We start from the raw sequence: 72,089 nt of genomic DNA, 5'->3' as shown, positions 1-72,089 counted from the left end.
CATAACCATGTACGATTTCCTTAGATTTTCATGTATGATATTAGTTTCCCCTAATATTTCCTCTTTCCCTTACTTTTGTCCTCTTTTCCAATACCCCATATGCCATTGGCCAAAACACTCTTTTCACTTTTACTGCATCTCTGTATTTATCAGGCACATAGTGCTTACAGAAAAGATCTTTGCAAGTCTGTTTGTAAGGTAAAAGTTATAAAGATTGGTAATTCATCAGGGGCCTTGAATACTGCATATTAAAGTTTCTCAACTGTACTTCATAGTCACATTAAATCTGTAGTGTCCTAATTTCTTTGTTTATCTGGAACATTCAAAGTATAAATTAGACTTATATAATATTATTTTCTTTACTGCTGAGCAATCATGAAGGATTTCCAAATTTAGGAAAGAAAACAACTTCTATATTGTAAACATGAATTACTGCAAATTAATTGTACTAAATTATTTACTGTCATTTTGTTTGTAATTTCAGGACAATTATACATTTGTTTAATAAAGACTTTGCATGGATTATATTTAAAAATTGTAGTTGGTACTTCCAGCCTAATAGTTCAATTACAGTAAGTCTCTAATGTCCTTTGCTATCACTATGAGGAATTAAATAATTACTTAACCAGGTATGCTACAATCTGTGCGGTACAGTTCAGAAAAGATAAAAGTTATTTTCAAAAATGTTGGGGCTAAGGTTACTTACTTTTTAATATATTCGATGAAAACTCCAGTCTGTTGGAAAACACCTAAAATATCCTCCTGCTTTTAACAGGGATGAGCTTAGTGCTATTTATAAGATTCTAAATTTGATCGTTGAACAGATGCATGCGAAGGAAAAAAAAACACACAACCTGTCAATATCATGGACAGCATTTAACAACACATGCAAAGGAGCTAACAACAATAAGCACAAAGGATATAAATCTTCAAGGAAAGCAGAACAAAATGAGCAAACTGTGTTATATATATTTCGGCCCAATAATTTATTTTAGAGCTTCTTCATTAAGTAGGTATTTATAAAGATCCTGCTGGAGCCCTCATGAGCTGAGCTTTTAGACATTAAACAATTAAAACAATACATAATAATACCCATTAAGGTAGTAGGGTAAATGTATTTTGGGGGGTAGGGGTTCTTCTAGCATCTATTCCTGCAGGGTGCATTTTGGGCCGTGCATATGTAGCCTTAAAGCTGTTCCTTGGGGTTGGTGAAAGGACCTTTTGGTTGTTGCATGCATCTTGGAGGGAACATGATGCTTGCTGGGACCATAACAGCAGACAGAGGAAGAACAGACATGTTTAAGAGACAGGTCCATCCCACAGTCAAAGGCACATCAAGGTACATCCCCCTGCCCCACTGCTTCAGCCTCAGCCTGCCAGAAAGTCTATGACAGTGCAGCACCCACCACACCACAGTTATGGCAAGTCTCAACTTAATAGATGATGAACGCTTCTCATCACTATTTCAGGGCCTTTATTGATTGTGCAGACATGAGAGCCTGGTTAATTTTATTTTTTCACCACACAGCACAATATCCCCTTTGCTCTTCTGCCCCATTACACAAAGCCTTAGGAACTTCTCTTCTACAGTCCTGACTGCTAGAAAACTTGCAGCACAGCACAGATTTTGAAATAGTACTTGAATTTCAAATAAAGTTTTCTATTTCCACATACTTTAATACCAGGCACTCAACTAGTCATAACAGGTGCTGCCTTTTTCACTTATTTATTGGACAGTTTCCCCATGAGCTCTCGGACTCGTTAATTTAAGGGATGGGGCATTAAACAGGATGCATTATCAGACCATTAATCTGTGCCTCAGGTGCATACTAAATTCTGTGAGGTTGAAGGCCAAATGACTTCCATTTCATTAGGAGAATAATCATGCCCTGTTGGTACATGACCTACAGACAATTATAATATAGGTGCCTTTTCAAAGAAGAAAAAATGAAGTATACTAAGTTTTAACTTGGTACGTGTCCCCAGAAGAAACCAGAACCAAGGGGTGGTGGGAAGTAGAAAAATAAAGCATCTATTTCTGCTAATTTGGGTAAGTTAACTATGGTATTTGTTATAGCTGTTGTTAAGAGTTCCTCATGCTGTTAATTTTTTTGTCACGTAATTTCCATGTTGCTATAAGGTGAATTTTCAGTTTCAGTTCTTAGCAAATTATTGATGTTGATAATGGTTAATCATCTGTATTTAGACAGTAGTGTTTAATCTTATTTATAACAAATGGGGGGGGGGAGGGGAATGATAAAGGATTAGCTTCTATCCTTGGGGAAGGTAATTCAATTTTTTTATTATTATTTTTTAAAGGGATAGAAGAATAAAGAATACTTGCTTGTTAGGGTTATGCCTGTTTAATTACAAATAATAATATGGCTACTTTTACTACTTTCAATTAGAAACTGCCACACAAATAAATATGCACATACATATATGTATACATGCATACAAATATGCATATACATATATGCATACTGGTTGCTAGATAAAGACTCAGAATAATTATCACACATTGAAGAAGGAATTTAAAGAAAAAAATACAGTCATTGAGAGTGGGGACTTATTGAACAATATTTTAATAGCTGTTTAACACAGCAGAGTTAGAAAAGAAAGTCACAGGTAGATTAAAATATATATATATTGAGAAATTAAAATAAAATTAAAATATGTATATATTTATATCTGTATATAAAACTGAAATACAATATGCCTTATATATATTATACTTTAACTTATATTACATGAATATCCCTATGTATATAAGCATATAAATGTGCATCTAGCATAAAAACACGGAAAGTGATACTAGTTAGAAATGATGATGCAGAAAATGTATTAAAAAATAAAAAGAAGATTAAGTATTTGATAGAAAAGTGATCAATGGAAACAAAGAATTTCCAAGTTTATTAGAATCAGAGAGAATCGTACCAATACTGTCACTCTTCTACCAGAAGAAAGACTGATCAATAAAACAAAAAGACAGAAGTGATCAATTAAAAATTACAAATGATGATTAAATATATTCAATGTAAATAGAATATAAAACATCTAAGAGTTTTGGAAAAACTAATTAAGAGCTTTCTACACTGAGATGTTACAAAACAATAGGAAAGTTTGAAAAGACCAAAAGTAAGTAAAAATGCCATTTTGTAAAAGGCTAATGAAATGCCATGAGTAATTATTGGCCCTTCAACATGAGATTAATCCCAGCAAATTATGGGCTCAAATAATAAATAACTGAATCAATGAATCCAATCAACGTGGGCTTTTGGAAACTAGGTAATTTCAAACTAATTTATTTTTTAAATGAGATTTGTATTTGGGAAAGGCAACCACAGATGACCTATATGTATACAAGACTTTTTACTTGATTTTGCTTCAATAAATATAGAACCATCACTGCTTAATGGGAGAGCCATTATACTGATTAAATAATTGCTATCTGATGCCTCTCAAATGCAATTGTAAGAGGGGGAGGTGACTTTCTAATGGTGTTTTTCAGGACAGAAATTTTGTAAAACTAATCTAGCAGACACCTTGACGCAAAGTCTTGAAGCAATCAGAGACAGTTACAGGGTGATTTGACCAGAATCTCTTAGCATAAAATAGACAGCAATAATTAAGAGATTCTTGAAGTTATTATCTAAAAGTAAAATGAAACTCAAAGTAAATGAGCTTGGAAACTTTCACAGTGACACCTGCAGTTGACCACAGAGAAGTTTAACAGCACTACCAGTGATCATGCTCACAACAGATGGCTATCACAAACACTAAATACTGAGATTTGGTCTGAAAAGAGCACATACTCAATGTTTATTGGCACATGGCAGTAGACAGAGCAAAGGGACAACTGATCTGAGCATTCCTTCAGGTGCCAGATGTCATTGACCCACCGCAATGGGGATGGCTAGCACATGTCAATATAGGAAAAAATAAAGTGCTGTACCTCAAGGTTTTAGAATACAATGTGAATTTTCTTTGAATACAATGTGAATTTTCTACACTTTCTTTGACTGTCAGGTAGACAGGATGTTAATAATTCAGTGGAAAAAAAAAATGGATGAAGTCTAACCATGAAAAATGAAAATGAGGATTGAAGATGGTATTATAAAGATGATGAAATATGAAATATTGTGAAAAAAAATGAAATATGTGAAAAAAAATCTACAAGAAAGGGAACTTTTTCTCTAGCTTTTTTGTTAACTACTTTTCCTATGTATTCCTGATTTTCTATCACACACACATAAAAAAGAATGAAAAGGAAAGAAAAGCAGGAAAAATGAAATAACACCAGTTTTCAAAGAAGACAATTTCATTTTCTTTTTTTTTTTTTTTGACAAAATATCGTAATTAAAGTATTTTAAAAATTTTAATGAAATTTTCTTTTATTTTTTAAAATTTAGATTACACAAGATTAAATGGAATAACATAGCAAAGGCCATAGAACTCTGGCTATAGAATGAATCAGCTACTTAACCCTATATTTATTACTCAATTTTAACTGATGACCATGGCAAATCCATTATAATAATTAGTCAATTATTCCGTAGGGTTTTTTTTAAATGTAAAAATTAATCATGTTAAGGATTAATTCAGTAAGCTTTAAACTGAATTACTTACAGTAACAGGGCCTATTAATAATTTTATAAGTGGGACATTATTAAAATATGTTATTAAAGAAAAGAGGAAAATTTAATTGCTAAGAAATATACCGTTTAATACTTCTACAAAATATTTTTTTACCAAATTAATTATTTAAAATGTCTACTCAATTTTATGCATACAGGGCTCACACAGCCATTTTAACACCCTCATTCTTTCTTATGATAGGTCTTCAGAGACTGGGTAAGTGGAAGAAAAAAAAAAAAAAGGAAGTAAAATCCAAAGAAAGTAGCATTTACATTCTCCATGCTGAACAATTTGTTAGATTTGAACAAACAAGTGAGAAGTTATGTGTTCCTGCATGACTGGTTTTATGTATCACAACTCACTAGCAGTCAAAAACAACAGAATGGTGTTAGAAATTATTAGGAAAGGAGAAGACAATAAATCAGACAACATCATTGCACCACTGTATAAATCTGTGGTTCACTGACAGCTTGAATAGCATGTAAGTCTCATTCTGCTATCTTATGTCCTGAGAGAAGGGCATGAGAGGAGGGTATGGAATGGGTTCCACATGAGGAACAGCCAGGTCAGCAAGGAGTTCTTGGCCTGGTAAAGGGGGTTGGTTCTTGGCCTGGTGGAGGGGGTTATACGACACAGAAGTTTACAAAATTATGAGTGGCATGGTGGGTAGGGATAGACTGACTCTATCTTTTGGAAGAATCAGACCCACAAAGTGATAGTATTAGGTTTAAATATATGCATATATATAAAAAGAAGGTAATGGTGCATGGGTTCCACAGGAAGTTATGCATGTAGAATATTTGTATGAATCAGAACAAGTCCATGAAAGATAAATCCACGGAGATTTACTAAATACAGACAAACAGTATGCCATTCAAGAAGTCCATAAGCTGCTAAGCGTAGAAGACTAAGCAAGTATTAAGAGGAAACACTCATATTCTTCACCTTATATCCAGTCATTGTCCTTAATGAAGATAGAAATTTAGCCTAAACAGACTTTCTTTTTTTACTCATATGGTCAGTCTTACTGTTGATAAGCAGCATGGTGCAGCAATCCTTTATCTATAGAAAACAAGATGCTCATATTAAAGAAAAGCCAATAATATATATATATATATTTGGTGTGTGTGTGATTTTTATTTTTTTCTACATACTTTCTGTTGTGTCACAGTCTAGTGCAGTTTCTTTCAAATCTTCTTGTGGAGACATTAAAGTAGAAAGGCATGAAAAGGATATGTATTTACACTCCAGGAGAGCTCAAATTTGAAATCAATATAAATCACAATTAAGGAGGAAGAAAAGAAAACTCATTTCCTGAGGTATACATTTTGAAGTGAAGGTATCTAGTGTTATACTAACAGAATTTATATTTCTAGTAGTTAACACGTAAATATACATTAATCTTTTACTTTTTTTTTGTAGTAATTTCTGCACAATAGATCATGAAGTGTTTTACTCAGGACGTTGGTATTGTTTAATAATTGAAAAGAGAGTTTAGGCAACCTATTAAAATGTACTCAGTCAACAATGTATCTGGGAACAGAATTTTAAGCTACTGAGACAGACCTAGGACAGAGTTTTACTACTATTCATAGAAATGTTGGTTCTGTGACAAGTTTTCTATAAGACCGCAAGCTTTAAAATAAAATGTGATGCTTTTTAACAAGCACAAGCTATTCAACATTTGAGAAGTATTGTTCCTTACTTCTCATAGGGCTCTTAGTGGGGTAGCTAAACTGCAACCATGCATCCTACATAATCAACATGAATCTTCTAAAACTGTACTGAGAAGACGAGAGATTATAACATTTCAGCAAAAAAAGTTTCTTCTACGTGGAGGTCATAAAGCTCCTAAGGACAAACTGTAATTATTTCTTTAGAATAAGCACACATAGGCTCATAAGCTCTAAACATTTCACAAGAGCAGCTGCAGCATTTTGTGTCCATAATCTATGGATCACAAGTTGCCTAAAGGGAATGGTATCTCCAGAAAGTGAGTTTGATTTTTGGAAAATATGTAGATGCATTCAGTATCCTTACAGGGCTTCTCAGGCAAAATTTCAGTTTCCTTCCTGTGCCTAAAGTAATTATGCACAGAGCAGTGTAGCCAGGCTTGGAGCCATATAAGAAGCAGAAAAAAAAAGTTGATGATGATTTGTAAAACAGACAATCGACCTCTGGAGATATATGGTGCTTTGTTGCTCTTATTTTATGGATATAGTGGTTGTACAGGACAGAAATGTTAAAAGAGAAAAGCATGTGACAAAAGACTGTTATTTTGCTCCCACAGGAGGGGAGGAAAGGGAAGAGGAAATAAATCCAAATCTTGGAAATAAACCTAAATCACGGGGAGAAAGCCTTTACAAATAATTAATCTGGGCCTCCTAATGAATTTCTCTTTAGCTGACCTTGCCAAAAGTCTGAGAGGTGTAACAGATCCTGCAAGCTCCTAACAGAGAAATGGGATAGTGACACAGAGCATGTTCCCTTGTGCAGCAAAATCTGCCATCACACATGAGGATGGCCTTCTTGGACCTCGTACAATTTGAATAGGAAAAATATATACAAGCCATGTTTGTCCAGAAGTAAATTCCATCCAGTGACACTATGCTGGATGCCAAATTGGAGCAAAAGAGATCTGTGAGTTCAGCATTCATCTCAGCTAAGGTCATCCAGGGTACAGGCTTGTCGTGACACTGTGTGTGCTCAGTCATAATCCAAGCAACAGATTAGTGCTGTAACCCGTGCTGTAATTGAAGACCTTATATAAAGACCTTGTTGCTTATAAATTTGTAAAATCTTAAGTATTTGGGCTTAGATGCCCCACGCATCTAATTTTCAAAGCAAAGAAAAATTCAGTGCAAAAAATCTTACTATTTTCTGATAATTATGTTAGGAAAATTAAGATATGGTTTATGAAGGAAAAAGTATTTAATCAAATTAATGCTAATAGATGAGGAAAAAAAAACTAATTAAAATAATGTTTGTAAAGAGAAATTCACGCCCAAAGATTTCAAACTTTTCGGCACCTGAATAACATTTAATATTTGTTTAGCCCAGTTCTTATGTGTTGTTACTCTTCACATCACTATAAGAGATGGATATAGAAAGAATATAAAAACTTAATGGCTAAGAACCAACAGCATAAGTTCAAGAAACGTGGGACTAAGGATTTTTTTCCTATAACACAGAGAAAATCCACAACAAAATAAAAATACAGCTATAGGTGTACAGATATGAGATACAAAAGTCTAATGGGAGAAGTGTTTTTGGAAATGCGTATTAAAATTGTCACTATTCACTATTAACTGCATTTAGCATTAAGCTGAGTAAGGAGAGAAGGATAACTAGGAAGGGAAAAATGTAAAAGTTTTATGGAAAGGTTTACTAGAATTCTTGTTGCATATCAATTTATTCTTTTTGAATCCAATTTTTGAAATATAAAAAAGAAAAGCCTGTCATGAATTACATGATTAAACAATTCTTATTTATTTTTACTGATTGAAGAAGTACCCAGAAATATACAGTGTAATTTTCAAACAAAGACATTCATTTATCTGGCTGGGCAAGTCATGCAGCTTAGATATAGCTAGCTCAAGGGAAATCTACATGGACAATAATAATAATAATAATAATAAACACAATGGTACAGAAGACATGTATACTTCTATTATTGTTGAAAATATAAAGTAGAGTTACAACTCTCATTCACAAGATATCAAGTTTTAAAAATCAAATCCTCAAAGCTGTCCTTTTCAAATATCTTTAAGTCTAATAGGAACAATCCTTTCTCTTCTGCTCAGAAACTTTTTTTTTAACTTGTAACTGTTTTTTAGGCAATAACCATCAAAAAGATTTTAATTGTCCCTTCTCCACAGCTGGATGAATCAAGCTTTCTAACACAGACAAGTTAATGGGAAAGAAAAGCAATTAAAATAGGGATTAATGACCTCAGCCTGATCTATGTCTGGATGAAATTGAATAGAAATAGCAAGGAACATGGATTTTCTTCCTCCAGATACGCTTCATATGCCCTGCTGAATTACTGTTGTCATCCTCAGGACTGTCCCATATAAAGGGCCCTCATTTTTAAACGTGCTAAATTTTATTTTCTGCTTCATGAAAATAGGGCCTTAAGAAGAAATGGTGATCCGCTAGAATTAAAGAGGGCTGGCAACAATAATGACTAAAGGGATGCAGTTATCTTGTGTGTCTAAAAATGCTGGGATTCTGCATGCTGGAGGGAAGGCAAAGAGGAGCATGACTGAAGGCAAGGGGATTGATTGTACCGGCCAAGCTTGCATGCTCCTGGTAAGTAGTATGTCCTGCTACTGCCACTGGGCAGCACACTGGGCAGGGCAAACCATTCATGTCTCTCCGTGTGGGTTATCTTATGCTCTTACTCTGTTGAACTGCTGGGATAAATTACCTTAAATAATATAATTAATTAAGAGATAGGGGTGAGTTAGGTCTATCAAGTTTTGTAAAGTCTTGTTCTATTAGACAAATGAGGAAATTAAAGTGAGGCCATTTTTTTGTGGGTAATGAAATACGCTATATTCACCCATATATACTCTCTTTGATTTTCTTGACTTTAAGAAATGCCAGAATTGGTATCCTGCTTCCTGCTGCAAAATATGCATTAGACTTAAGAATTGACCGTTTTTTTAATTATTATTTTATTTATTTTTCTGAGAAACCTAGTTGCTGTTGTTTCAGTACAGTTTTGAGAAGTTATGTAACTGTGATGGTGGCTGAGATGGCAGGAATGTAGTGATGAAATTACACACTACACAAACCCATCAGGTATGTTCTCCATGGGCAACTGTTAAGTTGCATAGGTTAAGTTAAAGCACGGGCTGGCCAGCTTTCCCTTTTCTAGGAGAATCTAAACTCATTCTTCTAACACTTTGGCAAAGTAACTTTCTTTTGTTCCTACCCTTTGGAAGCTGAACTGCTCCAAACTGAACACCAGTTGTGAGAAAACATTATTTGGTAGGTCTGTCATGGGGAAGTACTGAGTCTTTGAGGGAAGCAGAATGACTGCAGTACCACATTTCTACAATATTCTCAGTTAATGTAATTGTGACTCTGACTATTTTTTGCTAGTAAATTCCAAGGAAGGGTAAAACTCAGGTAGCAGTTGGGCAGCAGGTGAAATGGATCCAACTAGAAAACAGAAGACCTTGGGGTGGGAAGAAATGGGGATGTGACAGTATGTTACCGTGTGACACACTTCATGTGGCACGCAGAACACTTTTTCCCAAGGCAAAGAGTCAAGCCATCCCTGAAATGAGGACAGGGAGCAGACGTGTCTTGGAAGGAAGCCTAATGAATGAGCAGCTGCAGCAGACAGCAACCGGCATAATCACAGAGACACCGAAAGAAATACCTGTTCCCCAGGGAGCTTAGTAACAGAGGAGTTGCTCAGACTTCAAATGCAAATGGGGCTGAAAGGCCAATGCCTGAGAGAAAGTGAAAAGTTTCTCAATAGGCTGTAGTAGCTCAGAACTTGTTTTTTTAAGATGGATATGGACCAGGAGCACATGATAGGATAGCTGTCATATTAACCATAAGTGTGCTTGAATTGCTTATGGAGACTCAGGAAGAAAGTTCCCCACCTGTCTTGAAACCTGAGCTTGGGATTTTGACAATGTGCCTGTAGCTGCTTGACATATTTTTCTTTGTCAATCTATTCCATATTTTTTTTTTGTTTGGTTGGTTGGTTGTTTTTTTAGACATTTTAAGTTAAATAGTTAAAATTGATATATTTCTGGGTATCATAGTGAGTGGTTAGCGAGTCTTCTTCTTCTCTTTTTTAGGTGTGTCCTTCTCTAACGAGACCTGGCTTTCTTCCATGCCATCTCAAAGACAAACACTACTGCAATAAAATGAACTATCTCCTTTGCAGACTCTCACACTTCACAATCTTACTCTTTTAGTGCCATGGAAAAGATGCTTCAGGAATATGTAAAATCAACACATCACTGAGTAGACCTCTGGTATTCTGAAAATACATCTCCAGGCCTCACATATTACAGACATGACAGAGTAATACAGGTTAGCAGCAATGTATATTCTCACTAAAGCAGTGGTAATTAAAATCACCGTGTGTATAGAGATATTTATGGTTTTGTATCAAAAGAAAACTTGAAAAAAAAAAAAAACACTTTAATATGAAAGTTGGAATCTAATCAGTCTGATGTAGTTTCTGTACTATTCAAAATATCAGTAACTAGTATGTACTCATTCTCATGGATGGCTGGAGCTGAAAGGTGTTCCTGCTTCAGTGACTTATTCATTCTTTGCCTGACTGAAGTAATTTTAAATAAAACTATTTATTTCTCTTTTTACACAGGTAATATTGATTAAAAATATTTTATGTAAATATATAATAAACTTATAAATATATAAATATAATATATATAATACATTTTGTGCTGCCTTCTGTTAACCATTGAAACGCCTGTTTTCCAGGCAACTATTGTGAAGATATACATGTAAAATAACATTATACTTGCTTGTTTCATACAAACAACAAAGAACTGAATTCTGTCCTGAAAGACAGCTCACACTGACTTATGTTGGCTGAAAGCCTCTGCAAAAAGGCAGGATCAGAGCCACTACTTTGGAAATAAATAAATAAATAAGGTCAGACTGGAAGCAGTATTAACAAGCCTAAAAAAGTTGTATACAGGACTGAGACATCTTGGTGTCTTGGTGGAAGATATGGGAAATGTGTGGTATGAAAGCCTTTTTTTTTTTTTTTTTTTTTTTGTAGTGTTCATGAGGCCCCAAATCATTAAGATGAGGGCTCGCTTTTATGTTGTACAAGCTAGGAATACAAGCACAGAAAATTGATCTTCTATAGTAACAAGCAAATCTGTTGCCTCTCCTAGCTCTGTTTGCACTCATACCTAATTGCAGAATGCCTCTTGCAGTATTGCTATTAAATTTTAACTCAGAAAAATAATCACTGAATTACATTAACAAAGGGAAAGACAGCAAAAATGGTTTCTGAACTAAACAAGCTAAAATATTCTGCTCTGTAGTATACAAACTGAGAAAAAAAATAGTAAAAATATTCAATTTCTTTATTTGTTATTTATCTAGCTAGCATAATCTGATTACTAGACACTGGCATGGTGAATCTTGGCTCTTGAATTCTGTCAGTGCCACTTTTCCCTGGATAATAAAGAAAATTTATTTTTGAAAAATGAATAACCATTATAAACCCTTTTAGAAAGGATGGGGAAGGGAATAAACACAGCATGGCATCCTAAAGCTGGGTTTCCTTAGAACACTAAGGTTCAAAGTCAGGCTAGTTTGACACGGCAATCTCACAGACTTGATTTGTTTTTGAGAAAGTCGACCCTAAATATTTTAAAACATAACGTAACCTGTGGGGAACTCTGCTTCTAATACCCATTAGCTATAATTGAACATAAATGTGGGCCTAAGATACAAGGCTCTGTCTGAAATCCAGAACCAACAAGCATTTTGGTAGCTGCTTAAAGGACCACAGTGTAGTCAGTGAAGACAGAGGCTAGTTAAAGCTAAAGATTAGTCTTAGAAGGGAAGTGAAGGTATGTATTGGGTTTACATGGCAAGGTTTTGGTAGCACGTGAGGCACCGCAGTGGTGGCCTCTGAGAAGAGGCCAGAAGCTGCCCCATGTCAGAAAAAGGGACCTGCTGCTGGCCAGACCTGAGTCAGTAAGCAGTACTGGTTAGCACTCTGGGAGAGCAGATTTAAGAAAGGGGAAAAAATAAAACTGCTGTACAACAGCAGCTGGGAGAGCAACGAGTGAGAACCAGCCCCGCAGACCCCAAGCTCAATGTAGCAGGAGGGCAGGGAGCAGCAGTTCCCCTGCAGCCTGTGGAGAGGCCCCTGGTGGAGCAGGCTGTCCCCCTGCAGCCCATGGGCCCCACATGGAGCAGATCTCCACGCTGCAGCCCGTGGAGGAGCCCCCGGTGGAGCAGGTGGATGTGGCCTGGAGGAGGCTGCGGCCCATGGAGAGCCCCTGCAGGAGCAGGCCCCGGGCCAGAGCTGCAGCCCGTGGAGAGGAGCCCAGGCAGGAGCAGGGGGGCTGGGGGGAGCTGCCGCCCGTGAGGGACCTGTGCTGGAGCAGTTTGCTCCTGGGGGATGGACTCCATGGTACAGATGGAGTAGTTCTTGAAGAGCTGCTGCCTGTGGGCAGCCCCGCAGGAGAATGGCATCCTGTGGGAGGGACCCCATGTGGAGTAGGGACAGAGAGTGACCGTGAAGGAGTGGTGGAGACGAAGTGTTAGGGACTGACCGCAGCCCCCATTTCCTGTTACCCTGCCCTGCCTGGGAGGAGGATGTAGAAGATGGTGGATGGGGGGAAGATGCTTTTAATTTCTCACCGATCTATTCTATTAGTAATCAGCAATAAATTATTTCAATATCCCTATGCTGAGCCTGTTTTGCCCGTGACAGTAATTGCAGAGTGATTTCCCCATCCTTATCTCAACCCTTCAGCCCTTTTCATTGTATTATCTCCTCTTTTTCCTTTGAAGAGAGGGAACGAGAGAGCAGCTGTGGTTCAACTACCCAGCTGGATAAATCCATCACAAAGTAAAAGAAAAACGTAATCCAGAAATGAAAGAGAGTTGATAATAATTACTGTAAATAAGGAGATAAGAACTATAGACACATAAGAGAGTTGTTTAGCAGAATTAAAGATGGTAAGTGCTGACTTTTTAAAGTTTTCAAGGAATGAAATCTATTCCTCAGGAGAAAAAGACTTACAATCATATTGACCCATTAGGTGATTGACTTTTTGGATGAAACGTAATTATTTATTATACAGAACAGTTAATTTCTGTCCAAATACAAACCAGGAATATACACATACATACATACATACACATGTACATCTATCTATATATGCAAAAGATAATGAGAGTTGAATTCTTTCCATTCTAATAGCAAACCAGAAAATGCTTTAAAGTTAAATTTCAAAAATCATTGTATCTAGATAATTTGCATACAGAACTTTTTAAAGTGCTGCCTGATAAGACTCTGTGCATTGCTTTTCAGTAACTCTTGAAATTCTGTGTCAGTTCCAGAATGCTGGTAGAGTAGACAGCAAATGTGTTTCAGCTTTAAAGAGAACAATTATATGCCTGTCAGCTTAATGTCAATCATATGCAGAATAATGGAATGGATGTAACAGGACTATAATTAAAAATTAAAAAATGATAACATAATTAATGCCAATCAAGCTGGATTTGTGAAAAATATATCCCATCAGAGTAACTTATTTTTTACTTAAAGTGAGGTTACAAGTTGGGTTGACAGAGGTGGTAGACAATACTCTCAACAGAAAAAGTGTAGATCTCAATAAGGGGGAGGAAATGATCATTAAGTACTTGTGCTTCTAGTGGAAGTCTAGCAGAGTTTTTCCTTAGTCGTATACATTTGAACAATTCTGTCTATTGTCTCTAGAATGCATTTCTAATAGACTTGAAGGTAACAATGATAAATAACTCAAAGGTCTTCTAATAATAAATGACTTGAAGGTCACTCCAATAGACTTGAAGATACCACAAAGAGGATTATTTAGATAACGAGAAGGACAAGTGTTATGGATGCAAAGCACACTGAATTGTACTGTTAGGCAAGCATAACCAACCTGTGTGTTTATGAGGTGGTCAAACAAAAAGTTACTCATCCAGGAACAAAGAAAGCAGGCTTTGCTTTCATAGTGGCAGCATTAACTTAAGAAACTTTATGGCAAAAATTTATCCTTGATACATAAACAGGTTCATAATGAAGGGAAGGTTATGCTACCAGCCTTTTCTTGTTGAACAAACAAAATAATTAGGGGAAAACTATCCAAATATGATAGGAAAAATAACTAATTAGAAAATAGAGAAAGTAAAACAGTAAGAGAAATGTAACTCCATGGATTAAAAACTCAAGGAACTTAGTCTGGTTTACAAAGTGGAGATTAAAGGAAGACTTCTAATCATGTAAGAACTTATATGGGAGAGAAACTTTTATGATGGTCTTGACAACAGGCAGCTGAAAATACAGTCAGAACAGAAATGAATCCCTTTATAAAAAGATTTAAAACTAGCTAGTTATTAGAGTAATTCCCCCATGTGGAAAAAGATTCTGTGTCACTGACAGCCTTCTAAATCAAGACGTCATCCTTTTATCAATAAACATGTTTGAGGGAAAAGAACTAAATCCAGAAAGTCTTAGAGACTTTTTTATGTTTCATTAGAAATAAAACTTCTCTCATCAGTAATCTTTACTGTTCATGTATTTTTTCTCAATATGCAGTTTGTTAAAATGATGCTACCTATAAAACATTATTTTGTAGACACAAATCAAGTGGATAGAATCACAGAATCATAGAATGGCTTGGGTTGGAAGGAATCTCAATGATGATCTAACTCCAGCCCCCTGCCGTAGGCAGGGAGGCCACCCAGTCAATCAGGTTGGCCAAGGCCCAATCCAGCCTGGCCTTGAACACCTCCAGAGATGAGGCATCCACATCTTCGCTTGGCAACCTGTTCCAGTGCCTCACTACCCTTACAGTGAAGTGTTTCCTCCTAATGGATGCGAGTCGATCTAACATTCATTGAGCCTCCTCAAAAAACCTTAAAGCAGGCAATTTTCCACTAGACTAGTAAACTCATGCAAAGCTTCTGTTCATAGTGTATATATAATAACTTAATCTGGGGGAAAGGTAGGAGAAGAAATATTCATCATTACTGCTTAGTAAAATGCATTGGAATTATAAACCCAGGGAAGTATACAGAACGTAATTCTAAAGCATTGTCTTTCTAGTAAGTAGAGCATAGAAGATGAATGTCTTAAATGACAAAGATATCCGGTATGAAGAAAACTAACAAATATTCTGTTAAATTATGTATTTCACTATACTTTTTTTCCTCCGTAGGCTACGGCCTAGAAGCATGTAATTTGGCATGACTTATGGGGAAAAAAATGAAGCTTTCAGTTTTTGTCTTTTTTTTTTTTTTTTTTTTTTTCATTAGATTAGACAGACTATAATAATCTCAGGTGTTTACTTTCAGAGACTAAATCACTGTTATTTCACTCAGAGTCTGCTATGGCTTTTGAAGATTAGACAGGAAGATTCCAACTGCCTTTTCTATTTTATTTTTAAGGCAAGAAAATTTGTTTTCTACTTCTGTCAGCTTGGCTACAACAGAAATATTTGGCAATTGTCACCACAAAGTGCTGTGAAATAGAAGTTTAAGCTGCATTTTCAAGAACAACCTGAGAATAACTTGACATACTGCGATAATGTGACAAGTTAATGTCAAGGAAAGGCTCCAAAACAGAAATTCACTGTCAACTTGAAGAGACAGAATAGTTACTCCAGCCACTGCCATCACTTTGCACCATTTTCCCTTTACCTTAACTTTGGCTGAGAAAGGCAGATACAATGGCAAGTATAGTTTGGACATTGCACTTGACATTTCTGCTTGCAAGAGGAAAAAAAAAGGAAATATATATATATATATATATAGGTCCTTTTTGTCCTCACAAGAACAATAAGGACTTGTCAAACTCAAACAAATAACCTGAGGCAAATGGGGTGACTCTCCTTTTGGTTAAGAAACTCACTGTCTGACCAGATTACTTAATTCAGCTGTCTCTTAAGGCACCTCAGTATGCTGTGTAGACGTGCACTGAGAAGTTGAGTATTAGTGACCTGTCATATGAAGTGTTTAGAAGTTCCAAGGCTGAAATTTATTAACCCTTTTTTTTTTTTTTTTTTTTTTTTTTTTTTTTTTCCCAGGGTAAATTTTATCCTTTTAATTCAGTTCATTACTATGCAATTGCAAGCCTGTGAATTTGGCTTAGGAGAACACATTCTAGAGAAAGGGGAAATTTCTGCCAATGTTATCAGTAAGGAAATCACCGCTGCTCACAGCTGTGCCTCCCAGTGACAGAAAAGGTTTTTGGCATGGCAATTTAATGTGCAGCTAACTACATGTGGAGAATAGAAATCTTTGATTTGCTTTACCCACCTTCTGTCACAGAAGTCCTTACAAAGGACATACAGAACTCCTTCCCCTCCCCCCCCCCCTTTTTTTTAACAACCACCATGAAGTCTTACTCTGTTTTCATTTCTACATTTCCACAGTCCCATAGTGTTATCAAAGATTGCTTCCAAATTAGATATGTTCCCAACTGAATAGGAAGTGTTATACTTTCTGCTGTGCTTCATAGATACCATTCATTATCAATCGTGTGCATGTATATATATATATCTTATGCTAAGAAACCTAGGCTGCATTTTATCAGCTCATTTTCCCTGTCGAGGGAATGCTTGTTTACCTTTCCTATTGTCCACTTCATTGCGATATGCTATTCCATTCTGTGTAACCGTCACACTTAAGAAAGTTTAGCAGATGACTAAAATCACTGAATGTGTAAATGCTTACTTTTGCAATTTTGTCAGTGTATAGGAAAACATACAGCCCATATTAAAACTCAGGCTGACACCACATCAATTAGGGAACATATTTGCTTCTATTGAACACAATTGCCAGGAAATAACACAGAATACTGACTGATCTGAAACTATGTCAGAATTATATTAACTCTTTAACTTGAATAATCATTGATAAGACATGCAATGCTGCATCCATGCGTAGCTATAATAAAATTATTGCCTTGGGAATTAGACAATAAATTTATGTTTCTTTCTCTCTCTCTCTCTCTTTTTTTTTTTTCTTTTCCATATTTTCAGTCATGAATTGGTAAATATTTGAATTCATCATTCTATGTAGTTGGTCTCAATGTTAGTCAATACAGCTAATGATAACTACATTTAATTTATCCTCATTATAACTAATGTCTTGTGGAGTACAGGAAATGTTAATTGTATACATCCATCTATCACATTTTGACACATAAAAGGATCACTTGAAAATTCATGTTTATGCCACTAATATGCTGTCCTGTAAATACTTTAACATTTATTATTTTGCTGAACTGTACGTCTTTCCGTAAGTGTTCTAGTGAAAATACTTCATTGTATATGGAGCTCAAAGCAAATAGCTGAAAAATCTTTACATTTGCTTCACGTATTTGTGCAAGCTGAAAAATGAATGTAAAGACAGATGACTTTCTCTGTCATTTTTACTGTGCTCTATTGTGGCTTAATGAAAGATCAGTGATCTGAACTTGTTTAATATAATGTTGTGGCATGACTAGGAGTCACTCGTGAAAAGCAGGTCCATTCCTTGTTTTCATCTTTTATTTCAGAATGCTAAAATAGGTGAAGTTGCCAATAGCTCACTATTAAGGACCAATCTCTCTCTGTGTGGACCAGCACTCGCTCCACAGTTGTTGACACCATGCCACCAAGGCAGGTTCCAGCATGAAGATGCAGCGCCTGAGCTCATACAGCAACCTCTCCAGCATACCTCCTTGAATCACAGCTATATTCAGCCATTATATTCAGGTGTGCAGGTTCTCTAAGGAGCAGGTGTGGATTGTAAGTGCAACCTTAGTCACACTGTTTGGTTTGTAATAACTTTTGCTTCTGCAGGTATTTTTGTGACTACACAATTTTGTGTGTGTCATTACCCATAATGAAAAGCATATGCTGCTAGTCTGAATGTGCAATTTAGCTACCTCTGAAGGGTTTTTCTTTTTTTAATTCCTCAAACTTTGTAGATGTCTACATTGCTCTGTAGTGGTGATATTTGAAGACACTCTATAAAGCATAGTTTAATTCCTACTAATAAAGATATTTGACTATATAATAAAGATTTAGATTTGTTGGTATTCTTGTCTCTTAGGATAGTGAAGATAACACCCATTTAGCAGTTATGGGATCGCTATTTATGTTCTTTGTTACTACACTTAGGTAAGTCAACGTCTGCAGTGCATCAAACATTCTATGTTGAGCCAGAACAGAGTTTTTCTCCAAAAATGGCTGCTATACTTTGTATGCTATGGACCACAGCTTTGGATTCATGGCTCTTGTCACACTCATTGTCCATTCAAGAACATGCTTCTCATTCCCTATACATTTTCATGAATTTGCTAAAGGTCTCTATCCCATTACTACCTGAGTTCAATGTGATCAGCACAGCATAGTGAACTATCCTAGCAAATTTACTACTGCATGCTCCCTGGCTTGTATACATAGAAGTCTTGTACCCTCTGCACTATGTATCAGATACTTTTCTGCAGCCTTTTGAAATGAAGTAATTGTAACTCAAAATGAATTTATAAATTTCATATTTATATCCTGCTATTAAACCTCCTTTAAAGGTTTTAACCTCAAAATACACTCTATCTTGCTTTATCTGGCATGACTTCAGACTGTGAATCTTACAAATACATTTGTAGTTTTCTTAGCTACTTGGCATTTCTGAAATGTTTTATGTAGCTACAGCTGAAATTCTGATTAGATTGCACAAATGAGAAAGATAAAGCCAGTATATGTAAACTGAGGAGTGATCTTAGGCCTGCATATGTTTTCCCAAGTCTGTGAAACTTTAATGCAGTATGTTCAAATAAAAACAAAACAAACAGACAAAAAACTATGCAGGTAGTACTACCAGCTAAACTAGGGAAAATATAGACTAGAAGAATATCTGGAAAAGGCAATGTTAACCCATGAAGACTTTAATAAAGACTAACACATGGAAAGCATCTCTGAGAATACAACACCATTCTTCTGTTCCTAAAATTTTACAAAGCACAACTGAGAAAAAAAAGCCAGAAAGCTGTATGCTGATAATGTAGCAGGCATATAAGACAACAGATCCCTCTGTAAATAAATATTTCAGGAAAAATATCATAGAATCATAGAATTCACAGAATCATAGAATGGCTTGGCTCTTTTAGTTTAAAGCCATTCCCCCTTGACCTGTCATCATCTGCCTGAGCAAAAAGTTTTTCTCCATCTTTTTTATAAGGCCCCTTTAAGTACTGAAAAGCTGCAATAAGGTCACCCCTAATCCTTCTCTTCTCCAGACTGAACAATCCCAGATCCTTCAGCTGCTTCTCATAAGACTTGTGCTCCAGACCCCTCACCAGTTTTGCCGCCCTTCTCTGGACATGCTCCAGGGCCTCAATGTCTTTCTTGTAGTGAGGGGCCTAAAATGGAACACAGTATTCGAGCTGTGGCCTCACCAGACCAGGATGCCATTGGCCTTCTTGGCCACCTGAGCACACTGACGGCTCATGTTCAGCCGAGCATCAATCAACACTTCCAGGTCCCTTTCCTCTTTGCATTCTTCTAGCCACTCTGCCCCAAGACTATAGTGCTGCATGGGGTTACTGTGGCCAAAGTATAGGACCCGGCATTTGGTCTTGTTAAACCTCATCCCATTCGCCTTAGCCCAGCAGTCCAGCCTATCCAGATCCCTCTGAAAGGCCACTCTACCCTCAAGCAGATCGACACTACCTCCCAGCTTGGTGTCATCTGCAAATTTACTGAAGGTACACTCAATTGCCTCATCCAAGTCATCAATAAAGATATTAAACAAGATAGGTGTGCTGGGGACACCACTTGTAACCAGACACCAGCTGGACTTGATTCCATTAACCACTACCCACTGGGCACGGCCCTCCAGCCAGTTCTTTACTCAGAGAAGAGTATACCTGTCCAGGCCACAGAGAGACAGTTTCCCCACGAGAATACTGTGGGAGACCGTGTCAAAGGCTTTGCTGAAGTCTAAGTAGGCTACAACAACAACCCTTTCCTCATTTACCAGTCTGGTCACACGATCGCAGAAGGAGATGGTGTTGGACAAGCACAACCTGCCTTTTGTGAACCCATGCTGTCTGGGCGTGATCCCCTGGATGCCACGCAAGAGCCGTGTGACCTCACCCAAGATAATTTGCTCCATAACTTTCCCTGGAACCAAGGTCAGGCTGACAGGCCTGAATGTATAGAATGGGGGTTGAGAGGCCGGAACACAGCCCTGCGGAAAAACATCTGGGGGTTCTAGATGATGTCAAGGTGAAAAAGAGCCAATGGCATGTCCTTGCTGCCAAAAGGGCCAACCATATCATGGGTGCATCAAGCATGGCACTGATAGCTGGTTGAGGGAAGGGATTGTCCTGCTCCACTCTGCACTGGTGTGGCCTCACTTTGTGGAGTTTGGGCCTCAATTTGTGGAGTTTGGGCAATCACAGTATAAAAAGGTTGTAACACTATTAGAGAGCATCCAATGGAGGGCGATAGATGTGGTGAAGGGTCCAGAGGGGAAGATGTATGAGGAGCGGCTGAGGTCCTTTGATTTGTCCAGCCCAGAGCAGAGCAGGCTGAGGGGAGGCCTCATGGTGGCCTGCAGCTCCCTCAGGAGGGGAGCGGAGGGGCAGGCGCTGAGCTCTGCTCTCTGGGGACAGCGACAGGACCCGAGGGAACGGCATGGAGCTGGGACAGGGGAGGGTCAGGCTGGGGGTTAGGGAAAGGTTCTGCACCCAGAGGGTGGTCAGGCACTGGGACAAGCCCCTCAGAGAAGTGGTCACAGCACCAAGCCTGCCCGAGTTCAAGAAGTGTTTGGACAGTGCTCTCAGACACAAGGTCTGATTTTTGGGTGGTCCTGTGTGGAACCAGGAGTGAGATTCGATGATCCTTGTGGGTCCCTTCTTCCACCAACTCAGGATATTCTATGATTCTGTTAGTAACTGCAGCTGGACGGAACTATTTTTACCTATTTTTTTGTTGTTGTTGGTGGTGGTTTTTTTTTTGTTTTGTTTTGTTTTTGTTTTTGTTTTCCGCGAGGGGCGGACAGGAGGCGGAGGCGTTGCCCATATAGCTTCCGCCATCGGCCAAGGGTGCTTCCGGCGGCTCCTGTGGCGGCGGTCATTTTAGGGCTCCGGCGGGCGGGTCGTGAGGCGGCGCCGGGGCGGGCGGCGGGAGGAGCTGCTGCGGGGCCGCCAGGAGCCGCGGCGCTGAGGGCAGCGATCGGAGGCGGGCCGCCATGGGGGTTGAGGCCGCGCCGTGAGGGGCTGAGCCAGCGGCAGGCGCCATGGCTCTGGGCAGCAGGGCGGCCTTGTGGTGGGCCCGACTGCTTGGTCCCGGCCCCGCTGCCGCCCTGCGGGGTCCTCCGGTGTGGCTAGCCGCGGGGATTGTGGCGTGCCGGCGGCCCTATAGCTCCGGCGGCAAGGTGAGTCCCCACCCCGTGGCCGCGAAGTAGCCTGCTCGGGGTTTGCTTGGAGCGGGTCCAGGATTTGACGGCCCTCCGTGTAGAAGGCGGTTTTTTCAAACAGGTGGTTTCTTCTCGGGTCAGGCTTCACGCTGCAAGAGCATTTGCAGCCCTCTTGCAGTAGGAGGTCTTGCACTTAGAAGCCGAGGCATCCTGCGAGTGGTTACAACACATAACGTTGCTTTATGTAGCGCACTGATGCTTGTATAGGTCTCTGGGCTTTGCTAAAGATCTCCAGACATCTCTTTCTGCCAGGCCCGGAGCTGTAAGCACAGCCTGGGTAAGAGAGATGAGCAAGTGTATCTTTAACAATCAGGGATCAGTCTTCCAGCAGTTGTTACTAGGAGGTCCCCGGTACCTGATGGAAAAAGGCTTTGAAAAACACTTTTGTTGAAAGCTTTGAAAAGCAAAGCTGCCTGTCTTCAAAGTGTTGTATTACTTGGAATGAACAGGAGTAACAAAAATTAAAGTTTTAGTGTTGAACCTGTTCTGTGTGTGAGCCAAAGTAATCAGGCTTTTTCTACTTCTTTTTATTTGTACTTTAGCCAAAGTGCATGTTACCTGTAGCTTCCTTTTCAACCAAGGTGCTCCTTATTGTAAGGCTGTTGTTGCTATCTGAGCTGTTAGGTAATGTCACAGTAATGTCACAGCATTCTTCTTAAGTAGTTTAACAAACTTAAACTGTTTCAAGTTTTTCAACTTCTTGTATTCAAAGGAACGTAGTACCTTTCATAACACATTGCATGCTCCTTGATTAATAAATCAGAGAAATACATCTTTATGTGTGACTAAAATGCCAGCATTTTAAATACTGATGACAATTTAAGGTTTTCTACCTATGCCTATTCTACAGAAAAGCTACTTTTTTTTTTTTTAAAGGCTTAGGTGTATTGAACATAGAGATTGTATCTGTAGTTTGTGAAAATAAATTTCTGTTTTTCAGGAAAAAATAGATATGTCAACATATCCTGTGGAAAGCATAAGAAACTTCAGTATTATAGCTCACGTAGACCATGGCAAAAGTACACTAGCAGACAGACTGCTGGAAATTACAGGTAAGTGTTCTAATTTCATCCACACCACCTTCTCTTGACATGTAAATTTCTGTAGCTTTGATTACTACTAAACTTGCTCTTATCTTTGTTCTTCTTATTGCTAGGTTGCTTTCAGGTTGCCAATTTTGTAGTGTTATATATGTGAATAGCATGCACTTCTCTTCCTGGTTAAGATCTACTTACAAATAGGGGTAAGAAAGTGTGTAATCCTCACAAGGAAGGAATGTATTCTGGAAAGAGATTGAAAAGGAGTGTAGTTCCTAGTGTAAGATGCTACTCTTTTCATTCCTGACCAGTCATCCATTAGACCAGTACACAGCAAGTACAAGGCTTAACTGCTAGCTTTTGGGATGGATAGAAGGGACTGGTCATGACCTAGGCATTCTGGTTACAGTAGTTTTCAGAAGTGTGATTGAAAGAGGGAGGAACTAACTTTTTTTTTAATATGAAAGTAAGTGTGCCTCCCTCTTGAGAGCAAACTGTAAACAACTGTCTTTCATGGTGGGGAAGCTCACTGGTACTGAAGCTGATATAATCCTGTATGAGTAAGTACAGCTCTGTTTTGATTTAGATTTAGTGTGTAGAATAACTGCTAGTAGTCAAGTGTAAATTCTATGGATTCTCAGCTGATTCATAGATTTAATTTTTCCTTCACCCTAAGTGTTAGTGCAGTTGTTTTGCTTTCTTCTTCAGAGGTAACTTATTTTGGCCTCTTCTGAGATATTCTCTGTCTTCAGTGTTCTCATTTTTGTGTTGTTATTCAGGGAAGGAAAAAGAAACCCCCTTAAAAAATGAAAGTATGACAGAAGTGTTAAGGGATCTTTGCAGACATAACTGACACAGAAACTAGGCTTACCTTGGAGGAGAGAGAAAAGGTTACCTTAAAGGGTGCTCTGAGGTAAGCTGTAAAGCAGTTGCTATTTCTACCAAGAAGAGCCCAATTTAGGAGCAGAGCTTTACTTAGCTACTCAAAAATACCCTTTGGAAGATGGAATTTTCCTCATTAAGGAGTAGACAAAAAAAAAAGATTGGAGAGAAGCTTTAGATCAAAGTTATTAACTCATAAATGTCACTATGGGCAGCTTTACTTGTTACAGAATGTTATGACTCTGTGATAATGCTCTTTTTGCCTGTTTGGAGCAATGGAGCTGCTCTCCAGTGGTAAGAGTTAAAGTTTACTTAAACATCAAAATTATTTAGCTACTACTGAATCTCCAATTTAGACTTAACATACTCTTTTGTATCCTGTTTATTCAGGAAGGTGCAAGTCCCATGTTCTTCTGGTTAGTGGCATTTTCAAGAGTGGCTTATTTGCAGAGCCAATCTTTTAAATGAGGCTAATGAAACTTTTTTTCATCTTAGGAACGATTGCTAAAACTGACCGTAATAAACAAGTGCTGGATAAGTTGCAAGTGGAACGTGAAAGGGGAATTACAGTTAAAGCACAATCTGCATCTCTCTTTTACAATCATGAAGGAGTAAACTACCTCTTAAACCTTATTGACACGCCAGTAAGTTAAGTACAAACAGTGTTTCAATTACACAAAGTTAAATGTCTTTATATTTAAAAATAACCTACTAGATTTCTGGCTTCTTGTGTTTATTCAGTGCTTTCTTTCCCTTTTTTAGCTTTTCTTTTCCTTTTTTTATTATTAAAGGTTTTATTTGTGTTGAATTGTGTTTTGGATGGACAGATACACAAATGAAACTTTTATATAAGCTTTTGCAAAGGAGTCCAGAAATATGTGAAATAATAAACATTTATTTTCTCCACAGGGCCATGTAGATTTCAACTATGAAGTATCCCGGTCACTGTCTGCCTGTCAAGGTGTTATACTTGTAGTGGATGCAAATGAGGTGGTTTTCTTATTTCTTGTGTTCTGCTTAGAACTTCAGCAGTTTATGTAAGGAAATGATTTTAAATGTGGACATTAGATTTTACATATGGACATTCTCACAGAGTGTTTAGATGATAATGCTCTCTATGGCATACTTACGATTTTACTATCATTTATGATGCTATTTTTCCTTAATACGGTGTTACCTTTAAATAATTGATATCTATAAAAATGTAGCCACACATACAGCATTATTTTTTCTACATTCAGATAATGAGAAACGATACTTGAGAATTTTCTTTCTCAGCAATGTGTATAATGAATTACGACTTTGCATCTCCCAAGTGAAGGAGTAGATAAAATAGCAAAGTAGTCTTCTATTGTGCAATATGCTTAAAAAGAAACAGGGAAATTCTATGTTAAATGTCTTTAATGCATATTTTCTAGGGTATTCAAGCTCAGACGGTGGCAAACTTCTATCTTGCTTTTGAAGCACAACTTGCAATAATTCCTGTCATAAACAAGGTAATACAGTTTTAGTTTCATACTAAATAGTTCAGTTCTATAAACTTAAAGATTGCTAAGAAATGTGTCCTTAAATAGGAGCATATAATGAAAAATTAACTAGTATGTAATAAGAACTTCTGTATTTACTATCTTTGATATTTTACAGTAAATACTAGAAACTTCAGTTTTTATTTCCTAAAATACATGCAGAAGCACTTCTATAACCAACAATGAAAAATTGCACTGTTTTTAAACATGGTAGTGAAAAGTTCTTGATAGAGATATTTTCCTGAAAAATGTTTAGTATTTATGAATAAACATACAAAGATTCCTTAATTTGTACACTTGGAAACTACATTGCTGGATTGTGCATAAGATGCCATTGCCTGTATATTGAGCAATTTGTTGTTTTTTAGATTGATTTGAAGAATGCAGACCCTGAAAGAGTTGAAAAACAAATTGAGAAACTGTTCGATATCCCTGTTAATGAATGCATAAGGGTAAGATGTTTCATAATATTGTTTCATATTATTGTTTCAATATAAAGTTTCATAATATTGTTTTTAGTATTCCTGTATCTACTTTCTAGCTAAGGAAAGATGTGTACCCACAAATAATTAAACAGGCTGTCATCTGTCTGCATGTATTTGTCTGATTCACTAATGGCATTTATAATCAAGTAAGCTTTTTGTAGTAATAGCATCCTGTGCTTCAGATTGCTTGTATGGGTAGTATTGTCTATGACCACCGAAACTGTTTTAAGTAAAGATGATTTTTTAATGGATACTGAATAAGTGAAAAACATGTCTGATAAAATTATTATTGGGTTTGTTTTAGATTTCTGCTAAACAAGGGACAAACATTGAAAAAGTTCTTGAAAAGGTCATTGAGAAGATTCCACCGTAAGTTATGATACCTTGTAAGGTTATCTACAAAACAATGAGTTGTATTTATATGGTATATTGACAGGAGTTCTGCATTTACTATTAACTTACCATCAGTTATATATTTTATAAAGAGATGTGGGGGAAATCTAATTTTTGAGCTGGAGATCTAATTTTTGACTTGTAAATTTAAAAAAATGATACCACATTTAAGATACCTTTTAAAAAATGAATGTGTGTATCTGTGGTGAAACTTTAAGTATTAATGGATATCAGCAGACAAGACCTTTTTTTCTTAAGCAGGGGAGGGAAATGAATCCGTAATGAAAATTGAGAGGTAAGCCACTAAAGATGATGTTTTCATTGAATATATAGCTTCCATTTAAAGACATTGATTTCCCCCTGAAGCTCAGTGTTTGAGGGTATATTATTTCTTTTGAATGTTACGGTGTTACAGTGATAAAGGCTAAAACTGCTGAGTTTAGTGTTTCATATCCCAAACTCAATATTTAAAGTTAATTTTTATTTAAAGTTAACTTTTATCTAGGAATTTGACAAAACTTCTAAATTACAGTTAAGTTTCAAACCAGTGTTTTGCTTTTTTCTATTATTAGCTAATAATTGTAGTTCTCATACTAAGTAATTATAGTTAAAAAGAAATCACAACAAAAATCCAAGCTTAAGCTTCCATGAAAGATAACAAACAAAATATTGGTGGACTTTGTTTTAACCTGATTGTTGGAATATAACAGATTTTTTGTTTCTAAATAATACAGTATTTTATGTATCAGTTTCACTTGTGAAATGGCAATGATGGGTATGCATTTGGTTCTCTGCTATTCAAACAGGAAAAATTAAACGTAAAGACCTGCTGCATAATACATAGTTAAACAGTGAAATGAGGTCTGGTATGTGTTTGTTTACTGAAAATTACTCTATAGTTCCAGCTATATTAACAAGGATGCTTTTGGGGTGGGAGTGCTTGTCCATTTCATATTGAATGATAAATAATTGTTTTAAATCTTTTGTGGCAGACCCCATTTTAATACTACTGATCCGTTGAAAGCTTTAGTATTTGATTCCACCTTTGACCATTACCGAGGTGTCATAGCTAACATTGCTCTCTTTGGCGGAGAGATTCAGAAAGGGCATAAAATTGTTTCTGCACACACAAAGAAAAGATATGAAGTTAATGAAGTAGGAATTCTGACTCCAAATGAACAGCCAACAGATAAACTGTAAGTAAAAATTTCTTTCAATGGAACAAATAATAAATTGATGTAAAATACAAAATCCTATATTTCTGTTCTGTGTTTACTTTGAGTACTGAGGCTGAGTTTTCTGCTTTTGTTCTTTTTTGGTTTTATCTTTTCTTATTTGCAATTAAATGCTAAATGTCAGTCTCTTTCATTGTGGACATGCTGACACAAGCTTTGAAGGACTGCTTTTCAGGCACTGCCAGTGGGAGGGAGCCATTGTATCAGTGTACCTGTAGTACATGTAAAATCTGGACAGCTAGTTCTTTTTAAGACTAGCATTTGATATTCTTATGTAGCTGTCCAATTTATTTCTAGGAACTACCTTGTTTGAGAGTGGAAGGGAATGGGGCTTCATCTTAGTAATTGTTGCAGCATATTTTGAGGGTGGAAAACTTTAAATCCATGAATGCAACAGCTACCAGAAACTGGCTCCTCATGGCAGCAGTGGGAAGAAAATCAGGTACTCTGGAATTAGTGGAGAAGATTTATCAGTTTCCCCAAGTACATGTTATTCTCTTTCCTGGGAGATTCTGTAGTGAGAGATTATGTTACTGTGTGCGGTGGGGTGAACCCATCCAGCAATTAAGCACTCAGTCAGCCACTTGCTTACTTTCCTGACACCAGCAGGGCATGGGAAAGAATCAGAAGTGAAAATGAGGGAAAACTCATGGGTTGACATAGAGACAATAAATGGAAGGAGGGGAAAAAAGTAATACAAATTCAATCACTTACAATCACCCACAAGCAGCCTGATATCCAACCTGTCAATAAGTGGCCACCTTGAAAAGACTACACGCTCTGTTTTTTCTTACTGAGTGTGGCATTATGTGGCATGGAATAGCCCTTTGGGCAGTTTGGCTGTCCTGGCTGTGACACCTTCCAGCCAGCCTCTCACCCACCCAATGGTGTTACCAGTACTATTTTTGTCATGAACCTAAAACAGAGCACCATATGGGGATGCTGTTAAAAAAATATATATATATCCTATCAAAAAACAGTGAATTGCTTTTATCTGCCATGAGTTCCTCAATGTTGTAATGTACTAATGAAGGACGTTTATCTTTGTTTCTCCCATTTAGTGTATGAGAGTTGCTGTGGTGGCAGCTAAGAACTGTTCTGCCTTCTGTGTCTTAGATCTTTGACTGCTTCCTACTAGCTCTAGCTCTCAAATTGGGAATAGCACAGAATTTGAGGTCCAGAAGTAAATGTGCTGTTTAATTGTAACATCAATACATCTGCTTAAATCAACATGTCTCATTCCCTGAGATGAAGTTCACAACTCAGAGCAGAAACAGCTTAAATGTGGTTTTGGACTCTGCATGGGGGGTAATTTATTTGAATACCTGACTGGACTGGGGAAAAGTAGTGGAAATAGTGATAATGCAAAGAAACATGTCCATATAATCCCAATTTTATTCAGATATGCAGGACAGGTGGGCTACCTGATTGCTGGAATGAAAGAAGTAACAGAAGCCCAAATAGGAGACACACTGTTTATGCATAAACAGCCAGTGGAGCCTTTGCCTGGCTTTAAGTCAGCGAAGCCAATGGTTTTTGCAGGTGAGGAGTAAACTGATTAAAGGGAAACCATATTTTTTTTTTCCAGCAGCAAGAGCAGGAGAGCTGCTAAAGCTTTTAAAAGCTATTAGAGCTTCTAATGTATGCGTATATTAAGTGTTGTAAGGATTAGAATTGTAGCAAAATTAAGCTGCAGAGGCACATGCCATTTATATAGCTTTGTGTAATTTTTCCTTGTGTAATTTTGCCTGTTTGTGATTTAACAGGTGAGATTAATAATTGCAGGCTGGTTTTCGATGAATAAGAGACTAACATGTATTTTTAGCCATGGTTATTGCTGTTAATTGTCAGTAGTTTTTGTAGCTGGAAAAGAAGGATTGACACTTTGAAAAATTAAGTCCATTTTATTGGAATAGACTTTTTCATCTTGGTAATAATTTTTGTATACTTATTATGAAATCTTATTTCTTTTAAGAAATTAGCAACTTTTTCATTTTTGTTAAATGTGGTAAAGTACCAAAGCTAATATTCAAGATAGTTTAAAAAAAAAAAAAATGGACTTGCTAAGGTCAGTCAGTTCTGTTGAGTTGTTGCTGCCACCTTCAGTAACTACTACATATGCTATCTATGTATACAGAAGGGAAAAGTATAATCCTGTAAATGAGTTTTTTTTGTGTGCATGTCTGTTGCCTCCTGGTGAAGAGGAACCTACATAATGTGAACACACATGATGTGGAAAGTGGAACCTATTTCAAGCAGCAATTATACAGACAACTGCTTCTGTTCATTTAAAAAATTACAGAAACATTAGCAATGGCATTCTTATTTTTCTGTTCATTCTGACATGTTGAAGGGACATCCCTGTGACATTTGCCTGCTCACTTACTTATGCCAAACCTGTATAAACATACAGTAGGTCTGCAAAAAATTGAACTCAGATTTGCATCTTTCACAGCTGCGAAGGATTAGATGAGTACAGTGTACCTACTATTACGCTTTGAATCTTAATTTCTGTCTTTCCGAGGTGATCTAAAACTTTTTTGCAAAGACTTTATTTCAGATTTTTAAAAAAGTTAAATTTCTAGTTAGAACAAAGTTATTTCTGTTTTTATTATTGTGTTCATGGTAAGAGGCATATTTGAAAGGTAAGTACACACTAAATAACATGTGACTAAGTAAAGATAAAGTTCTCCATCACAGCACTTGTATCTAATATGTTTTCACAGGAATGTATCCTGCAGATCAAACAGAGTATAATAATCTAAAGAGTGCTTTGGAAAGGCTGACATTGAATGATTCCAGTGTGACAGTTCATCGTGACAGTAGCCTTGCCTTAGGAGCTGGATGGAGGTGAGGCTTTTATACTGTTTTCATTTTTGGAACTGTTCACAAGTTGAGAATGCAGGTTTAAGTCAACTGAAAATTGAACTAAAATGAATTCAGGGTCATAGAATGGTTTGAGTTGGAAGGGACCTTAAAGACCATCCAGTTCCAGCCCCCCTGCTATGGGCAGGGACACCTCCCGCCAGACGAGGATGCCCAAAGCCCTATCCAGCCTGGCCTTGAACACTGCCATACATGGGGCACCCACAGCTTCTCTGGACAGCCTGTTCTAGTACCTCACCACCCTCAAAGAACTGCCTCCTTCTAAAAGATTAGAATCTTTAATTCAGCTTAATGATAGGTAAAGATCAAAAGCATTTGTTTTTCTAATGTTGTGCATTCACATGGAATATGCAATTTGTTGTGATGTTGTTTGTTTTCAGATATTCAGTGTTCATTTTTAGGACTTCTATTTAATCTCTTGGATGTTCTTTGCTGTGCCTGATGTTGCCAAACTGTGTAAATATATCAGAGGGAAGAAAAAAGCACTCTGAAATTTAAGGTGATAAACAAGTACATAGACTGACAAGACTTTTTTTTTCCCAGATTGGGTTTTCTTGGTCTTTTACATATGGAAGTTTTTAATCAACGTTTGGAGCAAGAATATAATATGTCTGTTATTTTGACTGCACCTACTGTCCCATATAAAGCTATTCTTTCTTCAGCAAAGTTGATAAAGGTAAGTAAACACCAGCTTAAAAACCGCCTCTAATAAATGCATATACTTTCTTCTGTAGACTAGTACTTTATTTTATGGTAAACATTAAAAAAAAAAACTGATATTTAGCTTAAAGCTTATTTTAATGCTTTTTTTAAAGAATGTTAGCTTTTTTCCCCTTTCCACTTTAAGTGCTCTTCTTTGTGTTACCTGTAAACCTGTATTTGAAAATGGGAATAAATGACACAATATACAACACAGTATACCTCATATAGGATATTGTATGCAATGCAGCATTTCTTGTTGTATTCTTTTGAGTGCATACTGACTGGGCTGAGCTTAAAGGAGGGAAAATAATTTTCCAGACTTCCATCAGTAAGAAAATGTTAACATTTCTAGGAATAGCTTATAACAGTACTGTAGACTGGCAGGAATTGGTGAAGATGAGTCAATGTTTTATCACAGTGATACAGCTATATGCAAAGCTCATTGAACTGATAGCAATGAAAATTACTCTTTTTGAGACAGACAGACAAAGCTGGACTTAAGAAAATCTGACAGGAAGCTGCAGATAGGCTGACTCATTATTCATCATATACCTCTAAACACTATAGAAAATCTGTAAAATCCAAACTTGAATGAGAAATGTCTCATACCTTGCAGGTACAGCAACCTGGGACTTCTTTCTCTGCAGTTATTTTGATTTTTATCTTAAGAAATGTAGCAGCTATGAATTAAACAGTTGATGCCTCTGTTGCATAGGTGGTTCTTGGTTGCTGGTATGGGACACTGGAATAAAGTTTTCAAACAGTGTTGGATGTTGGGTCCTTGTTCAAAAACACTGTCTTACTGGGGAAAGTGATATAATCACTTGCTTTGTTGTGCAGGTGGGTTGTACACATGCAAATAAGAAACACGACCTTCTTTTTATCAGTATTTCAGAAGGATAATTCCTGTCCCTAAAGGGATGTTGAACTGGAAAATCTAGGTAATGAAAACACCTGCACAGGAATCAAAAATTTAAGTTCTAAGCCCACTGTTTAAGTTCTAAGCCTGTCTTTGTGAATATCACTGGCTAGCTCTGAGCACTTCTGTTTTAAAAAAACACTGGATAAAATGCTTAAGAATAGCTATCCTAGTGAACAGTAATTTCTATCACTTTTCCCAGAAACACTTTCAGGAACCAGATATAGAAAACAGTATTCATTCAGTTCTTCCAACTTTGCTTGAGGGATACAGAGGCAATAGTGTAAGTACTGTCAAGATTCAAACTTACTACAGTTCTTCTCAAAGTTCAGAAGTGAAAAAGATGCTATTTAATAGTAAATCCAACATTGAAACATTAAATTGTACTCATCTCCAAACAAGTTCATGTTCAGTCATTTGTTGAGTCTGTGAACTCTAGATACATACTTGTGTTTAAGACAGAATAATAGTTTCTAGGCTAATCAGGTCAATAAATCTATTATAATATTAAACACTGTCTCTTCTCTTAAGCTATTCCTGCAAAGTTCTTACATGGACCAACTTCCTTATACTGCATGGGATTCCAAGCTTTTAGTGTCAGAAATTTTAATACTAGTACGTGAAGAGACTGAGAATATTGATTTCATGTTTAGGGCAGTGTGGGAACTTAACGATGGGCAGTAAATAAGAGATCTCTTAGTGAAGGAGAACCAGAAATGCTGGACAACAGCTGCTTCATTGATGACTTTCCAGCTGTAACATTTTATGTGTAGCTCCATATAAAATGCTGTACTTTCAATCCATACAGACTCTGATTACCACAGTACATAATAAATTGTGCTATTTATGTAACTAAAACTGGAAAGATGCTCTATTTTATAAGGACTGAATTCATGTGTGAAAATAAGCTCTTGAAATTGATACAGAACTTAAAAAAAACATGAGGAAATAGAATTTCCTGTTTTGTTCTTGTAGTCTGCATTTTCACTAATTTCAAAGAAAAGAGTGTTTCAAGTTCATTACACAACAGATGATCTAGGTGACATGTTTAAAGATATGCTGATCCAGGAACTGCTATATGTGATGTCAAGTCTCTTTTAAAATTGTGCTTGGTGTGAATTTGAATTCCGTAAGTCACAGTTGTCCCCAAATAATTGAAACACTTTTTAGCCTTTTCCAATTCTGTATTTGCCTCATTTCCTACATTTCCTAAATATGTAATTCACTTTGCTTGTGAAATAACAGCGTCTGTTAGTTGATTTTTGTTTGTTTTTCAGGAGTATGGTAAAGCAGAGATTACCATTATCAGCCCTGCTCAGTTTCCTGATAAACTTTCAGTATCTGAATATTTGGAGCCAACTGTTCTTGGTACTATTGTAACGCCTCAAGAATATATTGGGAAAATAATTGTTTTGTGTCAGGTTGGTTTACAGTTTTAGTTCTTTGTCATATCTGTTTTTAAGATCTTCATATCATACTTTAAAAAAAGTGAAGTTTCTAGATAGCAATATATTAGGTAATAGTAAAGAATATCATTGACAGTAATTATTAATTTTTTTGAAGGAAAGTATTTTAAACTATTTTACACAGTGTAAAATTACTTCTATAGAATCCCTATACTGAAAGTTGTCATTCAAGCTCAATGACAATTAAGTACTTGCTTGAGCACTGCGTAATATAAATGTTCAAAGCTAGTTTTTTTTTTTCCTGAAAGAATGGAGTCTGCAGCAGGAGAGTAAGATCTTGTTTTTTAGAAGTAAATTCATGAAATAAGATACTTGTCAACACTTACTGAGGCTTTATATTTGTTTTCCAGTGCTTCACTGGAGAGTACACTTAAAATAGTGATGGTAAAATGTATTTCCCCAAGTGCATTTGAAATGCTCTTAACTAAAAATATTTCAACTACCATGTATATTGTCTTACATATTTGTTCACAGTATTTTTCTTCTAACAGTTCAAGATACATAATACAAAACAGTACAATAATTGTATGTTAGCACAGAATTATGTTCTATCGAAAGGAATTCGTAAAATATTAAGAATTTCCTCCTGGCAGGAAAGAACATGAGCATGCTAATCCTACTGTGTAATACTCTAATGTATGTGGAAAAAGTCAGTCGTAGTCAGATTTTGTGGAGTAGTGCCTATGCATTTAAAAAAAAAAAAAAATAAGCAGAAGTGGTTAAGGACTTCAGAAATTCAGCTTTCTGAGGGGATAGAGCTGAACCATTTGACCAATTAAGTTGCAACCACTTCATTTTTTGTAGTGCTGAAATTTATTTGAGACTTCAGCAGATTATCAAGAAGAGCCACTTTGTGGCTTGAGTTCTCTTGTGTAACCAGATAGTTGTTTATTTTAATGTGCTTTGTATTTATTTGTAGAAAATACATTTCAAGTGGACCTGAAATATTTTTTATTGTCTAGGACCGTAGAGCAGTCCAGAAAGATATGCTGTATATTGATGAACACAGGGTTATGCTAAAATACCTCTTTCCACTGAATGAAATTGTGGTGGATTTTTATGATGCTCTTAAGTCTCTGTCTTCTGGTTATGCAAGGTAACTATATCCTCCTTCGTTCTTCCTTCTCCCTCTGCCCTGGACCATGAGGAAGAAATGAAAAAAGATCTGAGAAGAACACATGGAAGGGCACAAAAAAGAATATTCCTTTGTTAGTGCTACAAGTCTAGTTTTACTTCAACCCTAATACATTAGATTCAATGTGAAGAATAGGAATAAATCTGAAGAGTTCTTAATATGCATTGCTACCTAATAATCACTTGAATTCGTGGTACTGTGTGACTTATCCTGTGTGACTTAGTGTGTCACTCGGTTCTAGATGGGTCTTTCTAATCTGTAATGAGAATGAGTTGGGCTCCAGCCCTTGATCATCTCCTTGATCGTCTTTGTGGCCTTCTTCTGGACCTGCTCTGTTCTACATCCTTCTTGTGCTGGGGGCCCCAGACCTGGACACAGTGCTCCAAGTGGGGCCTCACGAGGACAGAGTAGAGGGGGACAATCAGAGGATTCCCTTCTTTCAGAGGGAAATGTGGTTTTCAGACATTATCATAATGTGTCACATAAACAGCCTATCAAATGAGAGGGGTAAGAAGAAGAAAATAATGTTAGTGTTGGATTCCTTTGACATTTACAATACTCAGTGTTTAGAGGCTGTGTTGAAGGGCTGTGTTGACTGGAGTTTTAAGGAATTTCCAACTGACACTTCCAAGTGTTTGAAAAAACTCTTTAAGAGATTGCAATAAGCACGTGGATGTTTGATTGATTTTGCCTTGCTTAGTAGCTGGAAGATAAGATGTCCTCTGCTGCCTTGGAAACAAGATTTATCTGCAGCAAATTGAGTCATTTTGAATAACAGTGACCTACTGTGAGACTATTAAACATTATGCACCGATTTTAATAGCTCAAGTGTTGTATTAAGAACTGTTTACGGAAGTTAAAATTTAATGAACAAAGAATATGGAATATATTTTTTTTACAAAACCATTGCTAATGTTTAAGCTACTTTTTGTTTAGTTTTGATTATGAAGATGCAGGATACCAGGCAGCAGACCTTATCAAAATGGATATTCTTCTAAATGGAAATCCAGTTGAAGAACTGGCAACTATCATACACAGGTAGGTTGACTGGATTCTCTGCTCTAAAGAGCTAAGATTTCTTATTGATATACAATGAAAACATGTATTACTAATATATGATAATTGCTTGCTAAAACGATTCAGTGTACAGAAGTGTCTCAGGAGTTACTTGCTGGTGAAAGTAATGCCTTTGTTTCCAGTCTCTCTTCTCACAATGTCTTTGTTAGTTCTTCTTTCTATAACTTCAACATCCCTTTCCAATAACCCTGAGATCAACTTGTTTTTCTGTCCTCCTTCAAATGTTATCTTGTAATTCTCTAGACCTTTTGTTATTTTTCCAAAATCTGCTGTATATGCATAAGCTAAATATGGTTGGATAACTTTGATTAGCAGGTTGCTATAGTATGTTAAAACACAACCCAACTTTCATTGTAATATAAGGTATTTCCAAAATATAGGTATGAAAGGTCAAAAGGTCAACTTATTACAGAAATAATCAATAAAATTTCCCCTTGAACTTCTAGTTCAAAATAACATTTAAAGCTGTGAAATTATTCAATACAGCTTCAGTGTGATAGATGACTGGGATATTTATTACAAATTTTTTGAATTTATATGGAGGCCTTCTCTAATGGGTGACATACAAAGACTACTTATTAGAAGTAAGCTTGTTATCTGGTCAGTTTAACTCAGAAGGTAAAATGAAAACCTTTATTATAACTTTCTCAAACACTTTGTTCTATGGATATATTTGAGGAGTTGGTGACTTTCTGAAAACATTAACTTCTGAAAACTTTCTGCCTCAGTGATAAAGCTTACACTACTGGTAAATTCCTGTGCGAACGTTTAAAGGATGCTATACCTAGACAATTGTTTGAAATAGCCATTCAGGCTGCTATTGGCAAGAAAATAATTGCAAGAGAAACGTAAGTGAAACCATTGTTTTCCTCCTTTTTAAGCTATTTAAAGTTTGAACTTTTAATGTCTCATCTAATTTTATACATTATAATACTTTGACTTTACTGTGGAATATTTTTCCTGTATGTGCTGCCAGACTTCTTGGAATAAAAACACATCTGAGCTGTTACTATGAATAAGGACTTAAATATTTTAATTTAAATTGATACCATCTTAAATTGCCTGTGGTCAGCACATAATGGCCAAAGTATAACTTGCCACGTGTGTCCACTTCCTCTCTGGCAGTGGAAAAAGATTAAGTGTTGAAAAAGATTATCTGGCTGTGGAATAGTTTTTCTGTCAGTCAGCAAAATAAACTGAACAGTGCTACTGCAAAGGAAATGTGTTGCAAGCTGAGCACATACAGCTATTTCTAAGCAACACTCACTTTTAGAACAAACTGTTCACTTCACTGTTGTTTCATGTCATATTTTTGCTGTTGATGTCTAAACTAAATTTAAATTGTGGTTTAAAAAAAATAAAGGTACGGATCCAAGCAGAGATGCTGTAAGAACTCGTGTGCATATATGCTATATGTAATATAATGTATATAAGACTGATTTCAGGCCTTAAAGACTTCCTTTTGGACATGTCCAAATAAAATGTTCATGCCAGTCTACTGTCAAAGTGCAATTTGTATTCTTCACATGCTAAAGCTTGTCAGTGAGTTCTTACTTAAAAACTGTAGTTAAATGCATTTACTATTATGTAGGAAACCTGAATGTTGTGAGTCATAGCAGAAGTCCTAAATAATGAAATAACTTTTACATGCATGTTATGCACCTTAAGGAATATTTCTCAAATTGAGAAATGTGAATTAAAATCTCGTTTAAAGCTTCATCTTCTGTATACAGAGTATGAAAACAATTCTGGTGCTTTTTAAAAATCTAGCAGAAAAGCAATGCTCAGCATTTTGACAACTCGCTGTTCAGCTTTACAGGAGACGCCCTACTCTGTTAATATCCATATGGTATTCTATTTTACAGACTGAAAGCTTACAGAAAAAATGTTGTGGCAAAATGTGTAAGTTTCTTTATTTTTGTTTTTTATTATTTCTAATATATGTAAACCTAAGAGTCTTGCTAACATGGGCTATATCTCTTAAAAACCCAACAGAGACATGTCTTGCTTGTGTTCCAAATTGAATATTGACAGACACTTTTAAAATTTTAATTTTAAATTTGTGTAACCTTTTAGTTGCTTCCAGTAAGAGTGGGGATCAGGAGGAGTAATTGGCCTTTTCAAAGTTACACTCTTAGTGTCTGTGTTCACTCCCGTCTCTTCAACATCTTTCTAAATGTTGTAGACACATAATAAATGTATAACTTCACACATTTCCTAATTTTTTTTTCAGATGATTAACATAACTGTAATAAAGTGCTTCCTTAGACTGACTGGTTGCAATTAAACTACTACTTAGGTCTTCAGTAAAAAATCATAATGCCAACAGGACTGGACAAACCTATAGGAAAAGCATGATGCCTCAATTATCTTGTCCTCAGATCTCAAGCTAACATGTTAAAGATTAAGCGAGTGTCCCTTTCTCACAGCTATCAAGAGTTCTGACAACCTATGTTGGATGGTGTCCATTTAACACTGTATAAGGGTTCAGTTAATTTATCTAGATGTAAGCACCTAGTGGTAGTCAAGATGCCAGTGTATTAGAGCTGACATCCTGCTGCTGTTCCACAAGGATTTAGATAGCATACAGTATACCATAGTTGTATCTAATGTCAGCCAGGCTTATATGAGAATATTTATTATAAAAACATATATGTAACTGAATTTACCTGTAATTGTCCAAATGAAAGTGCTCAGTTGCTCCCGTTCTTTGTAGCTAGTGTTGTTTTTTTTTTTGAGATAACTGCAGTATAAAATCTTATTTTTTTTTAAATATAACCAGGCTTTTTGAGTATTGTTTAAGCCCTTGAGTTTAGTATTACTGAGGTGTACTGTAGTTGCATTTAAGCTTAATAAAATATTTTTCCTTTTCCTAGTATGGTGGAGACATTACAAGAAGAATGAAGCTTTTAAAAAGGCAGGCAGAGGGGAAGAAGTTAATGAGGAAAATTGGCAATGTGGAAGTACCAAGAGATGCCTTTATACGTGTTTTAAAGAGACAGCCTGACAAATAGATCACTGACATGCAGCTGATTATTGTTTTCTTACAGACATCAGCATACTTGAATTAATAGGTAATTTATCACTGAGTGATTAACTTTTATAATTTGCCTTAAAATGATGTAAATGTAAATATATATGGGAACATAAGCTTTGTACTTAACATATTCAGACTGTTGTAGATTATCATGAAGTTAGTTTCATTTTACTTCATTGAATCTAAAAATTATAATTGTACCTTCACCCAAGTTTGATACTCTTTAATACTTGCCTTTGTATGATAAAACAGGAAAAATGTGGCAAAAAGTTTGTTTAAAATAATTTAAAGGTAGGGATTTAAAAAAAAAAATGTTGCCACAAAAATACCATGTTACTTCTTTTACTTGCTAAAGTTGCTCTTTTCAGGAGATCACAGCAATAAAAGCTACTTATAGCTTTCTCCAATAATACTGATTCAGGCCTTAAAGACTTCCTTCTGGACATGTCCTAATAAAATGTTCATGCTAGTCTACTGTCAAAGTGCAATTTATATTCTTCACATGCTAAAGTTTTTTAGTGAGTTCTTATTTAAAAACTGTAGTTAAATGCATTTACTATTAGCTGTTGCTTTTGGTAGTGTAAACAAAGCAATCAGAAACACAAGTTAATGACCATACTGTTGTGGTTTAACCTGGCAAGCACCTAAACACCACACAGCTGTTTGCTTACCCTCCCCCTTCCTTCTCTGGCATGGGGGAGAGAAATGGGAAAGAGAAGTCTGTGGGTTGAGATAAAGACAGTTTATTAGGATAGGAAATAATAATAATAGTGTGTATGAAACAAGTGATGCACAATGCAATTGCTCACCACCTGCTGACCCATGCCTGAGCAGCTGGCCCCCCACCCTGTCTAGCCACCCCTATACATTGTTCAGCATGACGTCAGATGGTATGGAATACCCCTTTGGCCAGTTTGGGTCAGCTGTCCTGGGTCTGTCCCCTCCCAGCTCCTGCTGCACCCCCAGCCTGCCTGCTGACAGAGCAAAAAGCTGAAAAGTTCTTGGCTTAGTGTAAGCACTGTTCTGCAACAATTAAAACATCAGCATGTTATCAGCACTCTTCTCATCCTAATCCAAAACATAGCACCCTACCAGCTACCAGGAGGAAAATTAACTCTGCCCTAACGGAAACTAGGACGCATACTTATGACCATACAGTGTTTACAACTACTAGCGCACCTTCCAAAAGTTTTAAGGCTATTTCATAGATCTTCAGGACTAGTGTGGGGCTATGGAACCCTGTATCTAGAATTCCATAGCTTACTTCATTTCTGTTACATTCTTGTATATGCATAGTATATACTGGACATCCCAGTCAGCAGGGGTTTCTGAAAGACAGGTCCTGCCTCACTAACCTGATCTTCTATGACAAAATAATCTGTTTGGTGGACAAGGAACAGGCCGGGGATGTTGTTTACTTGGACTTTAGCAAGGCATTGATACTGTTTCCCACAGCCTTCTCCAAGATCAACTGGCTGCTTGGGGCTTGAACAGGTGGGTGTACTTGTTCAGTAGGTAAAAATGTGGCTGGTAGTGGTTGTGCTCAGAGTCATTGAATTAAATCTGGTTGGCAGCTGGTCACAAAGGGTGGTTCTTGGGGCTTACTCTTGGAGCCAGTTTTGTTTAATATCTTTACCAACAAGCTACATGAAGGGAGGTAAGGTTGCAGATGACACCAACTGCGGTGGGAGTGTTGATCTGCTTGAGGGGAAGAAAGCTCTGCAGAGGGATCTGGATAGACTGGACTGATGGGGCAGGGATAAAAGGGGATTTCCACTTACACTTGAACTCTATTGAGAAACCAGAGTTCCAAAAGGGGTCCAGTGCAAACCAAATTTGGGTTTTACATACATACACAAAATATACCAAAAAAAGAAATTTAAGTGGAAAGTTGGTCAAACCAATAGCTTCATAGTTTCTTGGTATTAAGTGTATACCTACCTTGTATAAGTGTATACCTGTTTCATTTAACTCTGACACTGGTAAAAATCTGTTTTACAGTTTAAGGCTGAAAATGTATTTGATAGCTTAGGGTCTGTGTGAAAGAGGTTTGTTAGTAGTTAAGAAAGATTTTGCTCTTTCATATGTATGTTGTAGGGCATCACTTTTTTTTACATTAAGCACAAAACTAGAAGCAGGACACAGAACAACAAACAAAATAAAACTCCAAGAATTTTCTTTTTCATCTACATGCATTACTCTTTCTAGGGATCCAAAACAACTAAAAAAAGTAAATTAAGTTCTTAACCTCTTTCTTACATGGAAGGAGGCAAAATACTTAACCTCTCTCTCCATTAAAGCTTGTAGTACTTGCACATTTCAGAATTTACATTAGAAATAAAACAATTTAGAAATGGTAGATTTATATTTACATTTTACTTTTTCAAAGTAGGAAATAACATTTCTCATAACAGTTCAATATTTATAGTGATACAATGAGAGGTAATTATTACAGAGTGGTTAACAATGATTTTTTTACATGATAATATAAACTAGTAGACATTATGTTCCTAGAAATTAACCTCGTTGCAGGCATTTAATGGTAACAGCTGATACAGTTAAACATGTATCTCCAGAAAGGAACACTTAAATTTTTTCCTTATGGATAAAGCTCAGTTATGAAAAATTGAAAAATCCTAAATTAATTTGAAATACAAGAGAGGAAAAAGTGCTATGACAGAAGATTGATGATTGCAACTGGAGTAAGTTATGACACTTTGAAAAATTGGGTGCATTTATAGGCACTGTTTTTGTATTTTTATTTGCCTGAATTGTAGAGCAGGCCTTGAGATGCCCCAAAACTGTTTGTTAAGATAAATTTAAGGCAACCAAGTGCAAAAGCTCAGTGTGCATTAGATACATGTAAACAGAACATTTCATAGTAGAAATTGTACGGCTATTACAAGTCCATAGTATTTAACAAAGGCCAAAACCATTCTGCCTAGAAACACAAATGCAAAGTGTAGTTGCACTAATGTAGCCAAAATTACAAATTTTTAGAAATAAAATATCTTCTCTAACAGATGCATTACATTGCTGTGCTAAAATAAGTGCTCTGCCCCACCCACCCCCCTCTACCCCTATGTAACATGCAGTCTCCCACAGGTTTGTTCTGTTCCATTTAGTTATTGTAACAGCCAACAACAGAGTTCCAAATGTTAAAGCAAAATGCATGACACAGCAAACAGAGATGGAATGTAAATGTACAGATATTGGACCTTTTAAAAAATACAGTACATGGATTCACCATTTTAAACAGTTTTCAACATATTGCATAGCAGTGAACTCATCTGCTACCTAAAACTGTTGCTGTTGACCCACATGGAGTTCTTCTTCAATTCTTCTCTCAGTTTTCTTTCATACTGTACAGTGGGTCCACAAGTTTATTGTGCACATGCATTAAACCTTGGGGGGAAAGCAACAATGCCAGCTTTACAATTCTTATACTTTTTCAACATGTCTCTCTATCCACATTTTTATTTGGGCTTTACTTCAAATTACACATTCTAAACAGTTCACTGAAAAGAAAGAGAATTGTTATTCAAGGTAGGTTAAAATCAGAAGTAAATAAGACAGCATGCATATAATATATATATATTCCTGTATCACTTAAACACTATTGGCATCTTCAGTTTAAACTGAACAGGGACAAGACAGCTATGATAACAAACCAGTCAAAAAAATCTGGAATACTTCCAGATCAATTGCATGCATGACGAGAGATCCACCAATTGCTCTTTTGTATTAAAAACTGCAATAACAACATAAAATTCTTTATATCGCAAATTTGACATAAAAATCTGATTTATACATACTAATACTTTTACAGCTTGAGTTGCAACATTCTAGGCATTGTGGTATCTTTGTAATTAATCATATACTTCTTGTCCTAAATAGGCAAAAATCAAACTGTTTTTGCAGATTTAGAACTTGCGTAGTTCAACTGTGAACTTGATTTAGAACTTGACTAATTCCTATTCTACTGTAGTTTTTTTCTGGTCATATATAAATAATCCACAGTTGTGACTTGGAGTATTGCTTTTATTTTCTATTCAGAAAATACCGGAGTGCTGGGAAAAGTAGATCAATTTAACAAGAAAAAAAAGTGTTTTACATTATTTGGTTACAAGTTAGTAGAAGCATTACCTACCAAATGTTAACCAATACATGCTATTCAGTCACTGGTATGTTTTTAAACTTTGTTTCACCTTATAAACTAGTAGCAATAACTGATCAACATTCACATTCTGCCAAGAGTCCAGTTTAGCACCAAACTAAAGATAAACTTCTAAAACTATAAGTAATATGCAACATTAAAAATGGAGATTTTCTTAAAAACCATGGAAGAAGTCTGACAGTAAGTGCACATTTGAGTGATCGTCAGTGGCAATGAATATACAAATACCTTTGCTATATCATGTATCCAGCGGCAAACTTCCCATCACTGCAGCAAAGCCTGAATAACTGTACAGTCTGAGCTCGTTACTTTAGGTGACCACAGCAAAAACCTTTTTATGCAGCATCTATTTCTAATATGTGTGGTTAATTAATATATAATCAAATATACTATTCCTTTGTCCACTAAGTGACATATTCAATCATACTAAAAAGCCAACACACCTAGAACAGACTAAAAAACCCCTGTCATTTTTGTCTCTGGAGGTAATGACTGACTTAGCTGCAGATCTTTGTGCTAAAGCAAAACAAGAAAAAAATAACATAGCCCTTGGAAATCAACATAACTAAGGTGCAAAGGAAGAGTTTCTTAAATTTCATGAAGGACAATAATTTGTCTGACATATATAGGAAAGATCAAGTCAATAAAGTTTTCTAGGAGTTCGACAGTAAGTGGGAAAATACTAAGTACAAATTTGATATAAAAGGGAATTGTACTGAAAGAGCAGTTACAGCTTCACACATTACTCAATCTGGAACTATGTTTTGAACTTTAAAAGCATTGCACTTCCAACCAATGCTTTTCTAAAAGAAGAGTAAAGAATTACCCACTTCCTGAAGGCATGAAAAATGCCTGCAAAGTACTGCCACTTCCATACGTAATTAAGTATATTTAAATCCTGTTTGTTGATGTGTTTCAGGAAGTACAGTTAGAAACAAAAGCTTTTTTTATTATTTTTTAAATAAAATTATGCACCAGAGTCCCTTACTTGATAGGTACCAAAGCAATTATTTCAAAGAGTCTTGCTGCTTATTCAACCCAGATCACGTTAAAATATTACACAGAAACTGAGGAGCATGTACAAGTACAGAAAAGCTATCCTGAATTAACTTTTCTTCAGACTGGTTAGTAAATTCAAAGTTTATTTTCTGCTTCCTTCTGCAATAAAGTAAATAAAGGGAAAGGTAAAGGTCACCTTTCCCTCTTTCAATAAGAACATTTAAGTATACTTGATAATTTTAGCCTCTAACTGTTTCAGGAAGTTAAAAAAAAAAACAGTGAAGGGGAGTAAGAGCTATTCCAGTTACCAGCTAGGGTCGTGATTTATTATCAGAAAGTATTTGAAGTTTCAAGTAGTACCTTGAGATTTTTTTAAATAGTAAAAAATTGTAGTGAATTGCTACCATGATTAGCAGTCAGTCATCAAGAACTACCCAGCTTCCTAAGAACCAAGATGTCCACCCTGGAGATCAAGACTGAGAAATAATTCCAGGTTTTATTTCTCCTCTACCTTAAAACAAGAAAACCTGACTGATTTATGAACAGGAAAAATTAAACCAGTCAAAACAATCTTTAGGAATTTTGTCACTTTGTATGTGCTTATGTGCTTACAGGGTAATCATATGGTGTGACACAACAGCACATTCATACACTGTAGCCCCTTTTTTTAAGCAATGTTCAGTGTCAGCATCATTCATCAATAACTGTACATTAGTAGGTTTATATCTTTCCCAAGCAAAGCTTTTGTTTGTATGAACACTGGATAATATTTAAAATTCACCCAAGCAGTTAAAGAGGTTTATCTTTGAAAACAGTAAGTACTATCTAGCAGTGTGACACAGGTGAAGACTACCTTTCTCCTGAATACATAGCAAAGAAGAATATATTGAGAAATCCAAAGTTAGAGTTAGCTACAAATGATATCAGGATCAAACCACAGTAATGCCAGATTTTATAATCTAATGCACCTAAGGAGTGCACCTTTTATAATCTAATGCACCTAGTTATAAGATGCTCAAAAAGGTCATCAGTGACAGCTTTGATGCCAGGTGCCTCTGCTACTACAAAGAACCATGCCAGTAAGATGACTGCCGTATACAATCAATTTACTGTGCTAATATAGTTAGGAGAAAACTATTTTTCTCAGCTTCTACAGACTCAGTTAAACTGAAATAACCATGTTCATGGATGTTAATATCAAAAATCCAAACTTTAAGCCTGCCTCAATATACCTACTACAGATACAAAAAGCACAGTAAGTGCAATGCATTAACAGTCAATATAGGTTGTTATGCAAATTGCACTGTATGAAAAACATCCTCAGTTGACTCCAAAGTCCTTATCACACAATTGAAGTTTACTAGATAGCACTTACGAGACACTTAAGTGGGGAGACACCACAGAAAAAGCAGTATGAAATATATCAGGCTTAAAAGAAAACTTAAAGCAAATGAAACTTTTCCACTTTCTATTTAAAACCAGTATTGGTCAAATAGGAAGCAAAGGAAGTATCTTATTCAAAGGAGATTTGTCAAGAATGTATCAAACAACACTGTCCTTTCAGATGGAAGGAACATGGGTCACATCTCCTAGTGCTTTTCCACTCACAAGACATAAGTTAACATTTAGTATTTTGAATAAATAACATTATACATTGGGCCTTCTGACACATTATGGTAGCTAGACTTAATTTTAATATAGGTAACTTCTGATTCAGTGCTCACCTTTAAAGTACTTCACAGTTTTAACTCTTAGTTCTAAAGTAGCATCTTCATCACACACAAAGATAGTACGAGGGTGCTGCTGGAAAGCAGAAACTGTCCACATGTGATTGACACCTTCTTCAATCGCTTTGTACAATGCAAAAGCTTTATGTGCACCTGTTATAAGAATCATCACCTGCAAAACAAAGGTCTCTACTTTCAATCCTCATATCAACACAAGTCTTGAAAACAGATACATGCAACTAGAACTAAATGAATTCTTACTTCTCTAGCATCCATCACTGTACCCACGCCAACTGTTAGCGCCATAGTTGGTACTTTGGATAAGTCTCCATCAAAGTACTTAGCATTTGCCAAAATGGTGTCCATTGCTAAAGTCTTTAATCTTGTTCTTGAAGACAAACTTGATCCGGGTTCATTGAATGCAATGTGGCCATCTGGACCAATGCCTTTTCAAAGTTAAAGAGAGCAAATCATTCCAGACCTGCGAGTCAACAAATATCCTCAAACATTGTGAAAGAATAAAAAAGTTTTAGGATTCATTCTTTTGTTTTGCTTTCTCATTTTCAATTAAAAAAAATAAAAAGCATTCAAAACTTACTTAAACTACATTATCATTAGAAACTTGGACACCAAGCATTCTATTTTGGTATTTATACCAATTCCTTGTTAGTCACAGAACTTTCTTACACTATAATAAAAAGTAGTTTTAGCTGTGTTGTGGAGATAATGTCCAAAGAGTCAATATATTTGTCTGAACCATAACTAACCACAAAGCATTTCCTCATACCTCCAACAAACAGATCGATCCCCCCTGCTTCTTCAATTTTCTTTTCAAAAGCATCACATTCTGCCTGTAAGTCTGGAGCATTCCCATCAAGGATATGAGCATTATTTGGGTCTATGTCAATATGCTTAAAGAAGTTATTCCACATATACGAATGATAGCTCTCTGGATGATTTCTGGGAAGCCCTGAAATCATTTAAAATCAAATTAACATATTGCAAGACTTAACCAATCAGCCTTAATCCTAGCCTACATGTCGCCAATATGGGGTATGCAAGACAAGCCTTTCTTGAGCAGTAAGAAATGAGACAAAGGAGTATTTGAAATTATACTAAGATAGACTTCCTGTTGGTATATATGAGAAAATTTCTTTACTTTCACTTGGTATATATCATATCACTAAGAGTATTAAATCTTTAAAACAAATGTAGTCATAATGCTATGGAACAACACTTTCTGTAGAAATGAAGTAATTTGCAATCACTTAATTTAGCCCAGGATCCACTTGGACTAGTTAATTATTTGCATTCTAGTAGATAAACAGATCAAATGCTTCAAATGTCCCCAGGTTTAATATAGAAGCACAAAAATAAAATGCTGATCTTGTGCTTTGTGGAAGTGTACAGCAGTTAATAAAGGAAAAAAGTTTTCTGTGTAACTGTCTTCTCAAATAATTAGCACTAGAGCTTACCTACATATTCATCCATGTTGAACGTCTTTACATATTTGAAAGAGAGATCTCCGTTCTTGTGATATTCTATCAGCTTTTTGTAGCATCCCAAGGGTGTACTCCCTGTTAAACAAAGTTTTTTCCACTGTTCTATATATCCATAAACTTTGTGTATTTAAATCTCTTTATAGTCACATTTCGCTATGATGCTTTTCAACATAATTAAAAGAACTCTGTTATTTCTCATCTACTATTTCTCAGTTTCTCAAAACTTTTCACCACTTTTTACACAGAATCAAATCCATATTAAAATAGAAATATGTTGTAGCATTACCACAAGTACATTTATGTTCTTTTAAATATACTATCTTTCAGCAATGATGTAAGTACAGGTCTAAGTTTAGTCAATTACATAGGCTTTGAATAAGACTTGCCTGTTGGTAGACCAAGCGTGAAATATCTTCCTTGACTGGGCTTGAATTGGATAATGCGATTGCAGATGTATTTTGCAGCCCATTCACTAGCCTGATCGTAATCTTCAAGAATGACTAGCCTCATTATGGCAGCGAGGAGCTTGTACAGTAAAATAAACTCAAACCTGGAGAAAATAAAGTTTTTAAAATAAGAACCATATCAATAGCTGTAAAACTCTTGGACGACAGACAGATAAAAGTCCCTTCTTATAATGACAAAGTATAGTACTAAATAAATAGAAAGGTTATTTTACCTGCATCAACGTACTGCACTCTTGCAGTTCTAGTTCAAACCGGACTGCCAGAAATCAAAACACAAGCTACAAGCGACACATTCCAGTCAAAAGATGCATTAAAAGTCGCACGCTAATTTAAAGGAACTCATAAAGAAAAGTTCAAACAAAACAGGAGCAAGTCATTTTGAACTTCAGTCTTCTAATTTTTGTCAGGAAAAATTAATATATTCTGCTTGAAATACATAGCAAAGAAACACACAAACACTGAGATTAAACCTTGTTTCCTGCAACCAGCTGAGTGTCAAAAATGTCAAAACCAACTCTTGTTTCTCCATAGGCCGTACTGTGCTTGGTATCAGCACAAACCCGGTACCACTCCCAGAAGCCTGAGGCCTCCTAGGTGCCAAGCCACAACTAACACGTGCTACTTGTAGCTAACCTGAGATGGGAGACCAGTTTCAGAAGACACATGAATTAAGGTACCGTAGCGCTTAGCAGGGCAGTAGCTGCTGCTCACACAAAAGAAGGCAGGGAGGCATAGCACCTCTTGCTGGCATAAATTGTAACAAACCAAGTTCACCTTCGTAGGGGAAACGCTATCCCACAGGTACTGAAAAACCTAACACCTCCAGGAGGGCGGCCAGCAAACAGAGACCCCGCAGCTCTAGGGCCGCAAGCTAAAGCTTTACCAGGAGGCACCGATGCTAAAGAGAAGGGCGGCCCGAAAACGGCGCTTCAGGCAGGCCGCCGAGGGACAGACAGACCGCTGGACAGACCTACGGCCCCACCGACCGCCTCCACCCCACCAAACGCGCCCCTGCCCCGGCGCCGCTCACCCCCAGGAGAGGCCTCAGCGGTGCCGAGCGGCAGCGGGAGAAGAGCGATGGGAGCCGCCGCCACCGGCGCCCCTCCGCAGGCCGGCCGCGACCCGGAGGCAGCCGGCGAGGAGCGGAAGCGAGCGGGCGGGGACGCTCCGCGCATGCGGGGGGCAATGGCCGCGGGCGGGGCCTTCAGGAGGGACGGGGCGGGGAACGATGAGGCGGGGCGGGACACGATGAGGCGGGGCGGGACGGCGCGGGCCCTCAGGTGGTGGAAAAGCCCTCCAAGATCCTCGGGTCCAACCATCACCCTACCACCAGTATCAGCCACTAAACCATGTCCCTCAGCACCACGTCCAACCTTTCCTTGAACACCCCCAGGGGCGGTGACTCCACCACCTCCCTGGGCAACCCGTCCCAATGCCTGACAGCTCTTTCTGAGAAGAAATGTCTCCTCATTTCCAAACTGAACCCCCCTGTGCAGAACTTGAGGCCATTCCCTCCAGTCCTGTCGCTTCTTATCTGTGAGAAGAGGCAGACCCTCAGCTCTCATAGGGCCCTATGGTGAGACTTTTGTTCAGAGTCCCTGTCTGGGGCAGAACGGCTGCTAGGGAAGCTCTGACGTTTTCAGGAGGGAAACTGCTCTTTTTACTTTTTTTTACTTGAACTTACTTGAGGCAGCTGTAAAAGCTGCTGATAATTGTTATTGTGAAAATAATGGGCACAGCAACCACTGCTTTCTCTTCTTTCTGGTTTAAAGGCAGATTTGCCCCATCCCTGGACGTGTTCAAGGCCAGACTGGATGGGGCCTTGGCCAACCTGATCTAGTGGATGGCATCCCTGTCTATGGCGGGGAGTTGGAGTTGGATGATCCTTAAGGTCCCTTCCAACCCGAACCATTCTATGATTTATACACTTAGCTGGGCTGTATTCTAAAAAGTTATGAATGTTATAGTGGGTATTGCTGGTTGGGACAGGGCTCATAATCTTGAAGAGTGCTTCAAAGCTGAGTGGGGAAACTGAAGAAAAGGTAACAGCAAGCAGCATAATTGTGTCTATATGTACATGCTATAGGGTTCACTGAGAACTTAACATCTTGGAAAACCAGTTTAATCTTCTACTGGGCAGGAGAATAACTGCTTGAGAAAATCACTGTAATTAAAGTGAGGGAAGCTGGTAGAAGTGAGGAAAAACTTAAAATCAGGAGTCATGTTCAATGATGTGTTTTCTGGTAATCTCACTACAGCGTGATAGTATGGAAGGATTAACAATTTGCCAAGGGCTTAAAAGGTGAATTTGCAACTTCAGGACAAAAATAAATCTTCATGGAGTCTCTGGGGCTTAGCAGAAACTAAAATATTTTATTTGAATTTAACTTACAAATACCAGCAATTTGTCACCCCTTTGATTTTGCTCGTGTCTGTTCTTCCTATAGTCTTTAATCTCAGTTTCCTGGGCCACAAAAATGCTTTTTCTTACAGCATTTCTTGAGTCATGCTCTGAACCTCTGCTTCTCTCTGTGTTGCCGGGAATATTTTAGAGAATATTTCTATGGAGGTTGTGATTTTCATATCCTATGTAACAATCCAAATTTTGCCCCTAGATTTCTGTTCTGTTCTTTCTTACCTACATGGACAATGTGTAACATTTTCAAGGTAAACTGCTTCTGTGTATAGCAGACTATTTAATGCATTTATTCAGAAAAACAAACAAACAAAAAACAAAAAACATCACTTAGTGTTATCTCTGTTTCCCTTGGCATTCCCAAGTCATTCAACTTTCTCAATATTCACATCTCTTTGATTCCATTCCTAGAATTACATTGTAGTTATGACCCTACCATCTATTCCTTATCCTACTATAGTCTATTGGCTTTTTCACTCTAGAGATGAAATTGTTGTAAGAATATGAAATCTTTCAGATGAGTTCTGCTGATTTCTGCATCTTGAGATTGCATTATGTTCAGCACTGATTAAAAATAATATTAAAATTTGGATAATAGGCTCCCCATGTTACATATATTTTGTGGAGGTCAGAGAATACACAATTCACCTGTTGGAACTTCTTGCGCATTTTCTTGCTGCTTCTTAATTCTGAACAACCTGCCCTGTCAGTTGCCTTTTAGCAAACATGGCAAAATTATCAACTGCTTTTTCTAGTTCTCCAACGAATTCATCATCTTTTTATGACTACGTTCAATTCTACCTCTCCTTATTAGTATCCTAATGGATAAGATAGTAAGGTGACTTTTTCCCCAAGTAATCCTTCATATTTTCCTTTCTAACTGTTAGTAGGTGCAAAATTCACTATATGCACTGAGTTGTTGCAAGCAATTAGGTGAAGTCTTAATTAGTCATTAGGTTTCAGACCCCTGAGTAGCATGACTAGAGGTTTCTTAAAATCTCACTGTCACATTATTTAAAATGTCAATGTTTCTTCTGTTGCTTCTGGAAACTGTGATACATTTTTTTTTTTTTTTAATTTGTTTTCTTTTTGTTGTTGTTGTTTTGTTTTTGTTCTTGTTTTGTTTTCCTTAATGTCCCCTACTGTTCAATGTTAAATCATTTACTAGTCATGGTGATCTGATATTTATATATCTGCTGTGAGCAGGTAGGTTCTTGTATTACCTTTATTTAAATGTCCAAATGTTTAGGATCTTAACTTTTGTGTTTGAGTGACTAGGAATTTAAACCGGTGTAGTTCAATAGTAACCAGGTTGCATTGAAATTTAACTGAGGAGGGTCACCTGAATTTTGAAGGTTGAATCTAAATTTTAACAAGTTAGTTATCCGCTCAGATTCCCTCCTTTTTAGTTCAAAGAATAAAAGAACCTGCCCAACATTGGGGCCTATGAAGGAAAATGACTCAAATAGACTATTTATAATAACATAACATTTAGCCATGTAAGCACTTCAGAATAGTCTCCTATCTTTCTTACTGATCAAGCACCATGAGCAGCTGCCCATCTAGGAGGGACTAGCTGTGTCCCTCCTTATTTCTTTTTAATACCAGCCTTAATAGAGCTAAAACAAGTGGCCACCATATTGCAGATACCATGAGTGCAAAATATTTCCAGCTTATCACTCACTGCAGGTCCCCTTAGGTTTCACTAAGCACAGAGTGCACCTTACAATTGAAAAATTTGGATCTGCTTAGGCCATAGCAAACTGGAGGTTCAGTAAAAGCTGCTCAAATTTTTATTGTAGTCCCACAGCATGCCACTTACTGACCAGATGCCTTCTCTTCAAGCCCGTGATGGTTAGCCAGTGCCTGGAAGTCACAGGGAGATTTACAAAGCCAGAACGCATACTAAACTAAACATTAGACAGGCTTGTACAACAGGTAGCAATGAAGTTCATTGTACTAAACATACATGCAGCAAAGACTCTGAGAAGAAGCCAAAAAGGTTAAAATGAAGATATTTCCCAAGGCATTAAATGTAGAGCTTGAGAAACAGGTGATTATGGAATGACCAGAAAACAAGACAAGTGCAAATCAAAATTAAGAATACAAAATAGCATAGGAACTGAAACCTTTTAAATGGTTATAACTGTATGGGGAGAAGGAAGAAAACTGCAATGGAAAGAAGGTTTTTGTAGTTGTTTTCTGATTTTTGGAGTTCTGAAAGAATTTGAAGAGAGTAGAAGTTGCCCCAGGTACTCTGCTTAATGCCATAGGGTCAATTAGCCTTCTGTATTTCTGTGACGGAAGAATACTGTATTTCTGATAACTTCATTTGTCTTCCAGACATAAACAAGAAGGGGCTGAATCCACTTGGAAGCATTGCTTACTGCTCAGAAAGGACCCCTTTGCTTGTCACAGCTTTCCTCCAAACCTACTTTGTTAGGTCTCACCATGTTTCTGTGAGCCGAGGGGTGTATGGCATGTGGTGCCTTTTGGTTTTGTGCTTTATGCAGCAATCCAACTGGATCCACTTTCCAGTAAGAATAGGAAACGTCAGATTTTGTGATACCATGAATATAACGACAGGTGCTTATGCCAATTAGCACCCTGTGCTTTTGTTTTCAGTATCTGTTCTCCCTCGCCATGTGCTGTTTCTAACATGGATTCTGGTACAATCTGTACTAAAACAGGCAGTTACCCAGCACCAGCTGGTTCTGGATGTAAGAGTCGATCTCTACAGAGTAAGCATTCAAGGTGATGAGGAGGGTGGTGCATGGTGTACCATACCCTCACCATTTAACCTTACTGTGCTGGAAAATTCCTCAGTTTTCAAAGCAGAGGTTCTGTGCTGGAGTTTCCTACTCAGTACAGCTTCATTAATCCACAAAAAGAGAGCTGATGATCATTTTCTAATGTCTGCTGTGCCAGGATGTTTCTCTCTAAGCATCTCTTCCAAGCTTCTCTGCCTGAACCAGCAGGCACAGCTGCCTGCTACATTCCCTGCAGATCCCCTTCCCAGATCTTGCCCCTGTTACTGACAGGAGTGTCGGCTGCCTCGTAGGTATGAGTGCCTAAATCTGTGGCTGGCTGCGCCCCTGTAATGTGGGACATTCTTGATGTACTCAGGGATGTTGCTGAGTTAAATTTCTGGCAGTGCTCTCAGCTGTTGTCCAAGCTTATTCCTTTCAGAGTGCACAGATATTCTCCAACTCTATCCTTTCTTGCCGGTCTCTTGTCTCCTAATCCACTCCTTTCCTGGGCTGAATGATTGAGCCTTTCCAGCCTTTGTACCTGGGCTGAATGCATACAACAGAAATAAGAGGTACCAAGTGCAGTATCTTTTGCAGGTCTAAGATGAAAGTAGTGCCCTTGCTTCAAGTGCTATCTGATGGGAAGCCACTATTTATTTATTTATTTATTTAATCTACAGAGAATCTATGTTTGGTCTCATGCTTCATAGAAGTTTTATACATCATGAAGATTGATTGCTTTAGCGGCCTTTTTGCAAGGGGCATAGTGACACGTTTTAAGAAGGAGCAAGAGTGAATGACAAGGGATTTGGATGTGGGCATTTGCTCAGTGTGCTGACTCCTGTCTGCCCAGCTAGGCAGCCCTATTAAAGCATGGGGGGGGGGGGGGGGGTGATTCCCATGGTCTGCAGGCCTGGACTTCTAGAATGTGATCTGCTGAGTGACGGGGGGAAATAAGGCATCTGTTCTGGGCGGTTGAATTCTTATTAATCTTAAACGTCTTCCAAAAAATGTGAATAACCTGAATATGGATGTTTATGGAGTGAATACATGAATACGTAGTCAGATGAATGGCAGCCCAGGTGGCAGTGTTCCAAAACTTAGCTAGCATCGGTCATTTCAGGTTCTTACGTGAACAGACTTTCCACTTTAACTGCATGCATAATGAGGAAATCAATACTCTGATCATCTCTTCTCAGGAAATCACAATGCAAGCACGTAGTGTATTTGTAGTCTGGTGTCACAATATACTGTCAGGCAAACAGACAGCTGCTCACACTTCTCTGCCTCCCCTGCCAACATGTTTTGAAAGGATAGGGAAGCCAGGGTGAAGTGCAGAGGAACAGGAGGGCCTGACCCTGATGCTGACTGCTCCATCTAAAACATTTTTCCACTGCGGGCAGTGCAGGACAGCAGGAAGAGGTGTTGCGTGCAACACAGGATGTGGAGATGTCCAGCCTGTCCCATGGGGCTCTCCCTTGCTGCTCTTTGCTGAGCGTGAGTATCCTGCACTACTTCGGCAGCCACTGTAGACAGGGGGTTGCAGCACTAAGTATCCATCAGAGGCTGCTGATCTGAGGAGATGTTTTTAAAAGCTCTCTCTTACAGGCTGTAGGCACGTTACCATGTGCTGCACAAGGCCAGGGAGAAAGCAGCAGAAGTAGGAGGTGTTGCTACAGAGATATGCAGAAGATTGGGCACAGAAATATGCAGGGCATGTTCAATCCTCCATCCCATCCCAGCTGTGCACACATGAAATAGGCATTCTGGTTCTGCAGCCAGTGAACTGTTTTACTAGAATTGTTATACATAACCTGACACCTGCTGAGGGTCAGCTTGGGAACATGTCTGTGTGTATGCCATCTATAAGGACCGAGAAACTCTGAGAGTCCCCCTGGTGCTAATGGACGTCTTCCCCGTTCATTGTGCTTGCATAAAACAAAACATGGATTTAAAATTTCATGCTGAGCCTTTGGAGATGAGGAGAGAACCAGAAAAATCATGCTGGAGGTCTTTGGTCAGTGCTCGTGGGGAAAAGAATGTTGTGTCTCATTATATATATATATATATATATATATACTTATACTTCTCTTGTTAGTTTTTTCTTTTTTTTTTCTATTTTTTTTTATTATTATTTTTTATTGATTTTTGGTGCACTTTTTTTTAAAAAAAATATTATTATTATTTTGTGTGTGTGTGTTTTGTTTTGCTTTTAGAAAAGTTTCGAAAGACCACAGTTGGAAAGCAGCTTCAAGAAACGTATTCGGGATTTATCCTCTCTTGTCTTTATTTATAAACCTTCCAAATATTTTCCTTGGCGGATTTTTTTAGCGTGTGTGCCGGCAGGGGGCAGCGCGGCCCCACGGACGACGCCGTGCCCCGGAGCGCGCCGAGGGGAGCGGAGCTGCCTGCGGGTCCTCCCTCCCTTCTCCAGTCGTTGCCTTCCCTGGGCTTTTGTTGCCTTAAAGTCCGCTTTCGGTGGAGCAAAGCATTAGTTAGTTAACTACTCAACGTTAAATACCTCGTAGTCTTAACGGTTTTTACTTATTACCTCGTTTCTTTGCTTGGCAGTTGGCATGAAGCAGTAACTATCAATTACCTGCTCCTTGCAAACAACAACAGAAACATATTTATAAAAAGCAAAGAATCTCCTAAAATTGAATTCATATATAATATTTCCAATTATTTTCTACCACTATATAAAAACCTTATTTTGGGATATTTTGGTACCCTTTGTCACGTTGGCCATTCAGCCAGGTTAGTCTTGAGCAGAAGTCTGGATGTCTGTTTGCACCGAGTCTGCAGAATGTGTAGCAAACTACTGATGGATGTTCACCTGAACTGACTTCATGTTTTTTATGATACTGTTCTAACCAGAGTGGATTGAATCCACTTAGCTGTAACAGCGCATTGTCAAGTAGAGCTTAGAAAAGGGTTATCCCTTTTTCGGTTTCTGAAGCTTGGGTCCTACCTTGGTCGTTATTTTCTGAAAGGAAAAATAATGGTCATTGCCCCACCTGGGGTTGTTAAAAATAAACTGAGAAAACAGAGGAAGCTGAAGCAAATTCTCCCTGGAGAATTCTTTTTTTTAATCCCTGCAGACACTAGTGACTGCCTATCCCCAGAGGCTAAGTGATTCTCTGCTGACTGTATTATTTGTGCTTGTGTACGTGCCTACTTCTTGCAAGGTGAGCCCTGATTATGAACTTTTTCACTCTAAATGCATATCTGTCCTCTTTTTTTTTTTTTTTTTTTTTTTTTTTTTCCAGGATTTTTTTCTCATATAAGGTTCAGGGGGTCTCCTATGGAAATCCAGTCACACGCCAGTGGTAGTTCCCACCCATCCTATCCCCATCCTGAGGCCAGTCAAAACATCCATCAGACTGTGGCACTGAAAGGTACTATCATTTTCATCAATTTGTTAGCATCGTTTGGTATTTTAAGAAGTATAAATTATTATATATACAGTGTTAAATATTCCCTAAAGAAATGTATTTACATATCATAAAGATATCTTAGTCTGCTTGTTTTGAGTGGTCATGTGATGAAACATGGGATGAGAGGATATTTGGACATGACAAAGACTCTAGAAAGTATATTTTATTATTATAAACAGCTTTAGCCTATTATTTGGTTTGGCTCAGCTGATTTCTGTTGCCACCTCTCAAGCTAAGGAGGTGTTGATCAGCAGGCAGAGGAGTGGAAAGACCTGAGGCCAGAATTGTCCCTGACTCTAATATTACATCCTTGATATCTTTAACAAAGTCCTTGTAGAGCCACACTTTTTACATGTTCTTTTTTGAAGATCTAAAAATACATAGAATGTAACCCATTTATATCAAAACCCATAAAATCTATTCATATTCTACAGGTGGGATAGTACCGTCACAAAAGACAGAGTATGAAAAATAGTGCATGTCTTAATGCACCTCAAGGATAGTCCAGTTTGGGAAGGAAAATAAATTTGTGGTTGACATGAGCAGTGGCTTTAAATGTTATTAGTGGGCAATTTGGGAGGCTTGAAACTATACCAGTAGTAGGCAGCGCATACAGAAAGGATCCATCACTCCATAGCATCTCCCATATCTCTAGGGGCACAGGGAGGCAAACTGCATAGTCACAAACTAGGAAAGGCGGGAAAGCTGGGCAAATGTTTAGGATGGCTACTGTTTGCTGAGCGCTTAGTACCTGGAGTTGCACCCATAGACAACATGACAAAAAGAGTACCCATCTCCATGTGGGCATGGAGGAAAGCACAATTTGATCATGGCTGAACAACTCACCCGAGCAGGGAGTTACAGAATGGCACTGGTCTTTGGTTAACACAGTTTACACACAAGACTTTATGGACTGTGTGTATGTGCGCCTCTCCATCATCAGTGGGTCATCCTGGAAGATAACTCTCATCTTCATTCCACCTTCTTCTCACAGTGTTCCTCTGCTATGGCTTTACTGTGCTTGACATCCTCTCCTAATGTTGCCTTAAACTATGTAGACAACCACCAAAGATAGTTTTTCAGCAAGTAGTTTGTCTGTCAAACTCCATATAAAACCAGTCCCAGTCTTCTTGAGCTCTCATACAGCTTTTTGGCATTTCAGCCTGTTTAAAATCAGGTTATTTTCATTAAGTTAGACATTATGCATGACAGTGCCCCATTTCATTTAAGTTGCATTTTATCAGTGATGTGAATGTTTTGCTTGTTAGTGGAAAACTTGTGCTTTGTACTGAACTCTCTTAAGAAGTTTCAAGATATTTGGCTGTGTTTATCAGTTTAAGTGGTAATACATGGGGAACTATTTTCTTCAGGTTGCTCCAGCACTCCCCAGGGATGTAAAATCCCCCAGGATGTTTAGATAATGCAGAAAACAGGTTGCATATTAACCTCCTGTAGCTTTCCCTGAGGGGCAAAGGGTACATCAGGAGGGTAGAAGACACAATCTGGGAGTTGGGATGACTTGCAGATTCGTAAAATATTTGAAGAATTGTAGATCCTAGGCCTGATATGTGCTGTGTACAAAGCTATACTAAAACACTCTGCCAAGTCAATGCTTTTCTTACTATAGGGTTTTTTACCGTGGAAGGACTGGCAATTGAGCTCGTGACAATAGGATTGTGAATAGAAAACCAGGTGGGGCAGGCTCAGAGCAGAGCTAAACATAAGGTGGACCTACCCTTATGGATTACATTGATTAGTGTATTCAGCATTTTTCAAAATGTTTTCCTATTTTCAGAGAGATTAATTTAAAAAGGTGCATAGTTATGAGTGATGGCAACACAAACTTAGCAGAAGTGCTTCTTGCCACCTTCTTTAAAATTCAATAGATAAAAAAAAGTCTATGGCTATGATTGGTCTCAATTTTATTAGTTATGTTACTAAAATGATAGTCATCCGGTAATAAGAAGAGTGAGCCTGTGTTTCTAATTGTTTATTGTCACATCTTCACCTCACTGCTTTATGTATGGTTCCCAGCACAGGAAATAAAAACCTATTTTCATACTGAGAAATGTATATGATTCTAGAAGGCAAATGAAAGCAGGGAGTGCTCTGAATGTGAATGATGGTTGCAAAGTGTGATATTTAGCTGTTGGTCTGATTTGTGGCTGGAGCTGTTGGAACTTCCACGTGGCACATAGGACTGCTTGCATTTGGAAATTCAGTCTCATGCCTGTCTTGCTACAACCGACATCTGTTTCGGTAACTTGCAGCCAATGTTCCCCATGAGTTTCCGTAATTGCTGTTGGCAACTGACACAGCCAGATAATGTCTAGGAGTAGATGTTCCTGCTGATTTCAATTTAGGCAAGGCATGAATCCACAAACAAGTGACTTCAGAAGGCAGAAACGGATGGAAGGAGTCAGCTCTTAACTGATTCACTGATGGATAGTAAGAGTGCACTGAGAACAAATCACACAGACTCTTTTTGCATACAGATGACTGCTCTTGCTTAATGAAGGCCTTCTCTGGTAGATCTGGGGCAATATCTACTGCTCTTTGACTAAGAATAAGGGACAGTTACCTCCATCCTTTCAGCTGCTTTCAATTCAAAATCAAATGGTGTCCATAATGCTAAATTCCTTTTCCCCTCATAAAACCTTCTTCCCAGTAGCCCACATAAATGGGTGTACCTCATGGACTATTGTGGCTGTCAACCACTCCGTGCTACTCCTAGACAGAGGAGCTGGGCCTTTCACAAAGAATTTTCCTCTCCCATTCTACTTTTTTCTTCCTGACCTGCTCTTTGAAACTTTTAGCTGTTCTTGTCTCTTCTCCACCCATTCCACAACCCTATGGCCAAATCACCCTTTTAAGCAGTGTTATTATATGCTCTAAGATTTGTGTAAAACTCTGTGTGTAAGAAGATATAAGAGAAGAAGGGGAGGTGTGGTAAACTTCATGTTCCAGCACAGGGGCTCTTAAGAGGGGGAAGACAAAGTTAAATGGGGAACATTTACCATAAGAGACTTATTTAGTGAAATGACAAAGACTTGCAAAGCTGTGCTGTGCTTTATCTTATAGTCTATAGCTCTTAAAAGGCTTCCAAAAGCTACAGGACCATCTGATAGAGGGAAGACACAGATGAGGCTTTTAAATGCAAATACAAAATGTTACTATGGTACTGGGGGAGCAGTAAAACATTTTCCTGACATTTTTCCACTCTCTGATATATTTCTGCTGCTTGCTGCTCTCTTCATTGAATTCTCCAAGACAACATGCTGGGCTAGAAGGACACAGTACAGTTGTTCTTTATCCTTATGAAAAATAAATTAAAATTTGCTGGCTTTGTAAACTTATCTACAGATGGGAAGCATTCTTGGCACAGCAGAAGCCAGCTGAGAACATGGTGGTCAATGCTGTGGGAAAGCAGTGCAAACTGGAAATATAAAGAAAAGACGAAGATATAAAGAAAAGGCGGCCCTTCCTTGAAAAGGCCCTTTTGTCTCTTGCAATTTCTTACAGTGGTAAGCTGCTGTTTCCTGGCAGTTGCATGGGAGGAAATTTTTATCAATTTCTTCTCAAAATCTGACATTTTCTTTCTTACACCCTTTGATTTTCTTTGTCTAGCTCTTAAGAAAATAAGATGCTATATCATAGATACATATCATACCAGAGATGTTTTATTAACCATCTGGGAGAGCATAGTATTTTTTACAGTAGCTGAGATACCTCCATCGTATCCTAAGGAATCTGAAAGCTTCATAGGGCATGTGGCTGTGTTTATGGGAGTCAAATGTTCTCTGGCATCAGATGTGGAACTTGCTATGCTATAAAAAACAAGGATTAAAGGGTTTGCCCTGTCATCCATCAAGCTGTCACTTTCAATAAATGCTATGTCACCAACATGTTACTATGACACAGACAGTAGCTGAAAGTGGGATGCTCATATTATTCTTGGAGTGTATTTTTGAAGTTAAAAAAAAAGTGTTATATAAAAAAAGTTTTTTGTTTGGGTTTTGATTTTGTTTTCACAGTTATTGGAGAGAAAAATACCCAGGACCTGAGAACCTCTGTGTAAATCACATACAGTTTTCCATGTGGAAAACTCATGAATATAAATGGTCTACACACTGCAATTCAGGGTTTTCACCAGGATTTGACCTGCTGTACCTGAATCCTTTCATCTCCCGGTAATGCACATGTTCTGATAGATCATACCAGATCATATCCTACGCTGCTTTCTACATCTGGGTAAAAAAATATGACCTTTATCACAGATAATCACTTTGTGGTGAGTCTCAAAAGTGGTCAGTTGGACTTTTTCTGTATATATGAATGCTAATTAAGAGTCCATCAACAATGCTAGAGCACAAACACGTGTGCCCAGCAAACGGGGCACTTAGGACACTTAGCTTCTGAATGCTGAATTTCTGTTTTGCAACAAATTTCTCCCAGAAAATGAAAACAAGGACATTAGAAACTGTGCTCTGCAGTTCTCAAGAGCTGAGGCTATAATAGCAGACATTTTCTGGGCTGTTCTTGTGAATTTAGGTGTGTGTTTTCTCTAAATGCTTTTCTGCATATTTTTTGTGATCTTTTTCTGTAAACTCAATGTATGAAAGGTATACATCTCTTTGAAAGTGTTTTTTAGTCCACTGTTTTCTGCTGCCAGTGGTAGCTTACATAAAATGCATTATGATAAGGATCCCTTCAGACAACAGCAACCCAACCATGAAATCAAGATCTTTTGATCACATTTCAAGGAAGTGCTTGGTTTTCTTCTTTAGTCATAGAATTGTCCTTTCTCTTCTGATGTCCTTGAAGGTATGCAGTCATAAGAACAAATGACTAATATGTATGATAAATTATTCATGTAGTCTTTAATAAAACAGCTACATTGTTGATCATTCTGTTGATCATTCTGTCACTTACCTCACATTCCATACCAGGGACAGATTTGGACCACTTGGAGACAAAAGATTCTGGAAAATGTAGTGATAGGTCTTCATGCCAAAAAAAAATGCAGGTAAGTGACAGGGGAAAGATACTTGTAATTCTACATTTTTTACCTCCAGGTACAAAACATATATCCAGGTTTCCCACTTGTGCTTTTGATCAGGAGGAAAAAAAATGCACTATGTGTTGTTTAGTTTTGTTTTAATAGAATACAGATTAAATAATCCTAGGTTTTTAGTTTTACTTCTAGGGGGCATGAATAGGCCATAAGTCTATGTAGAATCACAAAGTCATTTAAAAATATTGGTTCGGAAGCGACGTTAAGAGACCATTTGGTTTAGTATTCAGCTTCAGATGTAGCTCTAGCACTCTAGACTTGTTCTTTAAAACCTTCTCTGATGGATATTTCATAGTCTCCACCAGTGCTCAATTATCCTTGCTATTGTAAAGTCTGGTCTGATGTCTAACCTAAATTTCCACTTTGTGTAATTTGATACAATTGCTTTTGCTCATTACTCAAAGGTCATAGCATGAAGGATTCCTTTTGTCTTTGCAGTAGCCTTTCTTGCGTTTGAAGACCACTGTGATGTTTCCTCTTGGTTCTCCCTTCCCTGGACAAAACAACATGCAGTCTTTCAGTCTTGATGATAAAAGTTTTTTCTCCTTGCTTCTGCATAAGAGAAGAAAAACATCCTGCTTTAACTGTTCCTCTGGCTAGCTGCATGGTGAGAATATTAAGCACACATTACACCTTTTCTGTTCATTAACCATTTGGAATAACTTTCTGAGTGGGTCCATGACCCACCTAACAAAGGATAAGAGGAAGAAATTGCTCCAAAATCATAGGAAAAGAAAGTAGGACATCCAAGCTTTGAATGTAAAGTTAGTTTAACGCCTAAAAAGGAGTTGCATGTGAAGTGAAAATACAAAATAAGCAAAAGGGATATCCCACAGGGAGGTGACTTCTGCCTCAGCACTGAAATGGTTCTCCCATTCCTGTTCCCCCCCCCACCTTTTTTTTTTTTAGAGCTATTCTCCTTCTTGCCACATTTCTGTGAGAAAGGAATGGTTAAAGAACAGAAACTTACAGCCACAAAAAATTATTTCCGAGTCTGTTATAAAGGATAATAGAAAAATACTGGTTGTGACCTTATGGTAGAAAACAAAACAAAAAACAACACCATAATGCTTTTTCTTCCTTTCGAACTGTTGAAGAGTTAATAAAGATAAGTCAGAAAGCCAACAAAACCAGGTAAGGATAAAAGGAAAGAAAAGAAATCCTAGTGCCCCTTCCAGCCATAAAATTTTTTCAAGAGTACAAAATAAATGGCACAGTTGTTTTTCTAACCTTCGCAACTCTAAGCATCAGTACAAGTGTCTCCAAGTTTGATCCATCAAAGCTTTTCAGTTTCTTTAATTTCAGTGAAAACACAGAATAGAAAGAAATGATTCAGTATAGCCACAAAGCTAGGAAAAGTAATGGGTGATACGCAGATAAGAACAAATCAGTCATCTGCATGGTCAGAAAGGAAGCAGAACCCATTTCCAGGTCTTTCCACTTCACCAGCAGTGAAGATGAAGATTATCATGATTGAGTACTGAAAAGATAGGATGAATATTTTATTTCTACAAGGCTCTATGAAAGAGTGCCTTTTCATCAACTGTGCTGCTCTGAAGTGGAGACAACTGAGGTTTCTGGTGGAAGCCTTTACTATTTAAATTCTTTGCTAACAAACTGCATCAGAATGGACTTGAGATCCATTTAGAAATAAGAAAATTATGTTCATTTCTAATATATCAATAGAAAAAAACTGAACATGTAGAGTGCCTATGCATAATAGAAGCGATTAGACAATCCATCTAAAATGTAAAATCAGCAGACCACTGACAATTACAAGAAGAAAAGTAATATTTACTATCTTGTCATACAATAAATCTTCCAATACTTTGTACTCAGCTTGCCTATCTAAATTAAGAACTTGAAGAATAAACTTCTGTGCCCTAGAGATGATGGATGCATGCACGCTGTACTGTATAAAATTTGTGTTCCTTCTGCTGCACGTACTTCAGTTGTTACATCTGTTTCTTTCCATTTAAGAAGAATCAGTAAATCAAACAGTAAAATTAAAAGTAGCATAGTGACTGAACAGTTGACAGTAAAGGCACAGAGGTTGCCTGTACATTAAAGAGTGGGGTGACCAGTGTTAAACTTGATGAGAACTGTTTTGCTCCTAGGGCTTTACATTTACCTTCAAATTTTCCAGCAGTGAAGTGCATGCCAGTAGCTGGTCCTGGGTACACACCATGTATTTCTCCCTACGAGGCAATGCAAGGCAGTCATGTGTGTGCCATGCTGAGATGCAGCTGACCTTTGACTCATGTATCTCTAGCCAAGGCTTTTTCCTTTGGTCTGTTCAGTCTCTTCAGAATTAGGAAGACTAAGCTATGTTTTCTTCCCCTCCTTGATCTTAATATGCAGACCTTGAATAGCTTGGGACAGTGCTGTCATTACAGAGATCAATGACTCCAGACTCAGTATTCTGTTCTGGGAAGAATGGTAAGAATCTTAAAAGTAGCTTATACAGGCAAAGATATGCTGGAGGGAAGAGGTGAGAACACAGTTTACTGTTCCCATTTTTTAATGGAGGAAAAGAGCACAAGGATCTATGAAGAAGAAGTGGGCTCACTTTGATCAGCCCACTTTTGCTTAAAATAAGCAAAATGAAGCAAATCCAAAGCTCCTGAGGTCAGGGGAAGATTCGGCACTAGTGTATCATCACCTCTTGCACTATTATATTGAACAGGGTTTTTTTCAGGAATTACTTCAGGACTGATTTTCTCTGCTGGTAGTGATTCAGTGCCAATCTTGGAATCCAATTTGAGTGCACACCAGTCAGCTGCTGGTGTCAACAAATTTCTGCCTGGAAAGATCCCCACTGCGTAGTACATCAATAGTGTGCATACCAGTGTAGCCCAGGGTAAACCAGGACCGCTGAGGAGCTTGACCAATCTGGAGTCCTGCTAGGTGAATATCTCTAGTGCCTAGTAATTTACTCTTCTTGGCATTTTAAATGCTAATATATATATATTTTTCCAAGAGATTAAATAAGAGGCAAACAATGACATTGTATGACAGCAGCTTTATTCTTAGTCTCTAATGAAATCCAATTGTGACCTTACAATAGGAACTGAGGGCACTGCACTAAATCAAATTCTAGTTCAATACGCATCTATCCTACCATAATGCTAATGAGGTTCCTGGAGTGGTTCAAGAATGAAAAATATGTTACAAAGTGCTACATGTACAAAAGTATTAATTATTTAGAAACATACAGGATGAAGACATCTCATCAGGGAGTGAGCAAAACTGAAGAATGGAATAATACATAATGTGGAAGGTCATTTGAGAAAAGTGGGGAAGAGAAAAAAGAAACAAATGGAACTAGGGATGTAGAAAACAGCTTTGAAAGTCTGGCCCCAGTGCAGAATCTATATTTTAGAAGGACTGAAAGGGTAGCAAGGTAAGACCTAGGAAAATTTCAAAGGGAGAAAATGAAATGATCATGTGAAGAGATAAATCTGATTTTATATTTTGATTTTTAACTTATGGGTAATGCATACAAGTGAGATGCTGTTAAGCCTTCCTGTCCTGCTCTTCGGCTATGCCTATTGCTGAATCTCAGTACAAGTAGCATTTAGAAGCACTGTTCATGCTAACCCACTCTTGCCACTGTCATTCAGTATAAATCTTGACTTTAGACCTTAATAAGTAATCAGAGAGACATACTGTAGATCCTATTGCATATGTTGGAGGCTTCAGTACAAAATGATTCATACAACTACCGTACTTCTTCCTCTGTATGTTTCATAGGCTTTCTGGCACTTGTATGATGTATACTTCTAAGCCAGACACCGGAGTTCAACACATCTTGCTAGGCATTTCTACTTTGTCTCTTCACGCTCTGATGAAGAGTTTCCTGTGGTCTTTACCCCACAGTTCTGTGTACAAATATGTTGCACAATGAAAGACCTTTTGAGAGCAGCCAGCTATGTAATGAGGTCTGTTAGGGTTAGTGCTGTGTGAAGCTCATGGTTTTGCAACACAGATTGAGTGTTGTTGTGCTACATCCAGAAGTTTGATTCAGAGTTCTTTTGGTAGACTAATGGTGGTCTGAGCTCATCTAGAAAGAACGGCCTCATCTAGAAAGAACGGCCTCATCTAGAAAGAACGGCCTCATCTAGAAAGAACGGCCTCATCTAGAAAGAACGGCCTGAAAACAGCCATTAAGTGTCTGGGAAGTGTCAATCACAGGTTAGACACATATTCTGCATACATATGCATTCATATGCATATTCTGTAGGTGAAGGAGAAAATTGTTAAATATGATGTGAATGAATCAATGCTGCTTGGTGCAGATGCTAAAATGTTAACAGTAATGTGAGGAGATGGATGTTCAAACCAGCTCTAGCTGCCTAAATTAAGGCAGATATACATCAAGACAGAATTGCATATCCCAAGGTATATTGATAATACTGATCTTTAGTCAGTATTATAATTTTTTAGTATTAAGACTTTTGAAAACAAACCACCCTCCATTATTGAGCTGTATGAATGTACACATTTAAACCTCACCATAGCAAATTGAAATCCTATTCTATGCGGGATTAGTTTCACGTCTTTAGTTGCTGCTTGTTGAATTTGCCTTTTTTACATTTTGTACAGCTCTCAGCCACAAAAATCTACCACATCTTTGTATATGAGGTGGGCAATGCTACAGTTAAAAAGTAATTATTTCTTTTTTGCTTGCTTCACCTAGAGCCATCTGTAAGCTGTGCTACCAACTCCCCTCGGAGATCCTATTTGCATGCCCAACTGCTCTTTGAAATGTAATTTACAAGGATCAGTGAGTGACTGACACTCATCCATGGAGACATAAAAACCCATGAATATAAATCACATTCAGTTCTGTCCATGACTTTTGTCTGAGGTGTAGTTTCTTTCTATTTTAGAAAGGTGCAAAAGAAACCATAGTTCCATGTTATGGAACTCTTTTGGTGGCCAATCTAGTTTAAGAAACTCCAAACCCTTCCCACTCAGCACTTCTAAGATATTGCCAGTCCCCTCAATTGGGTTTATTCAACAGTTTGTGTGTACCCAGATTGTTAACTGATCAATCTGAAAACTAAAAAAAACACAACACAAAAACAAACAAACCAAACAACACCAAGAAGCAAGAAAAACAAACAAACAAACACACAAACAAACACAGAACAACTTCTTCCTGGCTCTCCCAACCTGTTTTATTTGTCTTTTTCTCTCAGATTCATTAACAGTACTGCCACAGATTCATTCATATAAAAATGGGAAATCTGCCACTAGAGGCAGGAATGAGTAGAAAAGAAAGCTCTTATCCTAGAACTACTGCTAAGAAAATAATAAAATAGAACTAGCATTTTGTGGTGGAAATTGGCCTTAAAAGGCAAGTATTTAGACATATTTGTTAGGTCTTTGCTTCAGAACAATTTTGGCATGTTGCAGAGATGGGTCTTACATTAGTAAAAGAGCAGATTTTCAAAGATGGGTTCACTCACTTTAGCTGTTCAGAGATGAGAAGAAAATGTATTTGTGTGCAGATAGGGAGGGTTATTTTTCAGGAAAAACTTCAGTTACAATTCAGATAAAGTTAGTAGGTAGATACCATTGCACTAACAACACAATGTCATTCCACTGTGGTTTTAACTTATTAAATATGTTAAGTATTGAGATAAATCAGATGTAGAGTGAAACATTTAGCACAGAAAGCTCCTCCCCTGTTCCTTTATCTCTGGATCTGAGAAAACTGCCTTTTCTTATCAGCACTCTACACTAATTCAGCCATAGAAATGGTAGGAACATCCACTTCCCAAAGTAACTGTACATCCAGCAAATTCACCTTTGATCTCCTTACTGTCACAAGCTTTGAGCTTGCTGCAGTCCTCCACAGGCTGACGACAGATGAGATTTCTGTCACCTGCTGTCCCCCCTTCTCTCTTCTGTGCTCCCTGCCCTAATTGCATCCCCCACTTCCATATGTATTCAGGAGAAAATCTAAACTCAGCTTCCCCCCTTCCCAGCATTTTCTCTCACGTGTATCTGGAAGCCTCACTAATGGAATAAGGTGTGGAAAGTGGTGCACAGCAGGGCCTCTTCCTCCACCATCCTTCCCTCACCTGTTACTGGAACCTGGCTGTAGGGGGCTCTCAGCAGTCCATATCCCCTGCTCTCTCTGGAAGCAAGGTCCTCTGCCAGTTAGTCATGCTATCACTGGGTCATTTTATACTCTCTGTGCTCAGAGAGCATAAAACAGACACAGGCTGTTGTTACTTCCAAGTCAATTTGTAGAAAGATCACCTGTGTGTCATTAAGCTGTCTGAAATGATCTTTACAAAAGTAAAGTGAGGAAGTGAGGAAGGACTTCGGCATAAGAGGAGGGAAAGTCATTTCTTTCTATCAGTGTGAATTATTAGAATAAAGAGAAAATGAAGGTGTTAGAGAAACTGGTACCCACTAGAGATTTGCTGGTCAACCTTTTCTCCTTTTTCAAGGATCCTGAATTACTGAGCTCTGATTTGACATGCAGTTACAGTTTTCAAAATAATCAGTCGTCCTGGCTCTCAGTATATATTGTTTAAAGAAAAGCCTGTATGTATAGTCTTAAAGCACATAACCAAGACACTTGAAATCAGTCTAATCTGTAGTAACCTTGTTGTTGTTCTTACCCTTTAGCAACTGCAGAATGATTTGTGTTGTTGAAGCTATCTTTCATAGCAAGTCAAGCTAATTCAAAGGATCTGTCCCTTCAAATTTCTTAAGCTGTGGGAGCAGCTGTGTGTGGGGATGGATGCCTATGTGTATGGATGTTCTGTACCATATACAAATGAGAAACTGACTGCAGGAGGAAGGAAGATGCACAACATGTGCTGGAAGTAGGAAAAACAGCTATATCTGTTTTACATCTTTTTAAATAATACTGTTCTCGTAGGCGTTCATTTCTGAGTGCAGTCAAAGGATATGAGACAGCAAATGCTTAAGATTACACTGCCTGAAATAAATGTCCTAATTTTGTATTCGTTATGAATATTGAATTTTCATTTTCTCTGCCTAGACTAGGTTTTAAAGTAATTCCTAAAGTTAATAACATTGGAGCCACAAGACTACAGTTGTAAAAGTGCAGTAGTTTAGTGTATATATTATAGTAGAATATCAAAACCTGCACCACTAAAAAGTGATCTCTTCACATATGCAGCAAAAGTGATTCCAAAGAAACCTTTACTTACCATAGTTAAAGTAACTAAGTAAAAAGTTTTAAAAATATATATAATGTACCTTGAATCTATAGAAGATGGAGGTAAAGACACTAAAAGTAATACCATAATAGATTATTCTACTACCACACTTACCTTCCAGTGGAGCTGTTGAAGAGAGAAACTGTCTTGAGAAAATAGTAATTGAAAGTTTTATATCTCTGCAAATTAGCTAGGTTGATGGGAACAAGCCCCAAGGAAACATAGGCTTGAAGTAGTTGGATTTGTTTGTAGTGTTCTCTGCTGTTTTGGATTTAGACTCCTAAGTAACTTTGTCTGAATCTAGATTAAAACAATGGGATTAAAAGATTTTGAAATAACTTTAAAGAAGTAGTGTATCCCAACAAGTGTGTCAGAGAGATACACAGGCACCCAAAGCCAGAGACTTCTCTCTGACCTGCCAAATGCCATATAGCTTGCAGGACACCTCTCACAGGAGACTGTCTTCCCATGGTGGCTCAAGGCTGCTAGACGGATGTGTTGTTTGTTGGAAAGGGCAGGAGGACATTCTGCTTAATTTATCCAGACTGGTGGGATTAGCCATACCCATGGAATTGAAATGCACATAAGTGATGCTCTTCATATGTCAGCACCTCACAGCAGAGCAAGGCACTGAGGTCACAAACCCCCAAGTTCTAGAAAAAGCTGAAGCTCACAATGACTACACTGAGAATAAGGTGAAAACAGGTTTTGGCAACCCTGTGACAAGGTTATGTGTTCAAGAGGAACTTGGCCACTGCAGCTTTCTGTACCTCACCTCAGGTGAAAGGAGAAACAAAGCTCATGTTCTTGATTAGATATTCATGGTGTTTGTTTGGATTTTGCTTTGGTTTGTTTTTTGCCTTTTTTTTTTTTTTTTTTTTTCCTCCCACTGGGGAAAATGGAATCTTAATCAGCTGTTTGTAGCAAAAGTTTTGGAATAGATGGTTAAATAATGGCAAGCTGTGTTGTGTTGTTTCATTTTGTTTTCTAGAGATGCCTGTGGATATACTCCATGGATTCCTTCTTACTGCAGTTAAACTTTCCAGTTTATGTAAATGTTCACTTTTCACTAATTGGGCTGTTTCTTCTAAGTATAAAGTTAGGAACTGCAGAACTTAACTCTTAGCAGAGACCCAGTCTACCTCTCACTTTCCCCATCAAAATAACCTTGGATAACCCCTTATGTAAAGCAAGATAAAAGCACAGAGCAAAGAAGAAAATGTCACAAAATCCCAGCCAGGTGGCAGCTCCAGACAACAATATTCCCTCCTGCCTCCTGGTACGAGCCCACAGCAGGAGGATTTATTTATTTATTTATTTATTTGTTAGTTAGTTTGTTTGTTTGTTTGTATTTGTTCACATGCTAAATCATTCAAAAGAGCCAGGTCAAACTTTCCTCATTCCATGTTCTGAAATTTCACACAGACAGAAGCTACAATTATATATTGATGGCTGCTGAAGTACAAATTAAATTTTCTGAGTCTGTTGCTGGTAGAAATCAGAGCTATAAAGTGATTTCATTGGCAATACTACAGTAACAAGCAGGACCATAAAAAAAATAAATTACTAATTTTCTTTGTATGCTTTGGCATGTGATTTGTAGCAGCAAACACTACAGAGTAACTTTGCTGTGCAGCAACTGCATCACCTCTAAAAATAACAGAGGACTACGCAGAAAACAATCGCCTTGTAAACTGTGTGGAACAGAGATGGTTTCACATTCAGTCACATTTCTATTTCTTTATGATTTTCAGAATGAAAACTAGAAAATACCTTTTATATTTCAGTATTTGAGAAATATTTGGAAGTTTTAATGCAGTTTGTTTGTTTGTCTGTTTGCTTGTTTTGAATCAGAATTTGATTTGGAGTTGTTCAAAAACCAGGAAGAGATTTCTTGATCTATTTTTGACATCAAAAGTCAAGACAATGCTAGAAAATCCAGTTGCGTCTACTTAAAGTGAAGGCCACTTACACTGCTGAAGTGCTAATAGAAAGCAAATTTGGCCGTGTGACTGAGCACAAAAGATGGCAACTTCTGGGTTCTAGATCTATGCCTATTGCTGACTGAAGTTGGTAATTCTGTATAAAATGTAATAAATCATTTCCTTTCTTATATAACTTAACAAGCATGAATGGTACTAAGTGAAATGGACACCCATCATCCTAAAACACTGTTCTGTGACAGTCTGACTTGTATTTATGGATGCTCTGACTTCACACATCATGCAACCCCCAACCATGCAGCAGTTAAAATTATTACCGCTATTACCCTATTACCGCTGCTGCTGCTAACGTGTGGGTGGCACAGTAGGTGATGTGGCACCCTAGTGGCAGGGCATGACATGAGGACACAGACATGAGACCAGGCCTGATGAGGAGCTGGGAGCACTTGTAGTGATAGACGCTGTCCTTTCCACTCCAGAGTGCTGAGAAACACAAGGCTGATGTGGAGCCACCCTGCCTTGTCTCTCGGGAATGGGCTAGGTTTGGGCAGCAGCTGTTTGCCCATCTTCCTTCCAGCTCTGGCCTGTCTGTGACAGGAGCAGCAAAGGGGATCTGGCAGCAGTTGCAGCTAAGAGGTAGCAGCTGCTTGCAAGGAGGAAGGCTACACAACCCAAATCTCCCAAAGGGAAATTCAGAGTTCAAGTCCAGTCTCCTCAGCTGCCAGGTTCAGGTTATCTTGAAATGGGTAGGCACGCGCACTCCAGTCAGCTGAAGAGAAGCTGCTATTGCAGACCTTATAGAAACAGGAGAGGCTGTGAAGACAATAGGAACATAAATGAGATGGATGAAACAGAAAACAACAAATGTACAGAGAAGTGTTCTTAACAAATTCATGGTTAGGGAGAAATCAGTTTGTTTTTAGAGTATCGGTCTGGAAGTCCTATTACAGATAACTGATCAGGGTGTAAAGGCTATAAAAACGAAGTGGCAAAGACATTAAATTTGAAGCGCTTGCCTTTTAAGTAAGAATTATTCAAGGAGAATATGTGTAAAAAACACAGCCTTTCCTTTCCAAACCTTATTCCTACTGCTTTTCCAAAACCTCTCTTTAACTGATTTTCTCACTGTTCTGATATTTCCCCTCCATACCAATTCTTATGGTGATTTTCTGTTCCTTGTTATCTTCTCAGTTGTTCCACTGGAAGCAGGAGACCCAGTGGTCCTTTGAAGGCAATGTTTCTATTTGCTCTTCTGAGTCATACTGTTCAATAAATTTACAAAGAAAACATTCTGCCTTAGAAAAGACCAACTTTGCACAGTGACACAAGCTTATTTTATAAACTCAAAGGTACAAAAGCATTTTGGTACCTAAATGGATTTTATTCTAAGTTTAAAATTGCTGTCAATGAAACCACCCACAACAACAGGCTAATCCTAGATTTGCTAGGCCTAAAATTTTAGGCCTAACGTTAGGCCATACATTAGGCTGTTCTGAGTAGCTAAGCTCCTAGCTCCTGCTGAAACCCTCATGGGATTCACACGCTGGGCTATGTTGTATGAATACCCACAAACAATTTAGGAATTACATCAGAAAATGACTGATAAATCTGGCGTGAAGTGATGCAAGACATGGACCCCAGATGGCTCTTGAACAGGAGACCTTTATTGCCCTTTTTCACTACTACATACACTTTCCTCCGTAGCCCCACGCACTGTCCACGTGCCCGAATCTGTCATACAATTGGTCAGAGACCCTCAGACACGTGCCTCGAGCCAGCCAGCA

At 37.7% G+C, this 72,089-nt stretch overlaps 3 protein-coding genes and 1 long non-coding RNA gene across 5 annotated transcripts in view; 1 reads left to right on the top strand and 3 right to left on the bottom strand.

Moving 5' to 3' along the window:
• The window catches only part of YIPF7 (Yip1 domain family member 7), a 14,894-nt gene extending 14,091 nt beyond the window's left edge, over positions 1-803 (bottom strand). For both annotated transcript variants that reach the window (XM_035326144.1, XM_035326145.1), the window contains exon 1: positions 707-803. The gene's annotated coding sequence lies outside the window, so the exon portion shown is untranslated. The remainder of the gene's footprint in view (positions 1-706) is intronic.
• Positions 804-21,542: 20,739 nt separating this feature from the next.
• GUF1 (GUF1 homolog, GTPase) lies at positions 21,543-39,076 on the top strand. The gene is made up of 17 exons (XM_035323962.1): positions 21,543-21,783; positions 22,766-22,877; positions 24,240-24,388; positions 24,654-24,734; positions 25,163-25,240; positions 25,639-25,722; positions 26,060-26,124; positions 27,141-27,344; positions 28,786-28,925; positions 30,110-30,233; positions 30,813-30,945; positions 33,168-33,311; positions 34,319-34,452; positions 35,428-35,529; positions 36,297-36,416; positions 37,434-37,470; positions 38,445-39,076. Exons 1-17 carry the CDS (start codon positions 21,646-21,648, stop codon positions 38,580-38,582), a joined length of 1,983 nt encoding a protein of 660 aa, XP_035179853.1. The 5' UTR covers positions 21,543-21,645; the 3' UTR covers positions 38,583-39,076.
• Positions 39,077-40,962: 1,886 nt separating this feature from the next.
• Positions 40,963-48,644, bottom strand: GNPDA2 (glucosamine-6-phosphate deaminase 2). The gene is made up of 7 exons (XM_035323963.1): positions 48,508-48,644; positions 47,397-47,560; positions 46,984-47,085; positions 46,296-46,478; positions 45,770-45,954; positions 45,506-45,680; positions 40,963-42,010 (listed from the first exon to the last, which is right to left on the bottom strand). Exons 2-7 carry the CDS (start codon positions 47,518-47,520, stop codon positions 41,952-41,954), a joined length of 828 nt encoding a protein of 275 aa, XP_035179854.1. The 5' UTR covers positions 47,521-47,560; positions 48,508-48,644; the 3' UTR covers positions 40,963-41,951.
• A 14,508-nt stretch (positions 48,645-63,152) lies between these two features.
• LOC118166997 lies at positions 63,153-67,323 on the bottom strand. Its single transcript, XR_004750863.1, has 2 exons — positions 67,247-67,323; positions 63,153-63,576 (listed from the first exon to the last, which is right to left on the bottom strand). It is a non-coding gene; the product is annotated as an uncharacterized LOC118166997 (long non-coding RNA).
• Between the last annotated feature and the right edge of the window lie 4,766 nt (positions 67,324-72,089).

This window comes from Oxyura jamaicensis, chromosome 4 (genome assembly GCF_011077185.1).
Source record: "Oxyura jamaicensis isolate SHBP4307 breed ruddy duck chromosome 4, BPBGC_Ojam_1.0, whole genome shotgun sequence".
In the NCBI taxonomy this organism is placed as follows: domain Eukaryota; kingdom Metazoa; phylum Chordata; class Aves; order Anseriformes; family Anatidae; genus Oxyura; species Oxyura jamaicensis.
Note: the sequence above shows the minus strand (reverse complement) of the source record. Positions and strands in the feature narration are given on the sequence as shown.

Coding starts and splice junctions, on each gene's coding strand:
- GNPDA2 (XM_035323963.1), bottom strand. CDS start 47,520: ATGAGGCTAGTCATTCTTGAAGATTACGATCAGGCTAGTGAATGGGCT. Junction 46,479..46,983: donor CAACATGGATGAATATGTAG/GTAAGCTCTAGT, acceptor AAATGATTTCAG/GGCTTCCCAGAAATCATCCA. Junction 45,681..45,769: donor CAGTGATGGATGCTAGAGAA/GTAAGAATTCAT, acceptor TTTGTTTTGCAG/GTGATGATTCTTATAACAGG.
- GUF1 (XM_035323962.1), top strand. CDS start 21,646: ATGGCTCTGGGCAGCAGGGCGGCCTTGTGGTGGGCCCGACTGCTTGGT. Junction 21,784..22,765: donor CCTATAGCTCCGGCGGCAAG/GTGAGTCCCCAC, acceptor TCTGTTTTTCAG/GAAAAAATAGATATGTCAAC. Junction 25,723..26,059: donor CTGTTAATGAATGCATAAGG/GTAAGATGTTTC, acceptor GGTTTGTTTTAG/ATTTCTGCTAAACAAGGGAC.